The 72,089-nt window shown below is 40.2% G+C and overlaps 1 protein-coding gene across 1 annotated transcript; it reads right to left on the reverse strand.

Moving 5' to 3' along the window:
• Positions 1-12,276: 12,276 nt before the first annotated feature.
• Positions 12,277-28,332, reverse strand: CPO (carboxypeptidase O). The gene is made up of 9 exons (XM_036422084.2): positions 28,199-28,332; positions 23,266-23,365; positions 21,625-21,726; positions 20,606-20,710; positions 19,454-19,564; positions 17,889-17,979; positions 16,627-16,829; positions 13,445-13,529; positions 12,277-12,588 (listed from the first exon to the last, which is right to left on the reverse strand). The coding sequence occupies exons 1-9, from the start codon at positions 28,264-28,266 to the stop codon at positions 12,326-12,328; spliced, it is 1,128 nt and encodes a 375-aa protein (XP_036277977.1). The 5' UTR covers positions 28,267-28,332; the 3' UTR covers positions 12,277-12,325.
• Positions 28,333-72,089: the final 43,757 nt, after the last annotated feature.

A 72,089-nucleotide genomic window follows, 5' to 3' on the forward strand; every position in this document is an offset into this window, starting at 1 on the left:
CATAGTGTGGGCTGTGGTGTGAAACGACACATGTAACCTGTAAGCTCTCCCAAACACTTACTCTTTCCAAAATCATTTCAGCAGATCATTAGTGCACAGCTTCAATCACATGTTTTAGTAATAAACTTGAGAGTACAGCCCATGGGAGAGGTCATTTTTTTTTTTTCTCATTTCAGGAAACGTTTCTGTAAAAACTCTGCTAGCAATTGGAGGTCTCCCAAATGAAGCTTATATTATGTGGATGATTTAGTACACCAGAAACCAAATCCTGAAATTGGATGCTTGCCGTGAAGGGCCGGGCACTCAGCTTCCAGGTTAGGATGCTGTATGAAGGGTTATCAGGGACGCTTAACCTCCATTCGTGCTTTTAAGTCTGAAGAAATGATGGGACTCAAGGGTTTACACAGGGAAGTTTGCCAAAAACAAGTAGGCGGTGACATTCCCTGACTATACTCCATTCCTCCTCCCACTTCTTGCAGTCTAACACTTAGGATGGTTTATGTTTCAGAAAACAAAAACCCATTTGAAAACTGGCTGAACCAAATCATGGAATTTGTTGGTTCACGTATTGATGAATTCAGGGGTATATACCTTCCTGTGTGGTTTGATGCACAGTCAACGTATTCTCAGGGGTTCCACTGATTTAAAAGCTATCCCCCCTGCCCCCCCCCCCCCCCCCCCTTAGTGTCAGGTCTTCTCTTCAGGCTGGTCCCAGGCTCAGGTTCCAGAAATGCTTTCACAGCTCCGAACATCACATCCTTTCTCCACGCCAGTCAGAAAGAGAGAAAGCCTGTTTTGTAGCCTCTAATTAAAGTAAGAAAGCACTTCCCCCCGAAAGCCCAAGGGAAGGTTTTCTTTCAGTTTATTGGTCCAGTTTGGGCTTTTACTCACCTCTAAAGCAATCCTGTGCCTGGGAAGGGGTGGGTGGGCTTTGCAGATTTGCTGTCATGTATCAGAGCTCCCCCCTGGAACAGAGTGGGGTCCCTCCCACAGGGAGTGCGGGCTTTTCCCCAAAGGATATCTGGGATGCTGTCATCATGGAAGAGAAGGAAATGGATCCGGGCAGTCAAATCCCAGGCATTTACTACAATATTCAGAGCTATGACAAGCACCACTGTCCACCCACTTTCACCTGACAGTTACTACTCTTGATGATGCCAATTTCATCGTATTTTGCAGAAACAATGAAAGAGGAAAGAAGTCAATAAAAGGCAGAGAAGGACAACTGCTATTCAGATGGGGGACTTGTGTCCTGTGAGGTCTGATAGGAATCACTCTTGAAAGAGCATGCTGGAGCAAGGAGGATGGATTTAATTATGAAAATCCAAGAAGTCTGTCCTAGACACAATTGATGCTCCACCCTTATTCCTTTAACTGGGCTCAGGGACCTTTCCCCAGCTGCTGAGAGTTTACAGCTTACAGTCATCCCATTCTCCAGGGAGTTAGCTATTGGCTGATGGGAGCTTCCTTGCCCAGGAAGTTAACTCCTGTCTTTTTCCCAGTCCCCCAGCCAATCACTGACTGATGAAATACGAAAGCCCCACCCCCTTTCCTAAAGCCGAGACAAAGCTGTGGTGCAGTTCATCTCCTGAGCTCCCTCTGCCTCTGGCCAAGGTTGGACATTAACTGAGACTGCCTCCTTGCTCGGCTCTGTCTCCATCCTGATTCCCTCACTCTCTCATAGCTTCCTCCTGAAAGGCAGCCCCTCAATACCCTGTTTCCCCAAAAATAAGACAGTGTCTTATATTAATTTTTGCTCCCAAAGATGCACTAGGTCTTATTTTCAGGGGATGTCTTATTTTTCCATGAAGAAGAATACGCTACACATTTATTGTTAAATGAAAATAAAGGAATTTTATTACCTGTATATGGTACGGTAGTACGATAGTTGTCAACACAAACCAGACGAACTGTGAATCCTACAGTATCAAGAATTTACTGATTTATTCAATGACAATCATGTCATCATCTTCTGGAACATCATCATAACAATCCAATTCCTGAGTTTCCTGGTGAATTTCTTGTGACTCCATTTCTTTCAGAATCAGTGGACCAAATCTCTCATGTTTAGCCTAGGGGGGAGGGGGGGCTTATTTTCAGGGGAGATGCTTTATATTTCACTCAGAAGGAAACCTGTAAGTAGGTCTTATTTTCAGAAGATGTCTTATTTTCAGGGAAACACGGTAATAACACCACCCCAATCTGTTCTCAGGCTCTGGTTCTAGAGAACCTCACCTAAAACAAGGCCACTGGGTTCAGAGCAAGGAAAACACAGCACAAACTACAGTGCGACTTAGGAGCTTTGGTTCAAGATGGGTTTGGGGAACTAATGAGTTACACAAATTAGAAGGCGCTTGAAATAATTAGGACTTTTCTATTTCCAAGTAACAGATTCCACCTCCCCCCCTCCCTGGAGTGACTTAACTGAAAATGGGAGGATGTGTCACGGAGAATCGGGGTGCCCCGGAGGACCCCAGGGAGCAGGGGAGGCTCAGCAGAAGGCCACTCACCAAATGGGCAGCAGTTTCTCCTTTCCTCCTCTCTCATCTCTGCATCTGCTTCACCGTTTTCTCCTCCTCTCCTACACGACGAGGGAGGAGAGTCATGCCAGAGCTCGGAATATTTCTTTCTTGCATCCAGAAGTTTGGACTGGACTCCAGTGTCAATGTTTTGTTCTAAAGGAAGGACTTTGACTGGTCCACTAGTATCATATAAACCCTGACTAATTAATTGTGTGTAGGAAACAAAGGTTTGGGGTGGACGTAGAATTATACACACACATCCTGGAAGCCTGTCCTCGGGCCACGCGAAAGAGAAGAGAGAACTCTCTAAGAGAGGCCGTTGGCCAGAAAGCATTGTGAGTGTCCACTCTGCTAAGGAGAGTAGCATGTTCAGAGAGTGTCATTTCATGAACTCTACCGGCTTGATGGTGATTTCTAGCTCTATTCTAGTCACAACAGTTATTAACGATGGAGGCCACGTACTGATTGAATTCAGGGGACACTTCAAGCTGAGAGGGATAGTTAATATTTAGGGGACAAAACAGGGATGTTGAGAGAGTTTGATAGTGCCCCCAAACAATAAGATTATAAGTAAGGGGATAAATAAAGAATCTTTAATTAGGTTAACAACTTAATTTTTGTATAATAAGATGGGAGAAACATGACTTGACCATGGTCAATGAAAAATAGAATAGAGGCATTCTAGTTGACCATGAGTTGGCTGTGGCATGATGTGGCTTGTAGCAAAGGTTTCACCATCTTCACCTGCACTGAACAGAATGTATTGATACAGTGTTTACATCAGAACAGGGGCCAGATGTTTGGGAGAAGGAAGATCCTGCTGCGCTCTGAACTTGTCAGAGGTGTTCTCAGTTCCAGGCTCCCTACTTTGACACCTTAGAAACCCACATTCAGGAAGGGGAGAAATTAGTGTTTGTTTAGCACCTACTTACTATAGACAGATTTAAAAATGCACTCTCCAGGTTAGATGGGCCATCTGGAAATACAACTGATGAGAAATGGTACCAAGGAGAGGAGAGGAGACCAGGATAGCTGGGTTTATATATTGTAATAAACTGTCCTCAGAAGAGGAAATGTCTTGTCTCTGCTATTCAAGGTGCAGAAGAAGCCCATGAAGTGTTGAGTACAGAAAGTCAGAGGCAAGTTTGTGCTGAATGAGAAGGAGCTTGCTAATGATTAGGAATCTGCTGTATGAGGGAACAGGTTTTCTTCTAAGAGCCTGCACAGTCCCTTGGAGTGTCCAAAAAGAGACTAAAGGTTATCACTTGTAATGCTTGCTACCTTGTATTGAATACAGTCATCCCTGGGTATCTGCAGGAGATCGATTCCAGGGTCCTCTTCAGATACCAAAATTAGGGATGCTCATGTTTCTCTTCTAAAATGGTGTCCTATTTACATTATAACCTACACACATTCTCTGTATACTTTAAATTATCTTGGATTACCTATAATATCTAATATAATATAAATGCTATATAAGTAGTTTTTACACTGTATTTTTTATGGAATAATGACAAAAAGAATCTGAACATGTTCAGTACAGAGACGACCAAAGATCTAACTACATAGAGTTAGAGATAAGGTTTGTTTTCTACAGAGTTGTGGTTTTTATTTATTTATTTTTTGTATAAAGTTTCACTGCTAAAATATCAGAATTTGGACCAGATGACTTAAATGTTGTCCCTAGTCCAGTAAATTTAAGCTTAAAAAACAACAGCAGAAGAACATGCTTATTGCAGACCTGACAGCTGACTCAATGCAAACATTACCGCCAACAGGAAGCACAAAAAACCCAAGGTCAGTAATATGCTTCTGCAAAAGATGTCGCAATGTCTTTCCTACCAATCACCCTGCACTGGCCTGTGAAATGTATCTCTTTCTAACCTTCACGCATTCCCAGCAGCAGGTTGTACGTTCTGGAACTGTGTGTTCTGGTTTCCCTTGTGAACTTCACTCTGTACTTCTGACTGTGATGGAAGAGGAAGAACACTGTCCCATGCGCTGGCCGAGTTCAAAGAAGGTGCTTTAGAGGTTTGCACCATTTGGTACAATGGAGACACCATTTTTGGTGAGAAGCTTGTACAGCCCTGGCAGCAGCACCTCTGTCTTTCTGGCTGCTATTTGCAAGTTTGGATGTGGCTAATGCTCTGACACTCCTGCCAGGTGGCCAAGTAGGAACTATATGGATTCAGCCATGGGAGCTTCAGACAAATGCTTGATTTTTTGGATTGAGACTCAAACAGAAAACCATTTTTGGAAGATAATGTACTTCTGAGGATTCATAAACATCACAGAAGGAAACAGAAGTGACCAGTGCAGAGAAATGAAGCAAGAAGGATTTAGCCTGGACCATGCCTTCTTCTCCCCAGGATTGGAACTGGGATCTCATCAGGCCTGGTCCATGGCTCAGGACTCTGTGTGTGTGTTCTCTCTGGGATAGTTACCATGCGGGCTGCAGAGAGGTACCGTGCATCTCCTCTGTGGTATTCCCAATTCCCTCTCTGCTTTATAGGACTCACTGTAACTGTTTCTCAGTTTTCCCGGCCATCCTCGTGGCCTCTGTGGTCTCCACTGCATGGGAGTCTGAACATTCTGTCTTGCGCTGCCCAGAGGAGTCGTTTCATTCCTGCTGTTCCTTGCGTCCTCTGGCCTCTCTCTCTCTGCCCCCTCACTTGATTATTGATGTGCTCCTTGAACTTCACCACCCACATTGAACAGTCTAATTCTGCCCTCAGTGAATTTTTCTCACTCTGAAAAATGGCACTTCCTCCTACTGGTCCAGAAAGCAGCCTGGGTGCTGCTGGGAAGGGCCGGCCTCTTGGAAGAACATCACTCCCACCCTCAAGACTAAATTTTATCTGCGAATTGCTGTGGCTGGTTTGTTTTCTGACTTTGAAAGCATCCTGTGGCTGTGGCAAAGGCAGGCATATTTCAAGCGCTATACGCAAAGCCTAGGAACATGACTTCTGTGCATTTATTGTCAAATCTTTAAAGGCACTCAGTGAAGGTCACTCTTAGCATTAGGTAAGAGGATGGAGTAAAGAGAGAGTTTTGCTGAAGGAAGGGCTTGTGGCAAGTACATTGGAGAGTTCCAGTGGAAGAGCGTGAAGGAAGACAGAAAGACAACTAGTTCTCTACTAAGATGAAAGGCAAGCCACTTACAGATTCTGGCAGAGTTCAAAGGCATTTAAAGGCTGGCCTCTTTTTAAGTATCATTTTCCTCTGCACAGATTGCCCAAGCAATCCACCTGGCTGGCCTTGCAGCTCTCTCATCCATGTGGAGGTCTCTGGCAAAGTCCAAAAAGCTGTAAACAAGTTATATATAAATAAGGACCCTGGAAACAGAGGTTCAGCTCCCAAGCTACAAGCATAGCCAGAAATTACACTAAGTGGCCAGATTATGATGATCTCTGAACACATAATAATCTGGTCACTCAGTGTATATCCTATATAATAAAAGGATAATATGTAAATTATTCCCTCAACCAGGAGTTCCACCAGCAGGCAGGCTAACCAACCGCCTATGTCCCCTCCCCCTGGCCTGGCCAGGCTGGCTGGACCCCACCCACACAGAAATTCATGCACCAGGCCTCTATTATATATATACTGAGTGGTCAGATTATTATGCATTCAGAGGTCATCATAATCAGGCCACTCAGTGTATGTGACACTACTGAGAAGTCATTGCATTCCTCCTGGCCCCAATCTTACCAGATTTGATCCTTTCTATCAATGTGCCTGTGTAAACCTCAGTCAATAGCCTCTTTCAGGGGGAAGATATTTGTCTACCTTCTCTCTCATTCCTTGGTCCCTCGGTCTGTCCTAAGATGTCATTGTCAGGTCTTGGGAATTCCAGTGTCTGTCTGTATCACTAGTAATGCAATCAGCATGAAGACATTTCTTACTGTGTGTGTGTGTGTGTGTGTGTGTGTGTGTGTGTGTGACACAGTGATTCTGACAATAGCCAGTATTCTCCTTCCTGTCTCTCCTCCCCATCACCCACCTCGCCATCCCCCTGGCTGCCTGGAACCTAGGGCCAGTCTCAGAACAGCCCTGCCTCTCAGGAGAGAGACTTATTGGCTATGCTCTTCACCCTGAACAAGGAGACCTTTCATTTAAAAAGGAAGGATGTTTTCTATCCTCTGAATTGGAATAATGAAATATTTCTTGTAAACCTGGAAATTAAAATGCAGACAATACACATCCTCCAATTTCCTTTTATTGGTCTTCAAAGATGAGCCTAGGAACAGTGGTAAATGTGTATCAAGATAGCTCTTGGCCTGGAGGCATTGAAACTCCACCACCAGCAGCACCAAGCCTGGCCCCTCTCATTTCCCCCACACCCTCCATCTCACTTCCATCTCTTATCCTGTTTACAGTGACTTTGAAGCTGGGAAGAAGCATTTTGAGGTGACACTGGAGCAGCATGTGGCCTGGAATACATTATAATGTTATGTTTCAATTGTAATATTCTTTGGTGGATGCGGAGGGCAGGCGCAGCCCAGATCCTGCCTTAGAGTGCACTGCCACCTCCTGGAAAACCCTCTGCACAAGAGGCCTGTGTCCTGGCCCCCCTGATGCCACCAGTGGGAAAACAAAGCCTTGGTCAGGGTCTGACTTTAGCACCCAATATCTGGGTGCACAGAACCATCCTCTCTGGCCCCTTGCAAACTGGAATGTGCCAACTCCTGAAGGAAACCAAAAGGAGTTGAAATTGACATTTTAATTAAAAACAAGTCACTTGCCCTAGCTGGTTTTGCTCAGTGGATAGAGTGCTGGCCTGCAGAATTTAGGGTCCCAGGTTCCATCCAGTCAAAGGCACATGCCTGGGTTGTGGGCTCAATCACCAGTAGGGGGCGTGCAAGAGGCAGCCAATCAATGATTCTTTCATCATTTATGTGTTTTTTTTCTCTCTCTTCCTCTCCCTTCTTCTCAGAAATCAACAAAAATATATTTAAAAATAAATAAAATTAAAAACAAATCACGAGGTTGGGGAGGCCACTGGTAGCAGATGCCAATCTCTGTAAGTGAGCGCCTGGCACAGTGCAGTCCTGCCCTCGGGATCTTCAACCTATTCATACCATTAGGGATGGTATCGAGGACTTTGGGGCAGAAGTCACCTGCTCAGGCTGAGCCCCAGAGAGGACACCCCCTGAGTTCTTCAGCCCCTTGGTTCCAGAGCAATTGTTTACTGAGATTCCGCCTTACAGGCGAGTTGGGGTCACTAAGGAGATATCTTCAGAAAGTACCGATGATACAGAGAAGCACCTCTGAGCTTCCATTAAAGCTCACAGCGTATGGAGGCCTGTGCCTGACTGTGTCTGAGAGGCTCCGTGGGTTTTCTGAAACACAACTTGACTGATGAGAGCAGGTTCGTTGTGGAGTTTTGGCTGGGACAAAACACATCGGGGCAGCTATCCCCCTCCTCATCATGAACAAGATGGCATACGGGATTTCTTTACCAACAGCTGGCCTTTGAAATACGGAGTGAACGACTGATTATCTGCATACAGACAAATAAGAAACATTGTCATTAGCTGACTTCATTGATTTCAGTTAATTAACCGAATTGCTTAAATTCAACTAGTGTCCCACTAAATCAGCAGTCCTTATCTTCCGGAAGACATTTTGAAAAATCTACAAATTGATGTATCCTTTCCTCAGAAAAGTGCATACACCTTGTGGGTGTGATTCCATACAGTCCGGGGGCTTCATCACCATCATCACCAAAGCTGAAGCACTCAATTAAAAATGACTTCAGCAGCCCAACTTCTTTGTTAGCCTAAAGTTTGGGGCCTCTTGGTTATTTTGAGGCAAAGTGGAGGCCACAGGAATATTTTCAAATGAGCTGACCCTTGGGTTGGTATCGACAAGGAATGGCCATGTCTATAGCATTTCTCCTTCTTTTCCACTCCCTGGCCTCGTACTGAAAGCAGGTTTTAATGTTCATCCTTAAAAAAACCCGGATTTGCAGAGGCACACATCTGGAAAGCTCTGATAAGACCCTGCTTCAGCCTGGCTCCAGGAAAACAAAGGGTCCGCACGGCACCTGCTTGGACATGTTCTTTGTCTTTCCCCCTGGGGAGCAACCCTAATAAATGTGATTTGGAAACAGCCTTCCACATTGCAGGAAAGTAAGCATCCCTCTTCTGGTGGCGCCTCAGGGGATGGTAGTTTATGAATAAGGTGCAAATCTCATGGCACAAAAGTGAGATGAATCGTGTGAACGGCATCAACATCGTATAATGGAGACATACAGGACTGGTTCCTGGGATTCGGGCTTCCAACCCAACGCTGTGTCTTTGGCCCCTTGTCTTCACCTTAATTGTCAGTTTCTGGAAGGAAGCCGTTTGCCTTCCTCCCTAATCTGTTGGCAGAGGCTGTGTGGCCACATGCACAGTTTCTGATTTGAGGTTCCAGACAAGTTTTCACCCCCCAGCTCTTCTCCTGCCTGGGACACGTCAGCAAGTCCCTGGGCTCTTGCTTCTTTCTCTGAAAGTGAGAGAAATGCTGCAATCTCATATTTATATACGGTAGTCATTTTCTTATTTTTTGTTTCTTTGGAATTTCACCAATTTAAAATTCATTTCCCTCAGCAGCTAGGAAAATTGAAGCACTCAGAGATAAAAATAATGAACATAAACCTGCCACATAGTAATAACAATAACAGGTAAGTGGTGATTGGTTCTTGTGTATCAGTTTGTTTAGCACGCATATGCGTTGTCTCATTCACTCTCCTCAACAGCCTTATAGAAAGGTACAATTAAGATCCTTTCTTTTCAGGTTATTTGAGAGAAAAGTCACAAATTGAAAGAAGATCCAATGAGCTATTGCTGCAATAGCGCTGTGTAACAAACAACTGTGAGAGCTCAGTAGTGCACCAAGGTAGCCCATTCAGGCCATGTGTCTCTGGGCCTGCAGGAGGTTGGCTGAGTAAGCCTGATTCAGTGAGCATGATTCTGTTCCTTGTGTCTTCCATTCTTCTTGGTTCAGGGGTTGGGTAGGGTATGTTCTTCCTACGGTGGCGGTAGAGATGAAAGTAGGAAAGTGAAACATGTGAGGCTACTTAAGTCTTAGGCACACAGGGGCACTTCCACCTGTATAAAAATCAGCCAAAGCAAGTCACATGGGTAAGCCCAAGGTCAAGCATGAAATCATGGCAAAGTGGACACAGGAAAGGGTGAAGAGCTAGAACCCAAAACTAGCTAAGAGGCATGGTTGGAATTTGAACCAAAGTAGCCTGGCTTTAAAACCCAAGTTATTTATACTATGTTGTATCATGACAACTTAACAAAGGGCCACTATTGTTGCCTTAAAACTCAGCTCCAAAGACTGAGTGGATTAATGTGGACAAACAAATGAGCATAGGAGATGAAAACTATTAATAAGATGACATGATGGATAATAATAAATTGTCCAATAATAAATTGGACAGAAAAGGTGATTGCAACTGCAACAATACATTACAATGCCCAATGTTCACTATTTACAGAGATTGCTCATATTTTAGGTCTCATTTCAGAGCACAAGAGCAGAATATTCCACTTAGTCTTCTGAGCATCTATATTGACATGTGTCAAATATTCTGAGATTCAAAATCATTTTTAAGTAATAATTTGGGCAGTGTATCCCATTGTAGCCAGTTTGGCTCAGTGGATAGAGGGTCATTCTATGGACTGAAGGTCCTGGGTTCGATTCTGGTCAAGAGCACATGCCCGGGTTTCGGGCTTGATCCCCAGTAGGGGGCATGCAGGAGGCAGCTGATCAATGATCCTTTTTCATCATTGATGTTTCTATCTCCCTCCCTCCTTTTCTCTTCCTCTTTGAAATAAATAAAAATATATAAAAATTAAAAAATAAAAACAGTGAAGCCCTTGAGCTCAGTGGTTCTCTCCTGTAACCCAACTCACTGCATTTGCAGATGTTACCTGGGCTCTTTGTGTCACCTGCCCAGAAGCAAGAGGAACTTGGAAGCAAGAGGAGCCAGTATAAATATACTGATGCTCATGCTGCTTCCTGGGCTATGAATAATAAGGTCCTGTTCCTTGGACTCAGGAGTCTCATGTCTTCTAACACCCATGAAACAGCGGCAAGCTAACTTCTTAGCTTTAAAGTGGGGTGAGGTTGAATCTCAGGCCAGCAGAAAGCCACAGTGTAGAATACTCTCAAGACTGTGTTAGTTGCAACAGTTGTGAAATTCTCCCAAACCAGTACTGTTTAAGACCAGGAAGTTGAAAGCATCCATAAAAAAGATCAGTATGATCATTCCTCATCTACCTACCTTTGCTTCTAGGATCCTATCACAGTAAGTAACAAACATGTCATGGTCCTCAATTTCCCATATCTAGGGCCATGTGAAGTCACCCAAGAAAGTTCTGATGTGTCCTAGACTCTTGAAAGAATCCATGTGGGAGATTATAGGTAAGCTGATCACTTGCAGTTCCATCTGTTCTCTTCTAATTTTATTTGGCCATGGGCCCAATCTTTAGACATGAATTAAGCTTTGTAAACCAGAACTCCTATAGTACTCAGAGGTCCAAATTGTTGAGAGACAGTCTTTGAAACTAAAACACTGGCTAGGTTAACACTCATATCCAGGATCTCTAGGCATAGCTCCCCTGTTTTCTTCTTCAATATGGCATTGGTGGACACACTACTTCCTTCTCTCCTGGCTGACCATTGAAGAAACCCAACCCTTTTCTCCAGACAATACTATGGTTGTGGAGTTGGCATTTTTATGTAAATAGCTGGTCTTTGATTCATTAAGCCTCATTGCCCCTGACATTTTCCTTTCTGACCCTTATCAGCCACACACAGCAAAAAGCGAAGAAATAAAGAAGACAAAGAAAGGCAATAAAAGGGTTACAACCAAGAAGTGTATTGTGACTGTGACCAACAAGGAAATTTGGAAATGGGTGACTGAACATCCAAGGAAGCCCTGTCAGTCAGTCACAGCTCCAACACTTGTTCAAAGCCTGACAATGCTTAGCCCCATTTCAAGGTGTCGCATAGGAAATGATGCCACCTTAAGAACACTTGTGATTTAATAGGACAAGATAGCACAATTAAATGCCTGTGTGCCTGTACACATACAATCTGGCCCTTGCTCACCTCTCTAATTACTCATCATTTCCTTCATAGCACCTGTCACAAGCTTCAATATTTAGTTTATTTACTTGTGTTTGAGATTATTATGGCCTCCTGAGCTGCAATAGTGTGTCCATTCCAATTATTTATGGCTATCACCCCCATTGGGATAGGAATTCTAAGAAAACAGGAACTATGTCCACCTTATCATTATAACCCTAGAGTTTAGCAAAACCTACTCAGTAGATTCTTTAAAAAAATTTAAGTAAATAAAAAACAAAACAAGCAACAGCTATATAGAGGAATTACATAACTTTTCTTCTGATTATAGAATATATTTTTTTGAAGGCACAAGCAAATTCTCAAAAATTTTAAATAGGAAAAAAAATATCTCTAAACCCCAGGGCAGCTGCCTAAAACTGACCACAGACATATAAGTGAACACAGCCAAAATCAGCAAAGCTGACCCTAATTGACCCATAGATTCACGAGCCATTGAGTTTTAGCGTGGTTTGGTTTGCAGCATTACTGTCGCAATAACTATCTAATATTGTAGTCTTTTTAAGTAAGAAAAAAATTAGTGATGAGCAAACCAAACATTACAATTCAAACATGACTTATCTTTATTGAAATAGAAAGCATTTTTAGTTAAATTATTTGGTTCCTCTCTGGCCATATGAGGTCACTGGGACTGAGCAGGCCTGGGTGGGATGTTCTTAGAAAAGAGACCTGAAGGACATCAGCAGGCTCAGCACCGCAGTGGTCGATGTCACTTTTCCAGCACTGTTTGAGTACCAGTATTTCTCATACACATCATCCAGGATGGAGAGCACAGCCTCCATGGTTTCCTCGCAGGTGGCTTGAATCTGAGCTTCTGGCAGAACAAACCCGTATGTACCATTGTCTCTCAGCTCAAATGTGTATGAGAAGGGGATCCCAATGTCTCGAGCCCAGTCTCTTGAAGACCCTGATGTGGCATCTACAAATGAAAACATGAAGGCAGAGTTAGAAATTGTATAGTGAAAGCACAGATTTCTATAAGCCCTTTCTGGGACAAAGGTTCAATCAAAATAAAACAAACAACTCCATGTGGAGGTGTCATGGATAGCTGTCTTCTCCCTCTCCTTGACATTAAGCCCCTGTAGGACAGTGATTACATCTTATTTGACCTCCTATATTTCCCTCCTCCCCCTTCCACAGCACCTAGGATTATGCCTCGCACATAGCAAAGTTTTGGTTAAAGTTTCTGAGCTACATCAAAGATTGGACCATCTAATATGTTAAGACAAGAGGACACTGACATATAAAGGAATAGGAACAAATTGACCATCAGGAAAATATTATGCAAATACTATCTAGGTGGTCCTCTCCTTGGTGGAGGAGGTGGGTGGCAGTGGAGAAAACTAGTGCACACTTCTTTCAACTAAATTCTTTCCTTTTTTAGATCTTCTCTCTAGGCCCACCTGCTGTTTTCTTCGCCTGATGGGTTCTCCGGGAACTGAATCAACTGACCAAGCATCACTGGAAAACGTCCTTCCTGCTAACTCCTGTGTCTTCTCCCTGCCAGTTCTTTTTAACTGAAGCCAGGGGAAGTTCTGGTCTTAGCCAGCATATTAATTTTTCTTTGAGTTCACACCTTATCCCTAGAGAATATAATTCTGGATTGGAACAGACTCCCTTTTATCTTGGGTCATTTTTATTTGTAGAAATTCCTGTTGAGGAACTTTTCTCTCCCTCTTCCGTCCATCCCATTCCCCAAAGTCCACGGACTTCTTTTGTGCCTCAGAGACTATTGAAGAAGCAAAAAAAAAAAAAAAAAAAAAAAAAATACTCACATAAAATATCTATACTTGATCCAACTCTATAATTAGTTCCATGCTTTGCTTTGAGTGCATTTGCTGCCTTCTGTCCAACTTGGATCTAGAGGTGGGAAATGCAAAGACAGATATCTGGTGTTAAAAATAAAATAAAAAATCCAGAGGGTTTGGTATTTTATCCAAATCCATCTTGAGAGTTCCAGACCATCTTTCTCACTTCCGATTGGACATCTATACCTAAGTAGTCTGCTGGTACTTCAGACTCAACAACATTCAAACCCAATAAGTGAGGGATTTTCATATTTCTGGCTTATCATGTTCCTCCAAACACATGTAAAATCATTTTTTACTCTTTTTTTTTCAAATAGTTACTTCCAAGTTTTATTGCCAGTGCCATCATCTTATGTCAGTTGTATTACCTATGAAATAAACTATGACAATAGTTTTCTAAGGTGATTGATTAAGGCCATGGCATGTGTGTGGGAGGATGGAGTTTGAGATAGGATTCAAGATTGGTATGGGAAGAGTTCAAATGGAAAGAATGTCAACACCTGAAACATTAGAATTCTTATAGCTATTCTAATTTCAGAGCAGTTTAGAACAGGGCTATATATAGTCATATTTCCTCTACATAACTATTGCCAAGTTGTCTATCATGAGGCATAATATTTATCGTGATTTCTACACATTTTTTGTTTTGTAAATATATAGAGATTGATTACCAGACTCGGTAGCTGTAAATAATAGAAGTGAAACCTTCCTTGAACAGTTGTCTTGATTCTGTGTCTGCGTGCACTTTATCAAAGCTTACTCATAAGAACCTAAAACCATAGCTTCAGTTAGGTTGAGAAAAGGTGGGAAAATTTTTATACTATCTTTTTATTGAAAATTATTGAGATGTATGTTCATGCTAACTCTTCAGCACCTGAGACCCGTAAGAGGTACAGAATTAACTCAGTGTACTAATTTCTGCACATAGTACTAAAAGGTTGTCCATAATCCCCAGCTTAGCATTAGTTACCTTCCAGGATTGGTGAACTCAGGGTTATAAGGCCCTCTTAACTACTTGCCCCCTCTAGCCTATGGCCAAAGGACTGTAACCAGATGGCCAATCAGCATCACAAACCTTGCAAAATGGCCACGTAGTATCTGTTTTGCTGAGCCAAGAAGGGACTGAAATTCCCTAGAAAAATACTGGGGTAAAATGGGCCTTTTTTTCTCTGCTAGTGCAAGGCCTGTCCCATCAAAGATCTACAATGGCCTGTCTTTGGTGGTTCATTTGTGTTTGTCACAGATCCTTTTCAGTAGAAAGTAGACAGCCATGACAAATTTCACAGAAATCAGAGAATAAGGAGGGTTCTGGGCTTCTCATCTGAAATCCCTGTTCTGCAGACTTCTTAAATGAAGAGATGGAACTTTTAGGGCCAAGAAGTGAGGGAGAAATAGGACACAGTGGAATAAGAATCTAAAGAGATACAATTCCTAAAAGTTGTAGACACTTCTGAGCCAGTGTGAGGCAGTCAGATGAATGGTGACCTCTGGAGACTGAAGACGTGCGTTCCAGCTCTGTCTCCACCACTCACTGTCTATAGGAGCTCTGATATCAGAACTAACTCAATGTCTCAATTCTACATCTCAAAAGTGAACTTATTATATTGTATTAAGGGTCAGATGGGAGAATGGCTGTAAAATCTCTTTGTAAATTGTAAAGTCCAAGGCAAATGTTCATTATTCCCACATCTTGCAAAATGATCATGTAGTACAACTATCCGAAAACATTGAAAGAAAGATATTGGAGTACTGCTAGATATTTTTGACTCCTGGGGGAAAGTCTCCCTTCAGCAAAGCTCTATAGCGTGGTTTTTTTGGTTTTTTTTTTTTTCTGCCCAGGGTGTTTTATGGGCCATGCTCCAGTGAGAGAGGGACAGGATGTGTGAGAGAACTCCTGGGCACTCAGGCCTCTGTGATGTTAAGAATGGAGTAAGCTTAGTTCCCATCCATCCTGGTATGTATTGATAACGGATAATTTGTTTAAAAAAATAAAAAAGAAAAGCATAAAATAACAAGTGGTGGTCAGAATGTGGAAAATTTGGAACCCTTGCACACTGTTGATGGGAATGGAAAATGGTGTCACTGCTATGGAAACCAGTTTGATGGTTCCCCCCAAAAAAATAAAAATAGAGTTACCATATGCTGCATTCACTTCTGGTTATATGCCCAAAAAGCCTGAAAGTGAGATTTCAGGAGATATTGTACTCCTATGTTCATAGTAGCATTTTTCAAAATAGCCAAAAAGTAAAAACAATTCAGATGTCCATTGATAGGTAAGTAGACAAAGAAAATGTGTTCTATACATACAATATAATATGATTCAGCCTTAAAAAGAAAGCAACTTTTGATATATGATATAACATGAATGAACATCATGCGAAGTGAAATAAACCAGTCACAAAAAGACTGATAATATATGATTCCATGGATATGAGGTATCTAGAGTAATCAAACTCACAAAAAAGAAAGAAGCATGGTGATTTCCAGGGGCCAAAGGTCAGGGACTGTTGTTTAATGGGTATTCAGTTTCAGTTACGCAAGAGAAAAAGTTTCAGAGATCAGTTGCATAATAATGTGAATACATAACTGCTTAAAAATGATGCTCACTTTCCCTGCCCCCGCCTGGGTTCCGCTGGCACTTCCCCTTACCATGCTCCTAGGCAAGTACTAGAGGCACACATTTAGAGGAAAACAAAGCATTGTGTCTAGCAGAGAAGAGCGCAGATAGTATTTAGCCATGTTATTTCAGATGCACCATATTCCACTCACAGCTGGCGAGTTCTTTAAAGCACGGTTCAAAAGCCATAATTGCCGAACGGAGCATCCAGAGAATTGGCAACAATGAGAGCACATTCCTGCAGATTATTAACATAATCATCTCATTTATATTAGAGACGAATACCTAAGATGTCTCCCAACTCGACATTTTGTGAAACAGGTAGTTAATTAATGAAAGTAGAGCGGCATTTAACCCGAAGCCTTCCCAGCAGGCGGCTAGCGAGGTGTAAAAAACAGGAGAGATAAAATAAGAAAGAACAGAGAGAACAGGCAGGGCTGGAGCCAAAAATCTAGGATACGGAAATCAGGGAAAGAAAAGCAGGAGCTCTACTGTGGTTTCTCCGCTAACACCTCGGGTGCTCAGGTCTTACCAGTTCTCCGTAGTTACTGGGTTTGTTTTGGGTGTAGCCATAAGGCAGGAGAATGAGCTGCCCATGTGAGTGTATGGTCAGGAAGCAGAGAATGTCCTTTTTCTTGCTCTCTATCAAGCTGGAAACAGCCTTCGTTTCAGGTTCAGACACTGGCTCTGTCCCACAGAACGTTAAATCTGCGCAGTTCTTAGATGCGCCAATACCTGGAATATACAGGGAACCACAAGGAAGAAAGGCATCGTGATCTGTTTAAAGCCCACAAAGGGTGAGGACTCATCCTTACTCAGGGCACCTGAGGGTGGACTCGGGGCTTGATCTTGCTCGTCTCAGTTAGTTCCGGTTAAATGAGTCAACTTGGATCATCATTATTCAAGGAGGAACTCAGAAAGGCAGAAGGGCTGACATTTGGATGTATAACTCAACCCCATGCTCACGTGGCCTGGGAAGGAAGATGTAAGATGGAAGGGCATTTTCGGTCATCATGAACTTAAACTTGTGCTGGATCATGGAACACATGGTTGAAAACCAGTTCTCAGGTTCCTAAGGTCAGACTCTGACATAGTCTTGTTGGCCTAAGTTTCTCCCTCACTGTCCTACTGCTTGGAGTCTGCTTAGAGCTATTTTGCGAATCCTATGTGGCATCTCATTTAATCCTCACAACAATCTTCAGATAGGATGGTATTACTATGGGCCACATTTAAATAAGAGGAAACTCAAACAGGGAAATGAAGCAATTTTTCCAAGATTACACAGTCACTAAGTCTGAATTTTAACTCTTATCATTTTTTTTTTTTTTATTCCGGACTGCTCTTAACCATTCCTACCTCATTATTTCCTTCCTATTCACTGGGCATGTTGAGATTCAGAAACCTGAATATGGCTTCAGGAGAAGAAAATGTTTTCCTTGCTTATGTTTGCCCTCCTGCTGTAAAATAAACTGCAAGGTTTGTTCTCTGCTATTTCTTCTCTTTATGATAATACATATATTTTTGAAATGAAGCAACGGGTTTCAAACATAGTGACACTGGTCTAGGTCTTCCTTACCCTTGGTTAGCCAACCTCCCTAGAAGACAGTCCTGTACTTGAATGTTGCTGCTTTCTAATATCATCCCTTTACACTCTAAAGTTTAGAGGGAATACACAGAACAGGAATCCCAGCAAGCTTAGATGTTTCTTTCCAAAAGTTATATCTCTAGTAATTCACCTCTTTCATGGCTTCTCCATTTTTTCTTCGTCAATTTATCTACTGAACATATACTTACTACACCAGGATACATTGAAATTTCGATTGAGATCTGTCCCAAAACATGTGCCATTATTATGGGATGAACGGGATTTCCTCCAAAGTCGATCCTGTACAGAGGAACATAGGGATGTTGTCATTCTAAGGTCTCATCAATCACAGTGTTAGTAATGATGGGTGGTCCTCAAATAGGAAAAATCATTCCTAGGATTGTCTGGGAGAACTTGCCTTTAACATGATGAAGCTTGCACGTGTAATGTTTAGTCTTACAGTTAGGCTACCAACCCCCAATAGCAGGAATATTGTAAAACTCCAAATTGGAGGGAGTTGTTTAGCATTTTCCTCACGAGCAGATTAGCAGTGCTTGGTGGATGTGATCAGAGAATCATTTTTTTTAGGTCCAAGTGATACAGGATGAAAGGGAAATAGCTCGGCAGATGGAGCAAGGCTGTTCCAGATGTATCAGAGTTGGTCTCTGCACAGCTTTGGAAGCAGAAGACTGATGAGACACGTTTCGCCAAACAAGCTCAGAGGGAAGGGCTTCGTTCCCATACTGGGCGAAAGGCTATTGCAGATATGGGGGTCCCATAAGGGACCTTGGGGATAGTGAGTGCAGGAGGCTGGGCAGGAATGAATAGTCTCTAGAAACAGGGGCTCTTATTTGTGGAATAAACATGCGTTAGAAGCATTATTATGAGGAATTTGTCTACTAAATGAAAAGCTTTATGGAAAGTTTGCCCCCAATGTGAATGATCACAATAAAAAAATGAAGGCTCAGTTAGTATTTACACATCATTGTGTCCCTCATGCTCCTAGAGGTGGAAACAAGGTGATGTAGGAATTTTATACCAATATTAGGGGCCTGGGGCATGAAATTCGTGCACGTGTCCTTCAGCCCAGCCTGCACACTCTCCAATCTGAGATCCCTGTGGGATCAAGCCTAAACCTGTAGTTGGACATTTCTTTTACAATCCGGGACTGCTGTCTCTTAACCACTCTCCTGCCTGCCTGCTGGATTGCCCCTAACCGCTTCTGCCTGCCAGCCTGATCACACCCTAACTACTCCCCTGCAGCCTGATCACCCTGAACTGTCCTCCCTGCCAGCCCAATTATCCCCAACTGCCCTCCCCTGCAAGCCTGATCACCCCCAATTGCCCTCCCCTGCTGGCCTGTTTGCCCCCAACTGCCCTCGCCTGCAGGCCATCTCGTGGCAGCTATCTTGTGGCGGCCATCTTGAGATGATGTCATGGATGGTACCACTTAGACTTTTATTATATAGGATAAACCCAATCAAGTGGCAGGCAATTCACAAACTTCAAGGCGATGGAGTTAGAGAAAATTTGTCTGGCTGAAAAACTGGAAATATGTCAAAACAAAATAAAACAAAATGTGTTGGACTTCCACTTCTTCAGTGTTGACCTTAGATTGTTGGCTTAAATATTGTTGAGTTTTATCTCAAACAGCATTTGTTTCTTTGCATGACCACAAAACCTTTTATAACTGCAATGACTGAGATCAGAAAAATGAACCTGAGTCAATATCTAGTTTATGAACTCTTCCCAGGACCAAACTCAATGTACTCACAGTTGTCCAGCTGTAGATATAGCCATCTATGTTAAGCACTGGAAGTATGTAGAAGTCCAGCTTCTTCAGGAGCCTTCTTATCCTTGAGTTGTCTTGATAGTTTTGTAGGATCTGGAGATGTAAGAAACATTTGGAAACATCCTAGGAAGAGGTCTTTTCTCTTTTAATCTTTAAAGTGATTTTAATGTAATCATAAGAGATGACTACAACCTCTACTCTCCAATCTGCCTCAGTAGCCTCTTGGTTATGGTGGTGATTCTCAAACACCAGTAGTGCATCATAATCGCCTGGAGAACTTGTTACAACACAGATTTCCTGGCTCTACCCCTTCCTACTCCCCCATTCCGAAGTCACTATGTCTGAGATGGAGCCTGAGAACTGGTATTTTCTTTTTTTAAACATATTTTTATTGATTTCAGAGAGGAAGGGAGAGGAAGACAGAGATAGAAGCATCAATGATGAGAGGGAAATCATTGATCAGCTGCCTCCTGCTGATTGAGCCCACAACCCAGGCATGTGCCCTTGACCGGAATCAAACCTGGGATGCTTCAGTCCCTGGTGTCTGTGTCCATTGGTTAGACTTATATACATGCATACAAGTGTTTTGGTTGATCTCTCCCCCTTATCCTCATCCTCCCTTACCTTCCCTCTGAGGTTTGATGGTCTGATCAATGCTACTCTATCTATATTATTTTTAAAGGTTCTTTATTCCCTTCAAGGGTGGGGTATAGGTAATAAACAAAATTTAATTGTGCTAGGTATTTTTCATATACTACTCTCTTAATCCACACAACAGATCCCTGAAATAGTCATTTTATGTCTCTTTCACGGGTGAAAAAGTAGGAGTTCTAGTGTTAGAAAATTTGCCCAAGACTATTTGAAAAGGCAGAACCATGGTTCAGTCATCTCTGACTTCCAAGACATCGTTTCTTCTGCATTTAGATATGCTTGTCTTCCAATAAAAATAATTTTGAGTGTACTGCAAAGAAATCAGAATACCTCACTTTTCAAGGCAGATACTTATTAATTCCATTTCCCTTGGGGAGAAGGAGTAGCTCAGTAGAGAGTTGCCATGCCAACATGTGAATGAAGCAGGCTTTCTACATAGCCAAGACATGACAGGTATTTTGTGGGGAAGGTAAAGACACTTACTTCTCTCACAAACCATTGGCAAAAAGCAGGGGCAATCCATTCCCGGGCGTGAATTCCACAGTCCATCCAGATGATCTTCTTGTGGTTACTGGATGGTTGGCTGATCTAGAGGGAACACCCGTGCTCTATTACCAAACAGTCACTTAGGATTGTAAGCCACCGTGCAAAATTATCAGGTTTTTATTCCCTTTCTTACTCCACTGTGTGGTTTCAAGCATGCTGGCAGAGATACACACACTGTGACTTCCTCAGCAACTCTTGCTCGCCTGTCTGTGACCTTGTCTGCTGTGCTTAGAACCACGCTGAGTCCTCAGGTCCCCCACCAAAAGCCAGATAAGGAGGCTGGAGATTGGGTTCTCTCCCTGGCTATGCTATTTTCTGGCTGTGTGACCTTGCACAAGTTACTTCACCTCTCTGGGTTTTGGTTTCCTCCATTATAAAATGAAAGAACCAAATTAAAGATTTTCTATGATTGTTAAATATTTTTTGAAAGAACACTATATATTTTAAAAACTCAAGATACACATGGAAGGTGAATGGGCTCTGGCTGACGGATGAGTGGGATTTTCCCTTACAGAGTCCATTCTCTCCCACCTCTGTGCAAGCATGGAAGTACCCGGGCCCTCACAAAGCCAGGCCTCAGCCAAAATGTCTAAGGCCCTGCCCAGCTCCATGACCGAGGATTCTAAGTTCCTCAGTCTTAGTGGGAATGAGGGAGGCCTAGCGTGGACGCATCAAAGGACTGAGCTCTTCTTCTATTTCTGGGCCTTACTATTTGCAAATTCTCTTTACCCTAGAACTCGATTCCAACCCGATAATCAATGCCTTTAGAGTTTTGAATTTTAAAAGTCCAGTGTGGGGTGGAAAAGGCCATCTTTCTGCATTGCCTCCTTTGACCTTATCTACATTTCGACCAGAGCTGCTTGAATAGTAAACAGATATTCCTGGATTCGGTGGGAGAAACCCCTCTTCCTCAGTGAGGCAAACCCCTCTTCCTCATTCTCAGCCTTCTCACTCACCTTCAAATAATACATGGGCCGAGCCTCATAGGTCATTCCCAGGAAATGCTGTGTCACCACTTCCGTGTACTTCTCCCTTATCAGGTTCATCCACTGATAGATCTGAAACAGCCGGGAGGATTGGAGCTATCAGTCAGAAGACGGTTTGCTCACCTCTAATTAAGATAACGGCTTCTTTCAGTAAGATACCACATTCTGTACTCTTTGCTCTACATTCCAACAGCTGTGTGCTAAGCAAGCTAAAATATGAAACCAATAAATTAGTACCTACCCTCTCCCATATTCTTTAAAGTACTGCTCTGCCATAAGTCTTAAGATACTCTATTGAACTTTACAAAGAAGTTACTGAGAACTTCAGGAATATTGTAACAATAACACATCCTTCAAAAGGCCAGGAGACTTAGCTTCCATGTGACACTCAATCATGCGGGGAAATTTAAGGTCAGGCTTATTTTGTGGAATTTTCTTCAGTCTTTATGGATCTCAGCAATATCCTTTGCTAATGTCCCCTGATCCAAGTTTAGAGAAGAGCTGGGTAAGCCCTTCATAGAATATACCAACAGAAGTTTCTAATCAAGCTCAATTTAATCATTTAGATTAGACTGGGCACACCTGAATGGACATTAATTTAATTACAAGTTTTACACCATGCTTAGAAAAGAAGGGTCTTACATTTTTGCCTTGTCAGTCAATAACTCGGGGTTCTATAAAAGTGACTGGAGTTCACAAGCATAAAACATTAAACAGTCATCAGGATGTGATAGGATACCTCCCATACTTTAAAGTCTTTCTTGTACTATCTGAAAAGAATGTCTGGAAAATATTAACATATTCCCAAATATTGAGAAAATAGTGGTAAAGCCTGTTTGAAGGGCAACTTGTATATTTATATAAAAATTTAGATGTGCATATCCTTTTATCCCACAATTCTGTTTTTTAAAGTGTATACTTCAAAAAAGTTTTGCATAATGTCACACATACTCCCCCTTCCCTCCCCCCACCCCCCACATTATTGAATGTATAGTAGCTAATGTTTTACTGTAACTAGTTTTGGAAATCACCAAATTTATCTTAGTAGCAATACAAATATTTTTTTAATGTTTTCTTCCCTAAAGAACTGCTGAGTCTGCCTCTTGCATCCTACAAGAAATATCACATTTTCAACTAATCACAAGTCAGAAGGCTTCTCCACCCCAAATCCCACACCCATATACACATTGCCTTGCCCTGCTTAAAGTGGCTAAGAATTAATAGGCAAGAATAAGAGTTCATTCTGGTCCATGTTCACACTAAAAAAAACTAGTGGGTATGTTCTTTTCTTCCTTTTTCTTTTTGCTGTTGATTTGCCTTTTTCTTTCAGAGTACCAGGATCTATAGTTTCAATGGTGATAGTTGGTATGTGTGTGTGTGTGTGTGTGTGTGTGTGTGTGTGTGTGTTTTGGAGATGTCGGGGGCAGGGGCGGGGGGGGGGGCGGGGGGAGAGCACGTAATCTTTGAGAATTCCTTGACCACAATGCCCAGGCAAATCTCCATCTCATATTTTGAGCCTCTCTAGTCAATGGATATGAACAGTGAACCATCCTCACCCATCCTAAAGTAGGTTGTGCCCACCACCAGCCCCTGCCAGGTGTCCTTACTCACCTCCCCCATGGGGTGGTATCTGTTATAGGGATAGGTCTCCACGTTGCTCCATGAAGTTGCTGTCTTGTCCACAACCTCTTGTCTGTGTTGTGCTTGGGACCTGCAAAGGGAAGAAAGGCAGACCGAAATCAGAGAAGAAACTGGGGTATTAGGATGGGTGGAAAAGATAGTAGAAAGCATTGCACAACATCTGGTGGATAAAAGCCATTTATCTCCTTCATGTAAACACTATGATCCCAGGTTCCTGGTGTTGTTTTGTGGTTTTTTTTTTCTTCTTTCTTTTTTTCTAAAGATTTTGTTACATGGGCTGACTTATACTTTTATTATATCCTAAAAAATAGGCATGAAACATTTATTAGTCTATTTTTTAAAATTGTGTTATCTGTGATTTGAACTAGGAAGAGAGCAAAATGGTATATGGTATTTGCATGATCAGGCCCCTAAAAAATAATTGTAGTGTGTTGTTTTTTTTTTTGGAATGGGGAGAGGAGAGTGAATGAAGCAAACGAGAAGGATATCTTTTCCACCCTCCCCTTCCTCGCTCCTGGCACTAGTTGTCCTGCCTGTCATGTCCTCCGGGGAAATAACATCATTGACAATGCTTTCACTACAGTGTTGAGTTGGGGAGGGGTGGGAGGTGGGTCACTGTCAAAGCAACCTGTTTCTTCCTTCATATAGTTCAGCAAATGTTCGGGTGTTTCTCTATCACAGCTGTCCTCTCTGTGGTAGGAGAGCAGGGCTGGTCCCTGGTGAATTCCTGTTTCAATGGGGCTAGCATTCCCTGGCAACTATATAGAAGGGACAAATGAAAGGTATTGGACATGCACAAACACCAATATTTGGCTCCCCCGGCAAAGGTCTGCTAAATATGTGAGTTTGTTGTTTCCTAAGCCTGACATTGAATGACTGGGTCCATGAAATATGCAGAAAAGTAAACTGTCTGGAATTTAAGTGAATAGTTCTGATATTAAAAGTGCTTATCACTTTTACATGAAACAAAATACTTTAACCGCACAAATCCAAATACTTATGTCAGGCAATGTCTGAACTGTTTTGTAGAGCAGGCAGTTCACCATTTCTATGCAGTTTCTTGGATGATGCATAATACATGTAGAGAGGAAAGGAAAAAGCTAGCTAATCCCCCAAATTATCACTAGTCTTATCTCACCTATCAAATGAAAAGATTATCATACTTTGTGTATTCTTTTTGAATAAGAATTAATAAATGTCTAAGAGAAACTGATCCTTTGGGGTACATTATTAATAAATATTGAAGATCAAAGAATGTCTGATTAAATTTTGACTGGAATGTATAAAGAAGCAAAAAAAAACCACTATTAATGAGTATTGAGGCAAATTTTGTATTTTACATACTTAGTAAGGAATAGTCTCATAAGTCTTTTACTAGCAAAGTATTTTCAAACTGTTTTTTCCCTGCTTACAAAATTAACATATAGAAGAAAAAAGGAGAGAAATAGAAAAGAGAAAAAAATAATCTTCAATAGTCCTATCTCTGTTAAACACTGTTGATATTTCGACATATTTCCAGTAAGTCTTTTATCTGTGAATATTTTTTTTTCTTAAACACAATACAGATTATATCTATATTTAATTTTTTATTCACTTCTTTGTATTCTGTATTCTACCAGAGACATTACCTCCAACCCATGAAAACTCTTTATAAACATATTTAATGACTAATATTTAATTGTAAGGATATATTGCATAGCATTATTTATTTAAATATTATCATCTGTGCTGGATAGTAAAGCTAGTTTCCTTTTTTTTTCTGCTAGTGTAAGTAATGCTGGACTTAATGACTTTTTTTATAAGTCATTTTGCTCTCTTCTGATTATTTCTTTGAGCTACATTCCAAGAAGAATTAATAGGTCTAAGAGAATGAGCATTTTCAAGGCATTTGGTTTATATTTCCTAAGTCCCAATGATTTCTACAGATGCATACTTTTATCGGAAGAATGTGATATATATGAGATAATCTTAAAGAAAGATTACAAAGCTCATGATCTTTGCTAATTGTAGATTTTGTTGACCATCATTACACCAGGCCTAGTGAATAAAGAGTTTAAAAATGTCAGCTAATCTATATTTTGAGTTGGTAAGAGATGTATAAAAATGGACATTATTTTATATTAACAAATAGGAATGAATATGATTCATAACAGCCCATTAGGGTAAGGATATCAGATTTGAAATGTTTTCCTCAAGTGTAGTCATAAGGAGCTATTTATTGGAACTGTCCTCTCTGAGTCCCCTGCCTGAGCTCAAACAATTCCATAATTTAACCTGAGCTTGACAATAATTATTTTAAGTAAATGCTTTACTGCATTTTCCTTGTAGAATATTTGAAAAATAAAGAATAGTTCAGGGAAAGGAAAAACATCCCCAACAAAGATAACTACCTACCATTTTGGTGCATATTTTTTCTTATATTTTTCTAAGTATTTCATTACATTTTATACTCTGCATCCTTCCTTTAGCAAAAAGCATGCATTTTCCTATGCTATTAAATTTTTTCATAATCATTACTACAGGCCCAGCACACAAAATTCATGCATGAGTGTGTGTGTGTGTGTGTGTGTGTGTGTGTGTGTGTGTGTGTATCCCTCAGCTCAGCCTGCACCCTCTCCAATCTGGGAAATCTCTCTCACAATCCAGGACTGCTGGCTCCCAACCACTCACCTGCCTGCCTGCCTGATTGCCCCTAACTGCCCTTTCCTGCAGGCCTGATCACCCCCAATTGCTCTCCCCTGCAGGCCTGGTCCCTCCCAACTGTCCTCCCCTGCAGACCTGATCACCCACAACTGCCTTCCCTTGCAAGCCTGGTTCCTCCCAACTGCCCTCCCCTGCTGGTCATATTGTGGCAGTCATTTTGTGTGCACATGGGGGAGGCCATCTTATGTGTTGGAGTGATGGCCAATTTGCATATTACTTTTTTATTTGATATGATTCTAAAGGATGAATATTTCATTCTTATATATGACAATATTTACGATGTTTCCAAATATTATAATATTTAATAAGATATCTATATATATAAAAACCTAATATGCAAATTGTCCCAACAGGAGTTCGACTGGGAAACCAATTGCTTGCTATAATGTGCGCTGACCACCAGTGGTTAGTTGGAATGAAAGAAGGCCCTGACCAGCAGCCAGATGGCCCTGATTGGCTCTGATTGCCAGCCTGGCGTAGGGACCCTATCCGTGCACCAATTTCATGCAGTGGGACTCTAGTTTATATTATAAGTGAGGCTATATCCCAGTGCATAAATTCTTTCCATACTGTTGTTTATTTTTCAGTCCAGATTTGCAGAAGCAGGCATACTAGGTCAACAAATGTGTAAGTTTTAAGGGTCTTAATATGTTTAAGAAATATGATTTTTTTTTCTGTCAAAGACTTATAAAAACTGTAAGAGTCTTTGCCTATAAATTATCTATAATAATAATAAAAGCATAATATTCTAATTAGACTGGATAGCCAAACCACCTTCCAAACGACTTTCTGCATGAAGCTGGGGCTGTGAGGGCCAAGCCCCTTGCATGAATTTTGTGCATTGGGCCTCTAGTAAAGAAATAATCTTAGAAGGAAAGATAAATGCAGTCTCTGTATGAAACTAAGTAAACTGATGGAAAAAATAAGAAGGCAGTGTTCAAATAGATTTTGACATCACAAAAAATCCTGGACTCTCTATATCTGAAATAAAACTGTCTATGAAGCTAAGGGCTAAGTTGAGGTCAGAGAGATGGTCTTAGCAAAAAAAAACTTGTTCTGTGAGAGTAAGTTTAGTTCAAGATTATTTTAATCCTGAAAGAAAAAAGGAAACACTTTATAACTACACAATCTTTGATGAGGTATACCAAATGAACAAAATACTGGGATATGTATGAACAAGAGAAATAATAATTTATATGAAAACTATACTACACACACAAAGTTTAAAAATATATATTTACAGAAGTTATGATTCATTGTGAATAAGAAAACACACAAAAATGTGCACAAAAGCACAATTTATAAACTAATAAAATGAGTAATAAACAAGACAAAATATTTAACTTCATTAAATCAACAAAATGTAAAATAGGTCATATGTGGTATTTTTAATTATCAAATTGGCAAACCCTTACAAAGCACTATCATACCATTGCTGGAAGTGTAGACTGATTCAACTTTTCTAGAAGGCACTTTGGCAATGTGCAGCAAGATTCTTACATTTTTCTCAGCTCCTGACCCAGTAATTACAATTTTTATAACTTATATTAAGAAAATATTCAAAGTTTTGCAAAAAAAAATATATTGCTATAGCTGGATGCTTATAATGGTATTATTTGTGAAAATAACAAAGTAGAACTCAAATAAATATTCTAAAAGGTAACAAGGATGGAATGCTACTGTCAATTATAATATGTTTTCAATGAATTGTAAGTGTCATAGGAAAATTTTTATCATACAATTTAACAGAAAAAATTTCATAATAGTATTATAAATACATAAATAGCTAGAAAGCTATTCAGAAATATTAACAGTAATCATCTCTTGGTGAAATTATTTGGTAGTTTTAGACATTTTAAGCATTTTTTAATTAATTACAATAATGTAATTTACTAATGAGAAACTATATAAATGAGGGACATAGAATTTTTACTCTAATTCCCTTTTCTAAACCACAAAACATGATATTTCTATTGGCATTTAGCATACATTGTGCTATGAAATGTTTATTAGATATTTATTCATTTATTCAAAGATTATTAGAATAATGTTTAATGATGAAAGTTCAGTGTTCTTTATTATTTTCATCTTATGGTGGTGTGTTGGGGTAGGGAGAATCCAGCTGCATTTATCTTGAAAAAAAGTTTCCATTTAGACCATAAATCACAATAGTCAGTCCCTCTTCCCACTTCCCACTCACCTATCATATCCCAGCCCTCCAAGGACCAGGATCCCCAAGAGGTAAAGGGTCCCAAGTAGAGGCTTCATTCTTCTGCAGACAGAACTAGAAAACTCTAGGCCTCTCCCGCGGGTCAATGGATCAAGTACCTCTGAGAATGAAGGGATTGGCTCCCACAATAAAGATAAGACAAGTGGATATCTCAGCATAAACATGTGAGCACTGGCTTCATTAACTCCATCATGTCCCTCAAACAGTTTTTTTCTTTAATAGGGAAAAATGCTACCATTTGATTTTTCATTTCTCCTATTAAGCCAAATTTACACAAGACTTTGGCTCCACCAGAAAGAAGTTTCTTCCTTGTTTCTAGGAATCTGCATCACCTGAATTCAGAAGCTCACCACTAAAACCATTCACAAGGTCGCTGGGCATAATAGGTGTTATGTCTCCTGCTCTGGTCATGGTGGGCATGATTATTATTCAAGATCTCCATTCCCCTCTGGAATTCAAGGTGTTATTTGCGGTCAAATGCCTTCTCTGGTTCTGATAGACCACATGACCAGCTTCTTAAGCAAAACCAGAACTCTCCAAATCTAAACAGAGTACGTTTAAAATCCTTTGTCAAGTGGATTTTCCCACATACTCCTCTCACATAAAGGACTTTATCAGACAACCCGGCATGCTTTCAAATAAACCCAGGATATCTTTGAATCTCAAACAGTGACTGGCACAAGGAACGGCTCAGGTTAAGGTTTCTGCTAAAAGTCTAATTGACCAAGGTGCAATTCAGTGCAGAGAAGTCCAAGATGCCATCATTGGCATTTGATGGTCCAGTTTAAATTCTTTTCCCTATATTCATCAATTCATTCATCCTATAAAAATGCAATGAGTACTCACTATATGCCAGGCACTAGGATGAAGATGAATGCATACAAAGATGAATGAAGCAGACAGATTATCTGCCATTCTAGAAATCGCAATAGAGGTGAGAGAACAATAAACAACTATAGAACCAAATAATACAATTTTAAGTAAAAGGAATAAAATTAAAGTGATAGAGGATGTTCATGAGTCAAGAGTAGATGGAGATAGAAGAGATTTGACTATGACAGTTTTTGAGTTAATTTCTAAATAATGTAGTTATTGCAAAGGGCTATAGAAACAGTATTCTAGCTAAAGGGGACTGCCTTGTGTAGGGATCCTAGGGACGAAATGAGGGTGATGTGATTGAGTACCTGGAAGGAAGCCAGTGTTTGAGCCAGAGAGAGTGATGAAACATGCAGTCAGGGAGATAGGCAAGGACCAGATCTTGTGGAAACCATGATTTTATTCTGAGAAATCATTGGAAATGTTTTGATTTATATTTTAGAAGATTATTCTGGGTGTTACATAGAGAGAAGACAAGAGAAGGACAAGGATGGAAACAGAAAGACCAGTTGGGAAGGTACAATAACCTTCCAGGGGAAAGATGATGCTAGCCAGTCATGGTGAAACACTGAGACATGGTCACATAGAGAATTTATTTTAGAAGTAGACCCAACAAATTTCCTTATGGGATGAATATGAAAATGAGAAAATTAAGAAACTCGCGAAAAACACTTTGATGTGGTGGCCAAGAAATGGAGTGAATTGTGGTGAATTTTTATGAAATAGGGAAAATCGGGGAATGGGTGGGTTTGAGGGGATGAAAAGAAAAAGTTTGAGATGCTTATTAGACACCAGAGTATTGTCAAGGGGGTGGCAACTCTAGCAGGCTGGCATGCAGGGGGAGTGGAGCAAGGTACATAAATGTGTGATTTTGGCATGTAAGAAATGGTGCTTGAAGCCACAAGGAGGAGCTCATCTGGGTTGGGAGTTCACCTAGAAGGAAAACAACAAAGACTGATCTTTGAGTCATTCTAACATTTAGAGGTCTTCGCAGAAGAATGGACTTGAGCAGTGGAAATTGAGAAAGAACAGCTAGTGAGGCAGGTAGAGAAGTGAGAGATGGTTGTGCCCAGAAGCCAAGTGAAGAGAGCATCTAAAAAAGTGAGAGTTACCAACAGGGCCTGTGAAGTTGTCAGATGACTAATCACTAGCAATCTTACCCAACAGTATAGAGGTTCCTGAAGACCTTGAAAAGATCAACTTAAGTCAGCATGTGGCATGTGGTAGGGACCAAAGCCTGACTGGAGTTGGTTAAGGAAGGAAAGGGAAGTGAGAGAGTGGAGTCAGTGAGGATAGAAAACTCTATCCACATAGGTCAGTGGTTGGCAAACTCATTAGTCAACAGAGCCAAATATCATCGATCCAATGATTGAAATTTCTTTAGAGAGCCAAATTTTTTAAACTTAAACTTCTTCTAACACCACTTCTTCAAAATAGACTCGCCCAGGCGGTGGCATTTTGTGGAAGAGGCACACTCAGGGGGCCAAAGAGCCACATGGGGCTCCCGAGCCACAGTTTGGCGACCACGGACATAGGTGAATGACACCTTAAAGGAAACTGTATTGTTATGATCTTCCACCATCCCCTTGGGATACAATCCATTTGGAAATCTTGAATTTGAATTTTGAGGATATTCAGAATGGAGGTAAAATGTAACACTGAGGATACTCTTCCCCTCACCAAAGCTTAGGGACAGGACAGTATTTATTACTCCAAAGGGAGTTTTAATGGCGATGTGGGTTCCATAGAGGGAGAGTGGAACAGAAGAATTGAGGGTGCTTTCTTTTTATTCTCCTGTTAACTGAAAGGGGGCCAAGAGGGACTCAGGGCAGAGCAATGTATGGGCAATTTAAATACAAAGCAAGGTTGGATAGCCCCCCCCCCCTCCCTTAAAGACATGTAATCCCATACAGCTATTCTAAAGAGAAAAACATAAATAAAAACAAGAAATGTCTGAAAATGCACGGTCAAATAATACAAATTGCTAGTAGAAACCTGCAAATAACTTTTTAAGTGTGTTGTGAGGAAAGTGGGCATTATTACACAAGGGTTTTTCTAACAGTCACTGAAAATTGGATTTTCTTCTAACCCCGTGTCCAATTTCACTGAACTATGAAGTCTCCTGCCAGCCAACTGTCCAAAGATTATCTTTCTGCCAGCTTATGGAATGTGAGCAGCAACCTGGAGAACTCGGGGCCAGTGAGCTGGAACCATGAGCATTCACTAACAAGGGTGAATTATCATCACATCTTTCCTGGTGATTAGCTTATTCCTTATCGTTGTGTTTTATGGCTTTCTAGTTAGTCATCTCAACCCAATTTATTCACAATAACCGTGTTTTTTATTATTGCTGTTTTATAGTTCCTATAGCAGTAAAATTTATTCTCAACTCCATTATTACAATATTCAACTACTAATGGAATTCTTGTTTTTACTTGATTGTGTTTTAAAGCTATACCAATAAAATTTACTCCCAATAATATTACTGCAAGTTTTGTGTTCTCTAAACTACTTGAGAGAATGCCTACAAACACATGTGGTTCTTTAAGCTACACAGTGAAGGTTTGCTAAAATGTAAACACTGTTCTCAAAAGAAGAAAAAAATAGGTGGCGGGGGGGGGGGGGGGCAGGTGTCTGAATTGCTACCTATTAAGGTGAGACCCATGTTTTTTGACAGAGTAGGTAATAGGGTGAAATATATAAAAGAGCCTTAGAGACTGCTGACTTTGAGGAAAATTAAATTCTATTTGGCAGGAATATTTGCTTGAAAAATCAACCTCTTTTAATTACCTGCCAAGCCCTAGACAATCCCGCCATCTTTGCCCTGCACAATAATAAGCTCTCTCAATGATGGCCATGCCTTCTCATGGCTGGTGTCCATATCAGTTGGAGATAGGCTGCTGTGAAATATTATTACCAAAGGCCAGGGTCATTTTGCAACCAAGTTTCAGTGACTTAAGAGTAGTTAGGCACACTGCCAAGCCAGCTCACCACCTCTGTTGCTCCTTAGCGGTTCTCATTGACCCTGAACTCAAGGACATTGCAGTAAACTTCATCTTTTGCCATGTACCTTTTATACCTGGAATATTGAATCAAAGAGGTAAGACCTGAAGTATAGTCCTTCTAGGGGTGCAAAGTATCAATAAGACTCAAGAAAGAGATGTGTCAAGCTTGCAGAGATTAGGATGTGGGGAAGAGCTTGGTCTCAGATGTGTAATAAGTAGACTTGTGACGAGCAGTTATGGCAGCAGATTGGGTGGAGATAGCAGGCTGATGGTCATTCAGAGACGATGGCTTTTGTGGAAGAAGATGCAAAATCTAAATTTGGTTTCTGACACTGCACCAAGGATAGACTCTTGTTCTGACAGTCTGCTACCATCTCAGGCAATAAATGGGTGGATTTGTGAATGCATGGGTGGATGCATGAATCTCTGTCATGCTCCTGTAAGATAGCATAAATCCATTGGCTAGATCTAGCCTCTCACAAATACCGCTAGGCACTTAGATTTCTGTGCACATCTTTGCCCAGCTGTGGCAGTTCTGGAAGTGCCCCCCTGAGACCTACTTTTAAGAAAGAAACGGATGACTCTCCCTGGCCATTGGTGCCTTCAGAATCTGACTCAATATTCAGGCTGAGACTAGGGGCCACCTGGACATCCTGCAATGACTGAGCACAAAATTGGTTGAGTGCAGGGGCTCACCATTGTACCCACGCAGGGTTCTCCTCTGAGCAACCTTCTTAGACATGCATCACAGTCTCTTCCAGCCCAATCCTTCTCTCTTCCCCTTTTCTTTAACAGATGTCAGCCCTGTGTCAGAGTCTGAAGGTTCTCTTTGCCTCCTCCTGCTTCCTCTCCCTTTTATCTCTCACAAGGACTACCCCCTGTAAATCTCTTTCACTTCCAACTCCATCTTAGCATCTGCTACTCAGATGATCCAGCCAACACACGAAACAGACTCCAGGGCAAATGAAAATAAGTGAATATGATTGGCCTTGAGTCAGAGGGATCTTTCCGGACTTTGTGGACAATTAGATGCAAAAACAAAACTGAGCTTTGGAAGAACAGGGTTAATCCTACGTGGCCAGGCCCTTAACAGGTTCCTAAACACAGCCAGCAAACTGGAAAATCACACACTAGATAAAAGCACACTATATCAGTTGGCTAAGGAAAAAAAAAAAAAAAAAAGTGGTTTCTATCTCATTGCTTGTTTGCCCTGTCCACTGTGTTTCCAGTACTGTGTGTCAGGGACCACAACCTTTTCTGGAGATGATAAACTTTGTTCTTTGTTTTTCTGTGCTAAAATATTTTCTATTTAAATTATCAGGGGAACAGGGAAGAGGAACGGGGAAAAAATACATGCTCTCAAGTGCCAGGAGTGCAGGCAGGAGGATAAGGAGACTGAAGAGGTATCAGAGAGGAGCTTGAATTTCTTCCCAAAACCCCAGAAACCTGCCTACAGTGGGGATATGGGCATAAAACCAAGGTGTGGGAAGGGAATTGGCTTGGGAATTAGCCCTTTGGATACTTTTCCATCTCTCTCCTAGTTAGATAATATCTCATTCAGCATCAGCCACCATAAAATTTTCAAAAAGAACACTTCTGATTCATCACCCTGGAAAACTTGATAAAGAGGATTATTATTTTGGGCTCTGCTCCTATCGGTCTCTAAAATATATTTGGCAAAAGATAGGGAAACAACCTAAGTGTGCCGTCAACAGACAGACGAATGGATAAGAAAGATTATATATATATTCCCAGCCACAACAAGAAGGAAATTCTGCCACTTGTGACAACATAGATGGACCCTGAGAGCATTACGCTAAATGAACTAAGTCCTAGAGATTAAGACCAATGTGTATGACCTCACTTGGATATGTGGCATCTTCTCCCTTTGGCATCTCTGAAAGCCAAACTCAAAGAAACAGAATAGACTGATGATTACCAGGGGATTGGGAGTGGGGGAAATTGGGGCCATATTGGTCAAAAGAAACAAACTTCCAATTAAAAGACAAGTAAGTGCTTATGTCCACTATAGTGACTATAGTTCATAATACTGCGTTTTCTACTTTAATGTTACTAAGAGAGTAGATCTTGAATGTTTTCACCACAAAAAAAGAAAAAAAGAAATGGTCATTATGTGACATGTTGGAGGTGCCATGGCACTAATCATTTCACAATATACACATGTACCAAAACATTGCTCACCATAGACTCACACAATATTGTATGTCAATTATATCCAGGTACAACTGGGGGGAAACATACAAAGGAAAGGCAGCACACTTAGAGCAGGCTTCCTTCTTTGGGTTTTGGCCCAGGTTCATTGCCCTACTAGGGGTGTCGAACTCAATCAGAGAAGGGGCCAAAATCTAAAATCCAGCCTAAATCGCGGGCCGAATGGTTTACTGAACAGTCATAAACTGTCATTGTGATGGAAACGCAGCGGCAGTCATAAACTGTCATTGTGATGGAAACGCAGCAGAGTGCAGTGATGACAGCGCGGTGCGGGCCACATTGCAAGGCCTGGCGGGACGGATTTGGCCCGCGGGCCTTGTGTTTGACACATGTGCGGGCCTACACCTTCTCATTTCTGTGTACTTTATTTAGCAAGATCTTTAAAGATTATTACCTTCATCATCAGGACCTCAGTGCAATGTTAGATGGGTCAAGTGTAGAGCACAGGGTTAGAAATTAGAAGCCTTAGGTTCTAATTCTGGTTCTACCATTTACCAGCCAAGTCATTTGGGGCAAATCTCGCCTGTCTTTCTTCAAAAACAATTATACCTGTCTGGCCTCCCACTCAGACTCGTGGAGCATATTAAATGAAATAATGCATGTGAAATCCTTCTGAAGATTGTAAAAAAGAAACATTAAAATATGTGGTGTAATTATCACTGACACTAATAACAAGGATCCGTAACTAGATTATAGTTCTCCACAGGATTATTCCTATATAATAACCACACTGCACAGAAGAGAAAAACCAAACCCCTAAACAGAAAAAAATGCGGAACTTTTCTCTCTTTTGCCATGAAAAATGTTAATGTGAAGTTCATGAGAGGGTTTACTTAAAGGAGGGTGGGAGGGAGGAGGGTTCTGAGTTTTATATTTACTAGAGAAACAGATTTTTGAAGTGCAGCATCCATTGAAAATAAACTATATCTTAGCTGCTAAAATCAATTGCATATTTATACACATAAAAGCCTAAGCAACTGAATGACCAAATAACCTGTCAACCGATAGCTATGATGCACCTGACCACCAGGGGGCAGACACTCAACGCAGTGGCAGGCCCAGCTGATCTGGGATGAGCAGGAGCAGCTCCTGACTCTGACTCAGACTCCTCCATGGCTGCCTGCTGCTTCCTGCACTGCTACATCCCTTGGGCAGTCTAACATCCTCTGAAGGGTCTCAGATTGCGAGAGGACATAGGTCAGGCTAAGGGACCCCACTGGTGCACGAATCTGTGCACTAGGCCTCTGGTAATCTATATAATCCTAACTTTCTGTTTATAAAATAAGAACATTTTCCAGCAAAATTTACTTTTTATATAATAAATCCCTAATTTAATGTAATTCTTATTTTCATATTCTTGGGAAGTCCCCTATCTCTCTGTGAAAGGATAGAAGAGAGACTCTCACTTTATTTTATAAATTGAGATTAGTTTCATGTGCAAAAAATATTTGTTTCTAAAATTATTATGGGGTTTGATAAACCCAAATACATTTGAAAAGTTCAATTCCACACTTGTACACAGAGAACATGAAATTTCATAAGACTCTTACTTGTTATCTCCATGCATGGAAACACTATTGTCAGTGAAAGGTATCTGATATTCCTAACTTTTCCATGTCCTTCTTGCTTCGATTAGCATTTCTGTAACTCCCTAGAAGGAAGCCATGTTACTTTAATGGGGATTATTTTAAAATGTTAAGAAAATTAGAGAGCTATAAAGAAAGTTTATAGGGGTCCTATTTGATTTTTGTTTGTTTTTTCTTTATTTATTAAGGTATTACATATGTGTCCTTTTTTCCCCCATTGCCCCCTCCCACCCCTTAGCTCGTACCCTCACCTCCCTGGTGTCTGTGTCCATTGGTTATGCTTATATGCATGCATACAAGTCCTTTGGTTGATCTCCCCCACTTCCCTTCACCCTCTCCTGCCTTCCCTCTGAGTTTGACAGTCTAATTGATGCTTCTCTGTCTCTGGATGTATTTTTGTTCATCAGTTTATGTTGTTCATTATATTCCACAAATGAATGAGATCATGTGATATTTATCTTGCTTAGCATAATGCTCTCCAGTTTCATCCATGCTGTTGCAAATAGTAAGAATTCCTTTTTTTTTTTTTTTTTTTTTTAACAGCTATGTAGTATTCCCTTGTGTAGATGTACCACAGTTTTCTAATTAGGCTGTTTCCAAATCTTAGCTATGGTAAATTGTGCTGCTATGAACATAGGAGTGCATATATCCTTTCTGATTGGCATTTCTTATTTCTTGGGATATATTCCTAGAAGTGAAATCACTGGGTCAAATGGAAGTTCCATTTTTAGTTTTTTGAGGAAACTCCATACTATTCCCCACAGTGGCTGCACCAGTCTGCATTCCCACCCGCAGTGCACGAGGGTTCCTTTTTCTCTGCATCCTCGCCAGCACTTGTTGATTGTTGATTTGTTGATGATAGCCATTCTGACAGGTGTGTGCTGGTCCTGCATTGTCATTTTGATTTGCATCTCTCAGATGATGAGGTACTTTGGGCATGTTTCTCAGCCTTCTGTATGTCCTCTTTCAGAAGGGGTCTATTTGCTTTTGTTAGCATTTCCTTAACACCATAGAGCAATGCCTTGTTATTACTGTTTTTGCTCTTCTCCTAGGCTGGAACCTTCTCTGAGATGACCAAATGGCCAGCTTTTTCTCCAATCGTCTGAATGATGATAGAAATTTTAATTCCCAGTCACTAGAACTGAGCCTGGTATATAGTAGGCATTTGGTAAATATATAGTGATCGAATGAATTCTATATTCATAATTATACAATGTAATGTAACATTAAAAGCTATTCACAAACCACCCATCCCTAATCAAAAACTGTGCCTCATTCTTTTAGCAGCAAGCTACCAAAATCCCTCTCTAGGCAAATCACTTAATCTCTCTGAGCTTTTTGTTTCTTCATCTATAAAACAAGGATGAAAATACTTCCTTTATAGGGTCACTGAGAGTTAAATCAAATCAAAGGGCAAGTGTAACTTGCATAGCACACTAGTTCTCTAACTTGGTTTCATTTTAGAATCACCTGGGGAGTTTTTCCTTGCCTCCCAGACCAATCACATTACAATTTCTGAAGATGGGGTCCGGCACCGGCATTGTTATATTTCTGCAGTTGATTCTAATGGGTTGCCTCCCAAGGTAGGGATGCCAAGAAAGATTTAGCCTTGGTTGACATTTTCCTATCCAGACCTTGTCACCAAGCAGATCTCTCTGAGCAGGTCATGCTGATTTCTACCATCTCTTACCTCAGGTTGTGTCTTACCCCTCAAAGCAAGTTCTGTCTCCATCCTCTCTGAGTTGTCTAAAGTTCCAGCTCTGAAATTATATCTTTTTTATGAAACTACTTCAACCCTGATCTCCTTCTCCTCTCAGATCCAAGGGCAATCTGAAGTCACTATTATAATATTCACTGCTTGCCTCTTTCTGTCATGTTTAGTTTGCAACCATATTGTGTGAGTCAAATTGGCATACCTCCCCTGCCTCCAGCCCAGTTCTGTGGACACTCCACAATAGACACTAAAAATGATAATTAAAAAAAAAACACAACACATAAAATCAAGACTTTAATAAGATGAATACAAGTCAAGATTTTATTTAATCCATTAACTAATGAGAGATCCAATAAGATGGTACAACCAGTTCAAAGAAGAAGTCAAAGAAAGACATATAGGCAACAAGAAATGTTGAAATAAATTTATAAAAACATGCAAAATTCATCATTTGCATTCTATCCTTTTGGTACAAGAATCATTTGAATTATTACTTATTTTCTACAATTTACAAAATTATACATTAGATCCAAACAATGAAAGACAGAGGTAACCATGAATAGTGCTCTGGACAGTGTACAGTTTTCCCATTGTATAGGTTCTATAATCTTTGTGGTCCCTTACATAGCCTTTCACAAATTTCCCTGACAGCACTCAGTGTTTTTATGGTCTACTGATTATTGGGATAGATAAAGGATAAGATAAGAATCAAGTAAGGAGCTTTGCTTCATTAGAAATTTGAGTAAGATTAATTCAGATAATGATATCTTCAGATAACTGTAGCCAAGGTGAAGCTCACATCCAAGCTTTACCTACAGTAGCCCTGACTGTTGAAAGATGTGTACAGATTTTACTGATAAGGAGGTCAAACTTCCAGTGTTGCTTGGAAAGTTGTCATCATCCAGCTTGCCAAGCTGGGAAGGAGAGGGAATGTGCACTAAGAAGCGCATGCAAGTCTGTGAAAGAGAAGAAGAAACATTGCAGAAAGAATTTTAATGAATGTTCTTTAGGTAGTTGCTTATATAATACCTCATTTTAATTTCCCATTGATCCTGAGTGGTATTTACTTTTATCCCTGTTTTTGCCATGAAGAAGTTGAAATTCAGATGAATAAGTAAGGCACAATTTTATGCTAGGTGATGTGATGATTTGATTATTGTCCATCTTTGACTTTAGACTCTTAGCTCCATGAGGGTAGGAATCTGCTTATTTCTATTCATCACTGTATTCCCAGTGCCTAGCACAATGTCAGACCCAGAAGAGGCACTCACTAATTATTTTTTAATATATTTTATTGTTGTTGTTTATAGAGAGGAAGGAAGAGAGATAGAGAGTAAAAAACATTAATCAGCTGCCTTCTACACACTCCCTACCAGGTATATGCCTGCAACCAAGATACATGCCCTTGACCAGAATCGAACCTGGGACCTTTCAGTCTGCAGGCCACTGAGCCAAACTGGTTAGGGTATAATTATTAAATTAATAACTGCATGAACAGTCACCTGTTATACACAAATGTAGCAGTTGGCCCCTACAGTTTAATCAGTTTATTAGAGGCCTGGTGCATGAAATCGTGCCGGGAGCGGGGCAGAGTCCCTCAGCCTGGCCTGCCCCATCTCAAATTCCAGGAGCCCTCAGGGGATGTCCGACTGATGGCTTAGGCCTGATACCCCCAAGGAGTGGGCCTAAGCAAGCAGTCAGATATCCTTAGGGCTGCCACAGAGGCCAGAGAGGCTCCCACCACAGCTGCTGTGCTCGCCAGCTGTGAGCCTGGCTTCTGGCTCCTGGCTCACTGACTACCAGGGGGAAGTTCCTGCACTGAGCGTCTGTCCCCTGGTGGTCAGTGCACATCATAGCAACCTGTCGTTCTGCTGTTTGACTGATTTGCATATTAGCCTTTTATAATATACAATTACTTCTTTATTTTTTTAAATATATTTTATTGATTTTGAACAGAGAGGAGGGGAAAGAGATAGAGAGCTAGAAACATCAATGAGAGAGAGTCATCAATCAGCTGCCTCTTGCACATCCCCTACTGGGGATGTGCCCGCAACCAAGGTACATGCCCTTGACCAGAATCGAACCTGGGTCCCTTCAGTCCCCAAGCCGACGTTCTATCCATTGAGCCAAACCGGTTTTGGCAATTACTTCTTTATTTTTAACAGTGAGTTTTTATTATATGTTGGTCCTGTAATTTCTCATTCTGAGATAAGTGTAATATTTCTTAAATTTACTATTTTAAGTGATGTGAAATGTGTAATTTAATACACATATACCTTTTCTTCATAGATGGAAGAAATATATTCTTTGGTTTTCTTTTGTTTTGACACCATTTATCCCAGTAATTCATTTGAAATTTAATGAAATTTTAGGAATGAGGCATAGATTTAATTATTTTTCTCCAGTTTAATATCCAATTGTGACATCTTTTATCATTTAATAATTCCTTTCTCGATTGTTATATTGCTTTTTTTATTTTTGGGGTATCAATTTCATATAATGTTATCAGTTATATTGAATTTCTATGGCGGTCTATGAATTATTTCTTCTTTATATAATAAAATATTTTATTGCAAATTTATCATTCATTAGTATAATATATAATATATATAGAATATGAAATGTATAAGTTGTTTATTTGTAGTATTGTAATTATTGAAGGCTCTTTATATACCACAGAGAGTTTCTCTGCTATATTTGCATTGCTTTTGTATCTTCCTTCTGAATTCCTCCACAATTCTGCCTTCTCTTTTAAGTATCTGTGTCATTCGGATCATTCTCTACCTCATAAACTCCTCGAGAGCAGAAATAGCATGCATTTTCCCTTTGCTCTGTGTCTCCACGGGGTAGATGTTCAATCCTTATTTGTTACAGTGATGTGAATTACCCCAAACGGACGCTGAGTTCTTAATGTGTCTTCCTGAGCCTGTGAGTGTTCTGCGTTCATAACGTTTCCAAAACTGTACAACTCTCTTCTTGCCCTGCCTGGTATTATATAAATGGGATATCTGCAAAGTAAAAAGTTGAATTCTTGAGTAGTGTTTTGTTTTTTTTAATCACTATTAAAAGAAACATGTACATTTAACCAATTGGATGTCAAAGGAAATATGTCTTAATGATTAGCAAAATAAATGAATGCAAGACCATATCCAATGCCAGCCTGCCGACCAATACTCCCAGATGCCAGGCCCAGGTTATGCAGAGATGACTTGAGTACGGTCTCTCTTTTTGAAACCAAGATAATAACAGTGACCAAAAGCTTTAATTGAGAGATTCAAATCTCATTTCAACCACTTTAAAGAAGACTTATCTGTAGGAATTTAATGTCAGTATTACTCTTTAAAAATACAATTCTAATGTCTGTTCCCTCCCCCACTCACAAATCTGTTTTCAAGTAGAATCTATTATTTGTTTAAAGTTTTTTTGTTTGTTTGTTTGTTTCCCCCCTCCTTCTTGATGATGGGAGGTTCCCACTGGATTTTGAGGAATGCACTGAGAGGTAGAATATAAAGACCAGGAGCACATTTGCACCTGCCAAGGTCACATCCCAGCCCTACCTCAATGCTAATGCTTCCCATAAACACACCACTCCCATGGCCTCACCCCAGACCTTTGCCTCATTTTGGCATCAAATCCTGTCCAATCCTACCCACATGAAGTTTTCAATCAATAAAGCTCTTGCCAGCGCCCTTAACATTGTCACCGCATGCTACACCCAACCCAACTTTCTAATTGCTCCGGATCATTTATTTCATCGACCTCCTTTCCTTCTCTACCCTGGCTTCTGGGGGTTATGTGAGAAATCTCACAACTGCCATATGCTGAGGCTTATTCAACTAATATTTTTTAAAATATATTTTACTTATTTAATTATTTATTTAATTAATTAATTAATTAATGTTTAAAGTTTTATGTATGTCTCCTTTCCCTGGCTTGACAACCCCCTCCAGCCATTCCCACCTAGGGCAAGCCCCCACTCACCCCCAGTGTCTGTGTCCATTGGTTATGCTAATATGCATGCATACAAGTCCTTTGGTTGCTATCTAACTAACCCCAGCCCCTGCCATCTGTCTCTGATCTATTCTTGTTCATCAAATTATGATCATTACATCCTACATATGAGTCAGATCATGTGATATTTATCTTTCTCTCTAGGTTATTTCACTTAGCATAATGCTCTCCAGTTTCATCCATACTGTTGCAAATGGTAAAAGTTCCTTCTTTTTTATAGCGGCGTAGTATTCCATTATGTAGATGTCCCACAGTTTTTTAATCTACTCATATGCTGATGGGCACTTAGGCTGCTTCCAAATCTTAACTATTGTAAATTGGGCTGAACATAGGGGTGCATATATTCTTTCTGATCAGTGTTTCTGGTTTCTTGGGATACAGTCCTACAAGTGGGATTACTGGGTTAAATGGGAGTTCTATTTTTAACTTTTTGAGGAAACTCCATACTGTCTTCCATATTTCAGAGAGAAAGGGAGAGGGAGAGAGTGATAGAAACATCAATGATGATAATCATTGATTGGTTGTCTTCTGCATGCCCCCTCCTGGGGATCAAGCCCACAACCTGGGCATGTGCCCTGAACAGAAATCAAACCATGACTTTCTGGTTCATAGGTTGCCTCTCAACCATTAAGCCATCGTGGCTGGGCATTCAATTAGTATTTATTGAGCACTTACTATGCATAAAAACAGTAGAGGAGACTATGCAAGACCCAGAATAACGCAACAGTAAATAAAAGGCAGCATTCACTCCTTCTCACTTCTGATGGAGTGGGTGACAGTATTATTATGAGGGAAATACAGAATGCCACAGAAGCCCACAGAAAGACACCTAACTTAGAAAGTCAGAGGATCAGGGAAGGCTATGCCACTTAAAATTCACGGTCTTCAACTCCAGTGGGGCCTTTGGCACCACTCAGCAATCCTTTAGTCGCCTATTCAACCACAATTTTCCTAAACGAATGGTTAAGCTCTCATAACTCTGCTCAAGTCTCCGATATACTCTTACCTTACTCATCTCTCTGACTGCACTGAGGAAGTCTAGTCTATGTTTACAAATTAATTTCCATCTTCACTCCTCCCCTCCTGATGCAATAGAAAAGTGGCCCTTGCTGAAATCGGTTTGGCTCAGTGGATTGAGCGTAGGCCTGCAGATCCTCGGTCCCAGGTTTGATTCCAGTCGAGGGCATGTACCTTGGTTTCGGGCACATCCCCAGTGAGGGGAATTACAAGAGGCAGCTGATCAATGCTTCTCTCTCATTGATGTTTCTAGTTCTCTGTCTCTGTAAAAAATCAATAAAATATCTTTATCATATTTCTCACTATTGCCCCTCAGTTTACCTGGAACCAGGACCTTGGCAAATTGATTTATTTCCTCCTTCACTTAATGTTTTTTTATGTTCAAGCTCTTTCTCTTAATTACTAATAACAGCTAATAAACATTACAGCTAATAAACATATACAAGTCTCTCTTATACACAAAAAATATAAATTTAAAAATAAAGCAAAACCCAAATGCTCTGTCTTCACCAACCTCCAAATTAAATCCAAATTGTACCAGATAAAACTCCCACTAATTTACAAAAGTTTTCCACATGTACATTTGAAATTTATGTAATATTATTAATTGATGGTACCCCAATAAATTTAATAAAATTTTTAAAAATAAAAAAAGAAGTTCAAAAAATTAAGTTCTCCAAATAGAAAATACTGCATGTTTGAGAAAAAGTTCACAAGTTCACCAAAGTCAAATTTAGTCTTTTCAGGATGAGATAAATAGCAATTTCCTCATGCAATGATTGTATCTTCAAAGTATCACATATCTGCCAAAAATAGTAATGCAAAAATCAGGGGTAACTTTTTCCTAAAGAGTAAGCAACTTAATAGAAAACATTTAAGGCTTCATTTATTTTGAAGACTAGTGCCAGAATGTTCCTATTGTTTTGTTTATTTGCTTTTTCACTGTGGTATATGATGTCAATTGATAGCAAGTCGAGGGATCACTTTTGCTTTCTCAAAATTAGATCCCATATCAACCCCACAGATTTTTGGGAAGAATATCAAGGTTGTTCTTTCCTTGTTACATATATTATCTAGCTCTTCCACAATTGCTAAGAGATTAAGAAGTATGTTGAATCATGCCTTCATTTCTTCTCTCCCTAGTCTCCTGATATTACATAATAACATTTTATAAAGAGAATATTTATTGTTGACTATATAATAATCATATATATATATATATAATTATATATATAATATGATTATTATATATATGGATGATTGTGTCTCTTTTATTCTTGTATATTTTTAATTACTAAATGAATTTTCCTATTTGATTACTAAATAAGTTTTTCTATTTGATTCATAGTTGGCCCTTGTCTTAGACAAGCATGTCATATTCCAAAAGAGTCCTCATCACCATAACTTTATGTTAGACATATAAATGTCTATTATATGTCAAGTCTATTTGAAAAATAAAGTCCTCATCAGCCAACTTTGACAATGCTAGTAAATCCTCTCTCATTACAAATTTTGACTTTCTCTAATAATCCTTTTGTTGAAGGGTGAAATTCTCTATCACATGTATGTGAAACAAAGAAACTAAATTTATTGCTTATTATGCAGTGGGGAGCTATTTTTGTAAGTCTCTCTGTACAAAGCAAAACTTGATATCATAAAGGGCTTTAGGAACTGTGGTGTTCAAGATTGGCAGACTCTCTAAAGTGGGAGTGTTTCAAGATTGGCTGTCTGTCAGTTGCGGAGTGTAGAGACTAGCTGACTCTCAGAAGCAATCCTGGAGGGTGCTGATTGGCTGACCTTCACAGACACAGGGCCATCACTAATTGATTAGCATGGGCTTAATACTTGTTCTGTGGTTACTTGTTGATTACTTTGGATGAGGACCAAATAACAGTCTTTTAATCCTCATATTCAAATTAGGAGGCAAGATCTTTCCAGTTGGTGCATGCATCAGAATCACCTGGAGTGTCTGTTAAAATAGACTGCTGGGCACCACCCCAGAATTTATTATTTAATGGAGCTGGAATCACACCCGAGTGTGCATTTCTAACAAGTTCCCAGGAGATGCTGTTGCTACTGAGGCAGAGACCACAGTCTGAGAACTAATGAGTATGGAAATGTCACAAGAGTAGAGTTACTAGAGTTGGCCAGGTTTAAAGGACTGTTGGGTGGTGGTAGCCTACACGATAAGCTGGGTTATAGTTGGATAGGAGAATGTTAGAAAGGCTGACCAGGGGGGTTTTTAAAGGGGCTCAGGGATGGCAGGGCTTAAAAACAATTGGTGTGGAGTGGCATGAGAAAGACAGCTTTTCCTTTCTTCCTTCTGCTGATTGCACAGCTGCCTTTCATTTCTAAATTGTCAGTTAGACAAAGAAAGTAACTTTCCCTTAATTTTTTTTCTTTCTGTAAACATTAAACACCTAAATGAAATAGGATTTTAATCTTCCTTTTCTTCTCAGTGTATGTCCATAAATTTTGCCATTGCTAATGAGCACATCCATTCAAAGTAGTGGATAATTTATACAGCTGAGCAGGCAATTTAATGCTTAAGGAAAAGAAGGTCCCTGAAGGGGAGAATGTGCATCATCAGCTCCTAACACATGAAAGATGTATGTTGAAAAATCAAGGCTCCTGCCCAAATGTTCAATATATTTTTTGTCTTAAATTCATTCCCGCACAAGAAAAATGGTTCCAACTAAATCGAAGACTTTTCTGCTTTTAAGAAATGTGATAGTTGCCAACTAGTGATGGAGTTTCTAAAATTCTTTTCCCAATACTTGGATTAATGTATTGGATGAAAAAGTAAGAGCAGATCCGAGTTTCTCTGGAAGCATGCCCAAAGTTGGCCACAGTGAATCAGTAAGTGTCACAGGAAGGTATGTAAAAAGACAGGAAGAGAGTGACACAAACACAAAACCACCAAAAATGCAACAAAGGAGAGCATACCTAACCTGGATGGAATATTGGAGTCCTGGTATGAGTCTCACCTATCTATCGGAATTGCTTGGCAGCTCATGAGAGTAACCATAAGGAATGAGTGTCTTCACTGAAGGAATGAAAGCTCAGGAACAAGCATGCTGTCCTTTCTGTGATTTTCAAAAGCTGTACAGCTCTTACCTTCTACAATGCGCATCTTCTCTCCAGACTGTTCCAGACCTCCCATTCTTAGAAGCACCAACAGCTTCAAGAGAAGTTTCCAAAAATCAGAGACTATAAATCCCTATGTTTTGAAATGATAGAATCTTTCTAAATGGCAGAAAATGCAAGAAATGGGGCATAGAAATGCATACTTCTCCCTGCTTTTAATCCCAAGCACCCACTAGTGGATGGCTCTTCTGCTGTGAGCGCTCTATGCTTATTTCTGCCTCGATAACAAAATGAATCGTTTACTAAATGTGCACATTTTCAGCCAGAGCAACATCTATTTTAACAATATGTTATCTTTAGTTTTATTCTTTTTATCAGGCGTGGGCAAGGACTTTATAGGTAGGATATGTTTTGGGTTGTTTTTTTTTTTTTTTAAGTTTCTCTAATGAGTTTCATGGACCATTCCAGAAGGACCACAATGGCACATATTTTCTGTGAAATACAACTTGTGTTCTGCCTTTTCACTAAAGGATATGCTGGAATGGTCTGACTTACTGATGGCACAAGTATGTCTGTCACTTACCCCATGCTGGGCACTGTTCTTGGTGCAGCTTCCTAAGTGAGCCAAGCCTGAGGTCGCCGATGTGTGCGGTTTCCTGTTTCCTTACTTGCTTCTTCAGCCTGACAGTGCATAATGAGAGCTCTGTTCCATTGGTTCAAAACAAACAGGAGCTTTGTTCCTTGTTAGAAAATGCAAGCAATATTGAACAAGTAACACGGTCACTTAAACGTTTCTACCATTTAACCCAGGAGTGTGAATGCTTTCTAAGAAATAGATTTTGATTAGGGGAGGATGATCCCAGGGCCTAAAGGGAGAGGAGAAAAGCAGGCAGGTCTGGAAGAATGAAGACTCTTCCTCTCCATATCACTTAACCTCAGCGCCCCATCTCCCGATGTCCAGCTTTGCTTCTCAAAGTGTGGCCCCTGTAGCAAATGCTATTGAAATCACCCGGAAGCTTTTCTCCAGATGCACAGGTTACAAAATATAACAGACAAGTAGAAAGTCACACAGTCAGTCCTCCCAACAGCAGGCCAGTGGATGTCCAACCCTTACCATCACACCAAACAGGTAAATACCACTCCTCTTTTTGTGGGAAGGAGCCATTAAAAAACAAAACAAAAACCCTACAAAAACCTTTCTTCCTCTTTTCTCAGACAGACTAGAAATGTCTATTTTGCTGGACAGGAAGAATAAGAAGGGAGAAAGAGGATATTTTCTCCATAGGTCCTCACCCTCCAAGAAAGGCCTTCCATTGACCCTGGCAACAAGAAGAACATGGCTGTTGAGCTACACTGTATCCACTACTGCTGCCTGGACAAGGCACTTAAGTGAACAATGGAGTGGAGGTAATGGAAATGATGTTGGTGGCTGCCTGAGCCTCAGCTAACCCAGTCAAGAGAAGTTGGCACTGTAAAATCAAAATGGTAAATAATAGATATCTAAATAATAGATATCTTCCTGGCCAGCATGCCTCAGTGGTTGAGCATTAACCTATGAACGAGGAGGACATGGTTCAATTCCCAGTAAGGGCACATGCCCCATCTGTGAGCTCAATTCCTGATGTGGGGCTTGCAGGAGGCAGCCAATCAATGATTCTCTCTCATCTTTGATGTTTCTATCTCTCTCCTTTCTCTTCCTCTCCCTTTCTCTCTAAAGTCAATAAAAATATTTTTAAAAATATACATCTAGGAACTCTATTAGTATCCTATATGGTTAACTGGAATTTAGGGTTTGGAAATAAATTCTCTCCCCGCCCCTCTTTTTTATAGATAAGGTGGTGGATCTTCACAATATTCAGGAGGAAGCAGCTGCATATTTTGGCAACCATTTGGAAGAAAGAAATAAGTATATGAAATATTACTGCAAGAGTATAAAGGAGAAATTTCAATAGACAACCAAGAAAAGAGCGAAGAGTGGAGAACAGAAAATTTGAGAGATCTCCATATGATATGGTTTCTCAAAGCTGGTGCAAAATAAAATAAAATAAAATAACCTGTCAGAGAACAAGGAGTGAGGGATGGAAGCAAAAGGCTTGGAACAGTGAGCATCAAATTGAGAAAAACTTTCCTGAGAGACACTTAAAAACTAATCAGAGAAACAAGCTAAAGACCCAGAAAGGGCAGTTTGTCTGGAGCTTAAAATGGAAAGAATCACAAGGAGATTTCCTTACTATATCAAACTCTCAATGGACCGAGAAATCTGCTGTGCTAACAGCTCTGAGCCAATTGCTTTGCATGAGATCCAGATTAGTTCAAATGACTTTGTCAAACTTTAATTTCCCATTTAAGCACAGGACAAATAATAATTTCAAGGTGTAGATAGCATTAGAGCTATCAAGTTGACTCATTGCAATGAAGCCAAGAGAAGTTTTACACTCAAGAGTTTTCTCATGATTCTGTGAAAGGTTTGCTTAGACATTTCTGTGACACACCTTTCCCTCTTTGCCCTTCTCACCTTCAAAGTGTGCTTTCCTTCACCTCATGGCTCATTCCTGGTAGAATGCTGTGCCACCATTCACTGTTCTTCTCCCTTAGATCCAACGTGGCTACAGAGAATTAATTGTTGTATAAATGTAAAACTTTCTGCGATTTTAAGAATATCTTTCTATTGATTTCGAAGAGAAAGGGAGAGGGAGAGAGAGATAAAAACATCAGTGATGAGAGAGAATCATTGATTGGCTGCCTCCTGCATGCCCCAAATTGGGGAAAGAGCCCCCAACTCTCGCATGTGCCCTGACAGGGAATCGAACTGTGACCTCTGATTCACAGGTCAATGCTCAACTACTGATCCATCCTGGTTGAGTGTGACTTTCTGTAACTTTAGAAAACTCTCTGTTCTAGACTAAAGCCGACTATTTTACTGAGACAAAGGGTGTCCCATTCTTAGATAATCAAGTGACACACTTTGCTGAAAGCAACCCTAAAAAACTGTCATTGAGATCTGAAATCAAAATCCTAGCTGATAAAAGCAACAGTCATTAAAGAGCATTAGCACTGAACAATAACCAAGTAGGGGGTCATTTATTCAAGCCTTAAATATATGGATTTTTAAGTGGGACCATATGAATTAGATCTTGGTCTGTCAAACAGCCAGGTAGAGGGATGAAGAGGAGGGTTGGTCAAAATATTCTGAACGGTTTCTGAAAGCAATAAAAAGAAACTAAAATTTTTGAATTTTTGAAACTAAATCTTTGAAATTCCATGTATTTTGCCAACTGATTTTGTATACCTTGTCTCATTGTAGCATTGGTATCACTATTTTCAGTTTAAAGGCACATAAACTTAAAATCAATGCCCCTCAAGCAAGTTCACACAACTGTTAAGTGGCAAATTTAGAATCCATGCTTCTGACTAATTCTAAATTCCTTTTCATTTAATTTTTCAGAAGTTAGTTCTTAAGAGTTCTTGATGGTCTTTTCCCCTCTTGGAACACAGCTCCTGGTGACATCTCCTTTGACCTCCTACAGAGATATCAAAGAAGAGACTTCTCAGGGAACCTGGAAAAACTCAAAAGTCCAGTGGACAACATGTTGAAGACACTCCAATAAATTCTGGGGGAAGGGAGCAGAGAATTAGGAACAGAAATACAAGTATGATATGGCTCTAGCCCTTTGTGATAAATTTTCTTCCTATGAAATTCCTTCTGAGCCTTCCTTCCTAAAACTGACTTCTCCTACTTGGGGTCCTCAGTTGTGACAGAGATGTCATCTACCATAGCACCTATAGTGGTTCATTATATTTTTAACCTATTTAACAAAAAGGAATTCAGCCTCCTTAGAAGGCTAGAGAAGAAGAAAATTTGCAAACCCTTACCTTTCTCCCTATATTTTTCTGTCAGCTCCTTGAGGGCAAGAAATGCATCTGGACCGAGTGTTTGGCCCAGGATTTGGAGCATAATAAGGTTTTAGAATGCATTACTAAATTGATGAATGAAGTTAAGTAATCCAATCTAGTAGTGAAGAGAAATATATATACAACTGAATGAGAAACAGGACAGGTTCCACTAAAGGCCAATTCTACTGATGAGATTTTTCCAAATGGGAGTTTGCAGCTGAAAAAAAAAAAAAAAAAAAAAAAAAAAAAAAAGCTAAACAAATCAGTAAGTGTTGAAATATCAAAGAGAAGAATAATATATACAATATGCAGTATAACAATGTATTTTTATGTCTAAAAGTATCCTATGGACTTCATACTTTATTTTGTCCAGTGTCCTACAATCACAAACTACAGCCAAGGTACACAATGTTCACTGTAACAGTTACTTATATTCTAGTCTGTTCTTTTCAGCTTATCTTCTACCAGAGGCCCAGTGCATGAAAATTCATGCACTGAAGGGGTGGATCCCTCAGCTCAGGCTGCCCCCTCTCACAGTCCGGAGCCCTCAGGGGAGGGAGACAACCTGCGTTCAGGGAAAGGTGGCATCCCATCACATCTCTGCTGCTCCCAATGGCAAGCCTCGGCCGACCTCGGTTACCTGAGCCTCAGGCGGCCCTGGGCAGCTGGGCAGCTGCCATCTGAGGTTTGCCTATGCCTTGGGAAGCCCTGGGTGAATGGGGGGGCTGAGGGAACTGGGGAGCTCAGAAGGCAGGTGCATGGGGCAGCCAGGCCAGGCCTTGCTGAACGCCTGCCACCCCAGCAGGGCTGAGAAAACTAAGAGCTGCCATCTTGTGGCTGTGGGCTCCGCTATCTTTGAGGGTGGAGCAGTTAATTAGCATATTCACTCCATATTGGCTGTGGGCTCCACCGTCTGTGACGGCATGAGGGTCAATTAGCATAGTCCCTCTTTAGTAGATAGGAGTATCCTGATTTACATCAATGATACTACTTATGGAATAGGCCCCATAAGAGGGATTAAACACTTTGTTTTATTCATAAGAATGTTTGCAACTTTAATTTATTGAATACCTACTATGGGTCAGGCACCCACTTATTTAATTTTCACAGCAACCTTAATGAAGTGGCTATTCTGTCTCCACATTTTACAGATGAGATTTCTGGGACCAGGCTTCCCCTCAGACTTCATGGTAACAGGAGGCAGGATGAAGAAGTGAGTTTAGGTGAGTCTGACTTCAGGGCCAGGACCCTAAAGCATACGCCACCCTGTGGGTGGTGGAGCGAGGCCCCCTCATGACACTGGGATATAGGACTTGACTGCCATGGATTTTGATATTTAGGATGCTCCAGGGTCTGCTTCTTCTTGGTTTGGCTATTTATTGCCTAGACACTTCTTTGTCTCAGTTTATTAGATTGAATGATGCAAAAGACATCAAAGTTCCCTAGCAGAGATGCTCAAAATTGAAATAACATGATATCACTGGTTCTTGTCTTTCCATGTGATACAGAAAAGACCACTCAGCAACTTAGATACTCTATAAGCAACTAAGCAATGCTATATGTGTTGGAAAGTGCATCAAGTGAAACATTCCAAGCTGGACTTCTGTTGCTGAGATGAAAAACCCCAACTGTGGAACCTTACAATTATTTTGCAGGGATCAAGGAATATCAAATGCCACTAAAATTTTTCATCCTCAGAAAAAAGGACCCCCTCCTCATAGTGCGTCCTGCTGCTCTAAGCTGTCCTTATGAGGCCAAACTGCAACTCTGATATGCAACTCCAGCCCAGCTCAGCTGCCTTCAGGAAGGGCTATTCACCAATACAGCTGAAATGAAATCACACTATTTGGGCAGAGGTGGGTATTTTCTGTGTCAGAGAAACCAGTCTTAACACATTTTTGAAGCAGCAGCATAATAGGTGACACTGAATCCACAGTAATCTCAAGAGGAAACATTCCCCCTCTCACAATTGCAAATACTTTACCCAAACACGGACATGGAAATAAGTAGAATAAGTAGAGTCAAACACAGAGCCTCCAGGGAGGGAATTCATAAGCACTGTGCAAAGTGGTTTATAAATGTCATGTTATTATTTCTTAAAATGGGTTAGGCAGGTGTTTATCCATGCTCTTTTATAGAAGAAAATGATTTCACATTCTCAAATCTTCCTCCCATAAACTGGAAATGGTTACAGGCTGTCTTGAAAGGAGAAATTGAACATAGCACACAGCATGTCAGAGCTGTAAGGGGCCTAGGAGTTTAGCTCTCCCTGCCCTCTTTGTGCTGTGACCAGCAGACCCAGGAACTTGCCTTGGGGCTCATCCTAGCCACATTCATAGGTAAGATTGGCCTAAAACTCAGGTCTTCCTGCTCTCAATCCAGGATGATTTTTCTAGCACCAGGGGCAAACAATCTTAGTTCAGGGAAGTAAGAGTCAGAGTGTCCTGTAATGACTTGGTATGCTAATACCAGGTCAATAATGCCACAATATTTCTAAAAAGAAAACATAAAGATTTTTACATAAACAATACAGATTTTTAAAATAAAAATGTAGATAAAAAAAACGAATGGATGAGAAAAATGAAAAATGAAACAATTATCTTACCACCTAAAGACAGTCACTGACTGATATCCACTCTGGATGTTTCTGTGCTTATAGGAGCTTATAAATTGATTCTCTTATACACATGGGACCACACTGTAAACACTGTCTGAAAACCAGTTTAGCAGTAAATTTCCAAATATATTTTTAAGCAGATGTATCTTCATCTATGTTAAATTTAAAATATATATACTTTATTGATTTCATAGAGGAAGGGAGAGGGAGAAAAAGATAGAAACATCAATGATGAGAGAAAATCATTGATTGGCTGCCTCCTGCACGCCCCCTACTGGGGACTGAGCCTGCAACCCGAGCATGTGCCCTTGACCAGAATTGAACCTGGGCTGTTGCTCTATCCACTGAGCCAAACCAGCCATGGCCATCTATGTTAATTTTTATGGCATATTAGCATTCCATAATATGGTTGTTTCCTATTTTATTAAGCCATTTTCCTGATGTGATTTTGACTTTTTTTTTCCACTACTAGAAGCAACAGAACATGGTATAATAACCAAATGGGCTCAGTCCCCTTTATTACTGACCTCTTCAAGCCATTTTTTCAACCAGCAGTCATATCTCTCTCTCTCTCTCTCTCTCTCTCTCTCTCTCTCTCTCTCTCTCTCTCAGGTTGTCCAGTATCTTAGGGGAGAGGCTCATTCATGCAGAATGTGCTAAATGCATGCTAGTTGCTTTAGTTGTTATTTGGTTACTAGAGGCCTGGTGCACAGATTTGTGCATAGAGGGGTCCCTCAGCCTGGCCTGCACCCTCTCGAAATCCAGAACCCCTCAGGGGATGTTGGATTGCTGGTTTTGGCCTGGTCCCCACTGCCAGGCCAAGGGACCCACTGGTGCATAAATCTGTGCCAGGCTGGTTGCAGCCTGACCCCCACAGGTCAGATCGAGGGACCCCACCTGTGCATGAATCCATGCATCGGGCCTCTAGTATATGCATGTAAGATCTTTGATTAATATCCTCCCACCCTCCCTACTTCCGCTTCCTTCTGAGATTCATCAGTCTGTTCCATGTTTCCATATCTGTGCATTGATCATCTGCCCTCTGGTGGTCAGTGCGAGTCATAGCTATGGCTGAATGGTCCAATGATCAATTAGGCATATATATATATATATATATATATATATATATATATATATATTACTATTATTGACAATTCTCCCACAAATATCACGGTTAGCTAAATGTTTGTGCCCATCCTTAATTGTTCTGAGAGTATGTTTTAGAAAATATATTACTATATTTAAAAATACTTACAATTTTTCACACTTATTGCCAAGTTGCTCTCTTAAAAGACTATACCAATTTACTTTCCCATGAAAAGAAACAAGAGAGCTCATTGCCTCACAAATTTTCTCAATTGGTATTATGATTTTTTTTTTAAATAATCTCTGCCAAATTGAGTAGTTAGGAAGATATGCCATCAGTGTATTAATTTTATTTCCTGGTATGTTGAGAAGTTAAACAGTTTTTTAATCTATGCTTTGGCCATTAAAATCTTTTCTTCTCCTTCTTCTTATTGGAATTTGATACCTCTGAAATTGGTCATGAAGTTCGTTTAGTTGCTTCATTAGCCTTTTGGTGAAAAAAAAAAAGTTCTCTAGACTAAATAAGCACCAAGAGAATATGGACTTGGACTGTTTTTTCTCAATATCATCACTGTCTATGATGCCTGATTGTTAAATGTTCCCAGTAACATTATGTAATGACTGGCTGAATGAACAGATGGGTGAGTGATGGGTGGGGGGGGGGGTCCATAAGAATGGTTCCCTCCAGCAGTTATGCAGCAACGGCCATGGCATAGGTCCTCAGGTTTGCCCAGTGTTCTCTTCAACCCTTTTAAAGAAAGATTCCCAAACGGGGCTACATCTCTAGTGACTCTCTCACTACCAAAAATACCTTCCCATCATGACAATTTTCTTATTATGAGGTTCTCCATATCACCAAGAACTCAGGCAACTCAAACTCACTTTATCTGAGGAGGAGAGCCTGAGTAAGCAGTAAGTGCTCATCAAATATTACTTTTGATTTTCATCAATAAATCTATACTGTTCATCTACCATGTGAAGGAAGTAGGCTCTGATAGAAGCAAATATATATCAAGAACATAGAGGGAGAAACAGGATATGATGCTGTCCTATCTATCCTCAAGGACAGGAGCTCATTCAGATGTTACAGGAGCCAGGCAGGCAGGTAGTTGTAGTAACACAGCCACAGCTGAGGCTATGGAGTATGTATGACCTTGATTCAATGAGGACGGTTGCTCCTCAGCTCTAGCCAATTGCTGCCATACCGAAATGTGGTATGTGTTGCCAAAATCAGGAATGCTACGTGAAATCCTCTGGTTGAACATTGGTTTCGTTTTTTAAACATTATGAAGTGCCAACCAAAGGTTAGGTCTGGTCCCCATGGGTCATTTGCAACCTCTGCCCAGGAAGCTGACAACGAATAGAGAATAAAGCAGCCATAAGGGGCAGGGTGGTAAAGTGCAGAAAAATGCCAGGGAGAAAGTAGTGACAGTGAAGTGAGGTAAGGCATGAATCTCATTTTGCAGGGCAATGTTCAGAGAGGCTGAGGAAGCATTGAATGGATGTGGAATGAATCCTTCAGTCTTTCAAAGGCTACAGCCAACAATGAACTGGTGTGCAGGGCATGGAAGCCGAGTCAGGGCAGATTGCTGTTAAGCCAAGTGCATATATAATCCACAGTGAATAGAGGACTTGGTAGATTCAACAAGACGTTGGAGAGCTACAGTTTGGGCAAGATGGCAAGTCTAACTCTCTGCAGGACTGAGAGTCCTCTCCAACTTCCACAGTGTTCCAGATGGAGCTCTTATCCATTTTCTCCTTGAAAGTTACCCAAGATAACACCAATTTTAGACACCCACATGCAGGCATGCTGTGGCAGCCTCAGCTAGCCTCACAAAAATCAGAAGATTCATGAGCCTGACGCTGCAGAATTTATACACACATACTTCCAATTTTCAAGCTGCTGCCCATTTTCTTTCTCTTTAAACAGTGAGCTCATGTATGATGTTCTATTTTGCCATTTGAAAATACTCCAGTTGAACACTTGCATGGTTACCATGGCAACTATCAGGTAGCATCATCTTGTGCCTGAATCTGAGACTGCCAGCAAGAAAGCCAATACAGTAGTATATTGTTTCTTCCTGGACTAATCTTTTAAACTGTAGCCTATAGTGTTCCCATAATATATTCGATCAGAAGCTTGAGTGGTTTATTGAATTTAATGCGCCATGGCTCTCCTTTGAGCAATCCATTCAGTAGTGAGCCTTTATTTTGAATTTCCTCCTTGGCAATGAACGGTGCAGGGCCTACTGCAGTGCATGTTTTGTGATTTCTAAGATTCTATGAAACAAAATGGATTTGCACACACCCACAGTCTCTGGCTTTTTAATCTCACACTAGTTGAAGAATTTTTCATCCTATTTTGACTGGACCCCAGTGGCTATTGGCCAAACATCTGATTTCTAGATACTGTATATATCACCAGGGGAGAGCTAATACATTTCTGTGATTGGCAGACACTCTAAGGAGGCAAGAAGTAAAAGCCAGCTGGTTCCACCAAATGGTGGCTATCAATTTTAAGTCCTCCTAAGTGCCCCCTGCTCCTATGTCCCAATACAAAGTCCATGCCTCCCAGGTTTCCTGGGTGAGAGGGAAATAAAGCAAGCAGAGGATGGAAATACATTTACTATGGAAAGGGGAAACACAGTGGAACACCATGAATGAGAATGTTCCTGACGTCAATCAAATGAGAGGCTCAATTGTTTCAGAGTAGACTAGAGACTGCAAGAGAACAGGGGATTTTAATAAGAAGTGTTGTGCATTGGTGCTTGGACCTTTAAATGTTTGAGAGAAGTGTGGATAAACATTGGAATCCCTATGTGTTTTTTTAGTGTGAAACTACTCAGGACAGGACTGGACTGCCTGATTCATAGCTTATGGTAGTATACATTATAACTTTTAAAATTAAAATTTTAACTTTTTATTACAATTTAATTAATAGTCATATCAAACTACCAATTAGTTATAAAATATCTAACATAAAACTTTTCATTCAAGGGTGTTAGTTGGATACCTTCTCTGTTTTGATTTAAAATCATACTTTAGGCACAATGCTCTCATCATTGTTCTAAGCATTAACCTCTTTGATAATTTATTTATCTATACATTTATTTGCTTATTAATAACTTATGTACACCCGTGAACCTGTCACCTTCTATTCTCAGTTCTACTGAGTGGTTCAAGGTGAAGGAATGGGTTACTTCTTTCAAGAAGCCTCTGATTTCATGTGATAGGCTAATCACAGCTCCCAAAGACACACTTTCTATACCCCAGATGATGTGAGACGAATGGGAAGGATAGCAAGTAAGATTTGGGAAGATTTTAGATAGTAGTTCTCACAATTCACACAGCTGCTGAGTGTCAGTCCGTAATCTCACTTCTAGGTGATTATGAAGACATGAGCATGAAATATAATGATTAGATATGGCACTTCAGGATCTAAAATCCCAAGAGATTTTACTTGATTAAAATGGTCCATGTGGAAACTTCCAAAACCTGAAATTAGTTTGAATGTATTAGGTGAATGTAGTTGATTGCAAGACATGAAAATAGTCAAAGGAAGTATGTTGGGTCAATGTGTTAAGTTATAAATTGGGAACAGCCATACGTTCTAACCTCCACACATGCAGGAACAGAATGCATAGTGATTGTGTGTTCATGAGACTTGGAGATGTTTAAAACAAGGTTTTTGACATATAGGGGCTCAAGGTTCAATGGAGAATCAGATATGTAAGCATTCAATGCAAGTTGTATAATAGAGAGGTAAACAATGAGTGTGGGAGTACACTGTTTCAGGAGAATGAAGCTCCTAAGCTGGATTGATTAATTTATTAAAACATATAATTAGCTATCAATTTACAACATAGATTCAGAAAGACAGTTGATGGAGCTCAAATTCCAGCTAAATATTAAGCTCTAATTTCATATCCTTCCTTTTTAAGATATCCATCTCTTCTACCTTGAATCAGAAATTGAGGTCTTGATAGTATAACGTATTGAAAATCTATAAGGGGTATATTTTAAAAGGAAATCTATTTAAAAATTACTCAGACAACCTATTGTTTATTTGATCTATGCTGCACCAAAATGTCCATTTGAGTGGTGAATTGTTGCTATGCTTGTTTCTCATTAACTCGGTAGGTAGGTACACTATAAAATAAGTGAATTTAGAGACAGCAAAAGGCTACAAGAAAATATATCTATCAAGAATTACAACATGTTACTGGAATGGAGGAAAGAGTCAATTAAATGAGAATTTCAAAGATGTCAATACATTTATTTATTTTTTTTTTTAAATGTAAGGTTAGAGGTATTTTAAAGTCTTTGAACTCAGAAGCTGATTAGTCCTGTCTCTGACTTTAAGTCTGGAAAAGTCAGCACCTGGGGTGTCAGTTTTCTAGCCCTATTCAAGCTGGCCCAATTCAAACTGGCTCAATTTAAAAAGAGAGGAACCTCGTTGATCAAGAAAACCGACCAACTTCAGGCACAGCTGGATCTAAGACCAAATGTCGCCAGAACACTATCGCTCTCCATTTATTAGTTCTCATTTTATTGTGTTGGCTTTATTCTCAGACATGTTCTCGCTCCGTGATGACAAGATTGCTCCTCGTGTCTCCAGGTTTACTTCCCAAAAACTCCAAGTCACATGAAAAAGAGTTTGCCCTCTATAGTAATTTTTTTTGGAGGGGGGGCGAAGTGGGGGGGCAACGAGGGGAAGTCCCAGACTGAACTTCATTGGATTTGATTGACTTCAAAAACCACATGCTGTGTAAATGGGGGATGTGGTGTTTTAACTGACCAGAGGTAGAGTTAGTGTAAAACAAGAGTGAAAGAAGATAGATTTTGAAAGAAAAGCCAGGAGTCAGCTATGGAAGAAAGGGGAAATGGATTTGGAAGACCCAAAACAATAGATGTGCTCTATAGGATGAGACACCTTGCCTCTAAGGCCCCTTCCAACCCTTACATATCTAAAATTATCTCTCAAACCCCTTCCTTTAGTCTATAAAAGAATTGTTACCCAGAAAGCTCCAGTGATATGCCCAGGCCTTATAACTAGTAATGACAGAAACAGAACCCTGGTCTCTTAACTTGCAACCATGTGTTCATCTTTTCAAGGTTTCTAACTCTAGGAATCACAACAGACTCAACAGAAAATGGTTCACACAGTGTGAATGTTACCGTTTTAAGCAACTATAACCACAAAGACTTCCTATGGTTCTTTTGAAGAAGCCATTGGGAACCGCTGATGTCTTCTCACAGGTGTGGCAGAAAGCCTCCACGTTGCTTAATTTGGTTGGTGGGTTGGTGGGCCCTACTTGAACATGCTACACATGGAACCTATTTCTAGTCCAGCTGAAGATGCCTGGGGTTCTCATTTGTAATGTCTAAGAACTCTCTCCTAGTTACCATGGCAACTGTCTAAAGGTGACTCCTTGTATGTGGAGATTCAAATGCCAAAAAAAAAACAAGTGTTTCATCTTTCTTAATCCAGACTAGCCCTGTGACTGGACCCAGGCATGGACGATTTTCCTTTTTAAGCTTTTCAGATAATGTGCAGCCAATGTTAGGAGCCTCTGATAGAGTCCTTTAAATTCTTATTAATACAGGTTTGGCTGGCAGTTCAAATCATTCCTTCAACCCCATCCTTCCTGTTTCACTTCAGAACTTTCCACGGTATGTACCTGGTGACTTGTTTAAAATAGCGTTTTTCTTCCCCCTCTTCTCAAAAGAAAGAATCTTGTCCACTCTGGCACATTATGTGATTTCTGGCTTCCCAAGGTGCATACTCATGAATATTCCTAATTAGAACCGTGGATTCTTGATCTCTTTCAAATTGGGCTATGTTGGAATTTAACTGCAGTGAGGGACTAAGCACATCTGGCCTAATAGCCATGATCTGTGGCTTTGAGCATACCCTATGAATTACCGGTGGAGCAGTGCGTCACCGTGAGTGCTGACATGCTGCAGAGATGCAGAGGGAGAAGGGAGCAAAGTGGATAATGACCTCTCAAGTTTCCCAAAAGGCTCGGATGGCGAGCTGGCTACAGGCAAAGTTGACTCCTCAATTGAAAACATAAGTAACAACATAAAGCAGGCCCACCGGATGCTGGGAAGAAACATCTCATCGTTTTACATGAGCAGGCTGTCCAGTGTCTGGCAGCTCTTCTCTTTCCTTCATCAGTGTGGAGCTTGAAATCAGTTCTATTTAATTTCAAATTATTGGCTTGATTTGTGTCAAAACGCTGTACTGGTTTTGACCTTGGCAGAGATAGACGTCTTCAGAGAAGATGGCTTGATATTTAAAATGTGGTCCTTGAAACTAGACTGGGAAATGTATAGCAGAAAAATGCCACCTTATTTACAAGACTCTATTGGAATAAATTTAAATGTTCATGATTGAAAAATTGTGTGGAGTATTTTGCTAAACAATAATGGATAATTTATGCAATAAATATATATAGAACATATACTCTTTGTAAACTCTTTAGACATACAGATGAATGTTCTTGGGATATTTACAGTCCACAAGGGGAGAGGAGAGGGATGTTAATAACTAGAATGCTAGGTCATATGTGATAAAGTATAATAGTATTCCAAAATAGGTAGACTTCGAAGTTGGCAGAGGAAAGCAAGTCAGGTAAAAAGACCAGGAGAAGCAAAAATTCATAAGGGACAAAGGGGGAACATGGGGAAGGAGATGAGACTTATTGAGTGTCTATAGTGTGAGAGAAGATTACAGATTTATTTTTACACATGTTAGAACATTTAATTCTTTTTTTAGCATTTTATTGATTTTTTTACAGAGAGGAAGGGAGAGGGATAGCGAGTTAGAAACATCCATCAGCTGCCTCCTGCACACCTCCTACTGGGGATGTGCCCACAACCAAGGTACATGCCCTTGACCAGAATCAAACCAGGGACCTTTCAGTCCAAAGGCCGATGTTCCATCCACTGAGCCAAATGGGTTAGGGCAGCACATTTAATTCTTGGAACATCCCTATGAGATTATTCCCAGACTAGAGGCCCAATGAACAAACATTCATGCAAGAATGGGCCTTCCTTCCCCTGGCTGCCGGTACTGCCTTCGCTCCAGCCAGAGCCACCTTTCTGCCTTTCCACACTGCCCAGAGGCTCGGAGTGGCTGGGGTGGTGAGGAACACCTGAATCATCACCATAATGATGATGCAAGCATCCCATCCCTGGCCCCTTGGTGCCTGTGTATGCAAATTAATCTTCCATCTTTGTTGGGTTAATTTGCATACTCACTCCTGATTGGCTGGTGGTGTCACAAAGGTGTGGTCAATTTGCATCTTTCTCTTTTATTAGTATAGATAATTTCCCCAAGATCATTCAGGCAGTCACTGGTGATACTGGAATTTAATGTTCATATTCATTATGAACCACACATATTCATTAGATCAACACAGTTTGGCTACATTAAAAGAAAATCTGAGAAAAAGAGGCTGGAATGTAGTCAATCAAAGTGAGATCACACAAGAATGTCAGGCTGATAAGTTTAAAGTCAACTCCACAGGTAACACGAATCATTTACGTTCTAGCCTAAAACTCAGCTAGTTTACCTGTGCCCTGAGAGCTTTGACTAGAGCCTAATGCTACAATCTGCAGCTGTTACTCACAAAAGCCCTGAGCCCATTTCCCATGCTTTCTTATGTTTATTTCCCCCTTTCCCAACATCTTCATGCTCCTAGACTTTGTACTTCTATCTACATAGGATTCACAGCTCCATCCTGGTTCCCACAAAAATCCACTACCTTCAAATATTTTATAAGCTTGGTAACTTTCTAAAGGTGAAAAGATGAGTGGGGGAAAGATTACCTCAAGGAGAGAGATTTCTTCTGCTACCCCCTGGGTCCATGTCTTCTGTTTCCCATTCCCTGCTATTTTGTGTTTCCACACGCTTTCCTAGGGCAGGAGCAGGCAGCTGCTCTAAGATCTCTCTCAGGGCAGTTCCGTTCATGCCACTGCCCAGATATAGCATGGGCCCATACCAACTTTACCCAGATGTTGGCAGCAGGCTGGAGGAACAAAGGGGAAACATAAAACATTAAGAAAAAGAAGCTATTCTTCAAATAACAGGAAGGAGAGCTTGTCTATTTTGCAGATTCCTTCCCACCATGAAAACCACCTAAGTTCTTATTGAGGTTTATAGTATTTTATCTTCCTCGCCAAAAGCTTTCATTCTAAGTTTTGGACATAAGGCAGTATTCTCTCCAGACAGAAAATAGAATATCAGCAGGTGGTCTCAGAAGAGAATTCTCCTAACACGCTGTATACTGTGTCAGGAACATTTTTTTCATGCCGCTAGATTTTATTTTTTTAAAATCATGATTTAGTTTCCAGATATTTAAACTTTTATTTCCATTTAGTTTGCTTTGAAAAGCAGCAGATTAGCTAGAGCACAAGATGGCTTATGATCCGCTGAGCGGCAGAGAACACTGACACAGCGCGAGGGCAGGGCACACGAGCATTCGTCTTTTTCAGCAGGCACACACAAATGATCCTGTCTCGCCATATGTTCCAGAGAATTCTTTTATTTCCCTTTAGGTATTTGACCCCCTATTGCATCAAAGTTGAAGCTGGAGAGTGACTGACAGAATAGCATCACTTTGCAGTAAATCAAATGTCCAAAAAGAATCAGAAGTACAATTCTTGGTGTTTAATTTCTATTCCTGAGTTTCTGGCTTAATGTGAACACCAGGATGTTGCTTAACAATCTTGTACTTCTGGCTTCTTTCTTTCTCTTTCTTTCTTTTTCAATATATACAGCCAAGAAATTCTAAAATGAGAAAGAATTTTTTTTGGGGGGGGGGGGTTACTTATACTGGCCTTAGGGATGGAATTCTTTAAGTAAAAGATGGTAATTTGAAATAAAGCTCCCTGTGTCTATTTCCAAAGAATTATGGCTTGGAAGGTTCATGTGAGGTGAAGGAGAACAAGAAGAAATAGACATCAAGTTGAGATGCTGTGCCAAACATCTGGAGGAGAGAATGAGAGCATTCTGGGAAAACAGATGGAGGGAAGCTTGGCCAGATAAAATTAAAGGCAACGCCACTCAGCATCTGATTAGCTAAGAGAATTCTCTTTAAAAGGAAAATATCTATAAAACCTGTACTTTAAGTAGTCTCTTGACATGAAAACATTTTAAAAAATCAGAGTTCTTGTCAGGCCTTGAGGTTTACTTGGAAGGTTTTAATTTACTAATTACTGCAGGCGATGTATTATGTGTTTTGTGTTTTCTTTTTTTTTTTAATTAGAAACAAGACTCCAAATGATAACCCAAAATCTTATAGATAAAGACCTACACTAAAAATTATTTCTATGCACTTTAATTAACCTACTGAAATTTCATTAGAAAAACCAAGGTCTACATCAAGCATTTGTGGGTGTGAGTAAAATATCTGTGTATTTCGAAGGAAGTCGATAACCCCTCTTTGGGAATTGGCTTAACTTCAGGGAGAAAGAGCTGTCTTCCATGTGTGAATGTTTTTTTCCATTAGCTATATTAAGCTCAGGGATGAAGGTTCATAAGCTTTGTAAAGGTTCATGAAAACGCTCAAGATCTGATCTTTACATTATTGGGTTCCAAATAACTAAACTCTAAAATGGAAATGATAATTATGTTAAGAATATAGAATAATACCAAAGTAAGTCTTAAAAGGTGATTCACATTTCTACCGAAAAATTTTCTACTGTAATTGAAATAAAGACGCCCGGATCTTACAGATGTCCTAAAATAGACCAGCTAGTGGAGAAATGCATCTCCTGCTAGTGAGAGAGCTGACATTCTGCTATTCATTCTTTGTGTAGCCCAAAAGGAAAGGGGCACCTTTTCCTTTAATGTCCAAATTAAATGGTTTAAGTTCCTAGGCCATGAACTGGGGGAGGTCCAGCATCTGTGGTATTCCCCTGCAGATCTACTGCCAGCCGGTTACCTGCTTCTTCTGAATTTTTGATCCTTTAGGGGCTGGGGAGAAGAGGGGTTCAGGACAAGCCACTCCAAGAGGTGCCTCAGTTGTCTGTAGATTACTTTGAGCTAAAGGCAATGTTAGCTGCAGGCTCAAGAGAAACTTCTGCCCCATCCCTCACCTCTTTGACTACCTAGAAGAATTTAAACCAGGGGTCTTGCCCATAACAAGAGATTATCAGAGATAACTTCTTTTGACCTATCCATAGGACAGGACAAACTTCTATTTACTAACTACCTGTAATGACCCTTATTCTGTAATGACCCTTTGAAGCCCTCATGATACAGAACCTCATCCCTAGCTCAGGAAGTCTTATATACCTCAATACCCCCTCCTATCTCTGAACTTCTCCTGCACGTGGGGTCCTAAGTTGTGTAGGCGGGGTTCCCATACACTTGTATGTGTTGAATTTGGTTATTTCCTTGGCTGATCTGTCTCATGGCCATTTGATTATGAGACCAGCCAGGAGAGCCTTGAAGGTAGAGGAAAGTGTGCTCCTCTTCCCGCAGCTGCTTCCTTACCTTCTCCTGTGGCTACTCTCCTCTTTCCATGCTACCTATGTCCTCATTTCTTCTGCTGTGCACCGCCAACAGAAAGCCATTGCCAAGAGAATACTGTACTTGTAAGTCTTCATCCATCCCCTGAAGTATCTTACAGCACTTCCTTGCCTTGGGCCCCAGCCTGCCACCACAATGCTGGAAACAGTGTTCCTAGCAACATCCCCATTCTCCAATTCTTCGTCTCTTCCACTTCCCAGCATGCCCTGCCTACCAGAGAAAAGGTGAGCATTCCTGTTACAGACCACCTAACTCATTGGTCGGCAAACTCATTAGTCAACAGAGCCAAATATCAACAGTATAACGACTGAAATTTCTTTTGAGAACCAAATTTTTTAAACTTAAACTTCTTCTAATGCCACTTCTTCAAAATAGACTCACCCAAGCCATGGTATTTTGTGGAAGAGCCACTCAAGGGTCCAAAGAGCTGCATGTGGCTTGTGAGCCGTAGTTTGCTGACCACAGACCTAACTCATTTACCTGGTACTTTCTTTTGATCTCTCCTAGCAAAGATATCTTTTTCCCTAAGTTAAATACTATCACATCCTTGAAATGTGGAAACAACTAAATGATTTTCCTTTTATTTGGATAGTAATCTCTACTTTCCCATAAAAATAAAGAAGACCCACATGCTCATATGTTTCAGCATGCCTTATTTCCCCTGAATATTTTTTTAAATATCATTTTATGTTTTCTAAGGCTTTGAAGAAAAGAGTGCTTGGAGATTTCAAGTTCTTTGTTGCTTAACAGAGGAGACAGATCACAAAGAGACATCATAGGACCCAGCTTTTGCTTCCACGGATCCACACATTCCACTAGGTACGAAGTGAGTCCAGGGTAGGGAATACAGTTGTGGATTACACAGTAGACATCATCACTGTTAGAGCTGTTAAATAGAAAGAAAAAAGCATAGGATTGAGAAGGCAGCGAAGCTCCCAGAGAGAAAGGGATGTGAGTTGGGCCTGAGGAGGATCATGTCCCAGGAATGCTATGGGACCACTTTCTAGTTTCATTCAACTCTGGTCCCCTTGACTGAAAACATGGCCTAAAAAGTCTACTTTGTCTTGATGATGCAAAGGACAAAGCCACAATATTAGTTATCCTACAAAGAATGAAAAAAAATTTACTTACTTTCACCAAATTTGCTAAGTTATCAATGGACTCAGCCACTTTTTTATTATGACCTGGGTTCAGTGCACAATTTTCTTCCATTTAACCAATGATGATCATTTACAATCAACTATGGACAAGTGCTGGGCTGGGTGGAAGGAACAGATGTGAGGGAACAAACATTCAGGCAGGGCCTTTGTGGTAGCCGAGTGAGGGATGACACAGATGTAGATAGAGAATTGTCAGACCATGTAGTAGGCAATATTACAGACATGAGCAAGTAGAGCTATGGACACAGAAGGTGGCCAACTCTCTCCAGGGATGTTGTGGATGTTCTAATCAAAGGTAACACCTGAGTCCTTCTCAGAGGACCAGAGGAGATCATTAGAGAGCAGGAGGTAGATGCTGCAGAGACAGAATGTGCCTGGAGTTGGAGCTACATGGAAGGAGAGCTAACCTACCTTACAGCAAAATGGTTAAGATCAGAGGGCCTCGGGATCAGGAAGGCTTGAGTTGAAATTCTCGTTCTGATATAAATGTTTTGAATGAATCCTGGCAAGTTATTTAACCTTTCTGAGCCTCAAGGTCATAAAACCTGATATTCAGAGACCGTTGACTCCACCAAAGGCATTGTTTTTAGCACTATACTTACATTATCTCATTTAATATCCACTCTATAAGTTAAGTTCCATGATTATCCCTATTTCATAGATGAGGAAATGGAAGCCAGGAGAGGGACAGCCATGCTCAAAAGGTCACATGGGCAATAGCAGAGGCCGGATGCACCAGCCAAATATCTGGGAAGGAGCGTTGTCTGTGCAGCAGGGAGAGGCCAGGGCACTGCTGGGACCAGGACCTTGTCATCTGATTCCAGAGCCTACACTACCCACTGCACCCTACTTCCTCCCCATGACTATGCACTGAGATTATGGATTGTAGTTAGAATTCAAAAGATGGTATACAAAGCTCTTAGCATGGTGCCTGGCACATAGCAACACTCCGTAAATGGAAACTGTTTTATTAAGATTTCATTAGTATCCCTTAACATTTAGATGTCCCCTGGTATTTTTCTGTATCTGTCCTATCTTCCTACCATCCTATAGTATCACTGATGGATTAGAGGTCATTCTAGATCAAAACAGTGTCTGTTGCTGTGGGTTTTTCCAAATTTAATCCAAAGGAATCAGCATTATGTCAGAATATGTGTTTGTACAGATTCTTGTTTTATATCTTCATAATATGCACTGGCTTGAAAACACATATAAGTCACTGAATCTGCCATAAACCAGAGATGGCAAGAAGGAGAATAAGAAGGAGGCAGGAGTGGAGGGAGGGATGAGGGATGGAGGGAGAGGAGAGAGAGAAAGAAAGAGAGAGAGTTGGAATTCTGTCTCCTTTTCAAGCATCCTTTAAGACAAATTGTGGCATTCGTCTGTGATAACATTCCTCTTTTTGTCCCTAACACCACCTTCCAACACTGGCTTGAGTTTGTATTACCCACCATGTAGGGAAAACTTTTAACCCTTCTAAATGTCAGGCAAAATCGAGAATGTGGCAGTCATGAAACTTCCATTCTGCTGTAAGAGAATCAGCATGGCCACCTCAGAAATTGGGATGTAAGTCCTCTGCAAAGTTGTCAAGGGGGTTCTATTTTTGGACCCCAGTCTGTTCTGGCAGTGATGAGGAAAATCGGGCCAAAAGAACACACAAAAAAATTGTTGAGGGCATCTGTAATATCTACGAGAGGGACACGGAAGGCAATTACATATGTCAGATGGAAGAGAAAATTTGAAACAAAAGGAAAATATGGAGACATTATTTAACATTCATTTATGCATTCATTCAACAAATATTTACCAAGTGCCTCCTTAGTGCAAAGCACTGTGCAGGGTGATCTTATGGAGGATATAAATATTAAACATGCTGGGCTTCTGCCCTTACAATCAAGTGAGGGAGATAAGACATGCACATATTTATTATTTAGTGGTGTTGTGTAAACATCTGAGGTAGGAATCTGCAGGCTAAAATAGCCATATTAGTCACTCTACCGAGAGTGAAAACAGAAATCAACCCAACCCATAGCAACCCCAGCCAGCAAACGGTGTCAACTTTTTGGCCTTTCTGTAAACCAGCAGCACACAAGTCCTGTGCTGTGGACCCAGACTCTCAGGAAATGCAGTCATCTGAGTCCTCTCCCCTCCAGAAGAAACAATGGTCATATGAATGATCCTGAAAATCCTCTATTCAGTGACAGGATCTCAACAGCCTATAGTGGATAGATTCGGAATTGCAAGGAGACAGTGTCTCATGTTGGCTTAGCTTAGAAAACTTCGGAGGCACAGTCATGGGTTTGCAACCCATCTGTTGGTCTCTTGACAATGAACCTCTCTTTTTTTTCTTTGTAAAATGTCAGTTGAGAGGATTCTCTGAAGTAATTTGTTCTGAAATACAGTATTTAAAACCAGACATTGGTAATACAGAGAATGCTCAACACAGGCATTGGTAATACAGAGGATATTAAACACACAGACATTGGTAGGTAATATAGAGAATGCTCATCACAGACATCAATAATACAGAGGATGCTCAACACACAGACGTTGAAGTTGTCATGGTCAGAGTTCTATATTTCTGTCCTAGGTTTTGGTCCTGCAGCTTATTCGCTATTCTCCCTTGTGCCTTCTGTGATACTAGCTTAACTATTTCATTGTTCTCTTCTTCATTTTTCAAATTCTTCTGGTAAAATATATATGTCATAAAATTGACTATTTTAACCATTTTAAGTGCACAGTTCAGAGGCATTAAGTGCATTCACATTGTTATACAACCATGTTCACCACCCATCGATGGAACTTTTTCATTTTCCCATTCAACATTAACTGGACATTCTCCCTCCCTCAGCCCCTGGTAGCCACCATTCTACTTTGTCTCCATGAATGTGACTACTCCAGGTGCCTTATGTAAATGGAAGTATACAATATTAATCCTTTTGTGTCTGACTTCTGTTACTTAATATGACATCTTTAAAGTTAATCCATATCGTAGCATATGTCAGAATTTTATTTTTAAGGCTGAATAATATTCTATTGAATGTATATATCACATTATGTTTATCTGTTTATCTACTGATGGATATTTGGGGTATTTCCAGCTTCTGCACATTGGGAATAATGTTGTTATGAAGATCAGTCTGTAACTATCCATTCATACCTTCCTCATTTAAAAAAAAAGTCTTTAAAATATTAATGCTATATCTTTAAAATATCCTCTTATCCCTCTGAGTGACAATATAAATTGATGAAGTAATTTCTCTTTAAACTATTCTGTGATGGTGGTGGAGGTACAAGAAAAGTTATTTTATTTGGAGCCTATAGTATGTTTTTCAATAAATCTCTATAATCTTAAAGCCAACATCCTTATAACAGCATAAATTTTGTTAATACAATTGACTATATATTTTTAAATTACTAAATGTAAAAATATTAGAAAATATACTATTGTTGAACTTTTAAAAAGCATTACATTTTTCCTATAAGTAAATTAGGCATATAGAAATAAAGATTAGCTTACAATAATCTATAGGCTAAAATCCAGCCTACTGCCTGTTTTTTTATGGCCTGCAAACAGGTTTTTAATGGTTGAAAAAATTACAAAAAGAATACTCCTTCATGACATATGAAAATTACACAAAATCCATATTTCAGAGTCCATAAAGTTTTATTGGAACTCAGCCACATTTATTCATTTATATATTGTGTATGGCTGCTTTTGAACTGCAATGGCAGAGTTGAGAAGCTGTGTTAGCTCTCAAATCCTAAATATTTATGATCTAGACCTTTCTAGAAAAAATACTGCCAACTGCTGATATAAGTCTTTGATCTAATTTCACTTCCTCATGTACAATTGAGAAAAACTAAGGCCCAGGTAAGTGTTGTGTTAGACCAGAGACTTCAAAGCTTAAAGTGGCTAAAAGGAATCCAGTTGTTTCAACGCCACATTTTGAGATTCTAACCCATATCCCAGTGTATTCCTGGGTTTCAGCATACTGGCTTACCTGCAGATGTAATGCAAGAAAGTCTGTCTCTGTTCCTAATTTTTTCTGCAGACTACTATAAATAAAGAGCTGTATGTTTAGTTGTTAACTTCTTTGCAAGGGTCACATTGGTTCATAGCTTTGTATTTGACCGTTGTCTTTAATATCATAAGCACTATTTTGTATAATGAAATACTTCCTATGGTCTCAGGATGAAGCCTAAGGGACTTAACATGCCATAGGCTCTTTTTGGCTTCGACTTACTTCCCCATCCATGTCTCCTCCCTTCTCTGTTTGTCCTCCATGCTCGCAGGAATTCTGCAAACTCTCAGCACCAAGTCCTTTGTCCTTGCTCCCTCCACCAGGAAAACATGAGTCTCCTCATTCGTCCAGCAAGGTTCTCTTCATTTTCCAAGATCCACTCCAAAGCCTCCCCCTGTGAGTGGTCTCTCCTAGTACTGACACAGGCAGGAGTGACAACTGTTCCTTTCACTGTGGATTGTAGTCAAAAACATTTGAGGAATGCTGTATTAAGACATCTGAATTTACTATGAGAATAGACAAGAAGTTATTTTTATAGTTTAGCAGACAATATGACATCAAAAAGGAAGGTTTATAGACATTCCTCAACTTTTAATTCACAGAGACATGAATCAATATTATCATATTTGTTCATCAAAATTCACAGAAGCTTACACTATCCCCATGTGTCCTTCCAGCAGTTTTTATATATAGATATTATAAATACAATTTTTGAGTCATATTGCTTTACAGTAATATGTACAAAACATTATGTTTTGAAAATGAAAATTTTTCTAGTGTTTATTCTGAAAGAGCTACTTGAAAACTAGAATAATAAACTCAGGGCCACATTTTGATTGTTTCCCACCCAATAAATAAAGTCTTGACTAAATTGAATTTTATGTTTGAGTTCTCTTCACTGTTGCTGGACTGATAAGACCTCAATGTTGACACTTATCAACTCAGTTTTTAAAAAAGCTTCCTGGAAACAAGATGGCACTCAAGTTAGACTATAGGGAGTTCAGTGTGAATTACAGATTTAGATCTTGATGTTTCATAATAAATTAGATTACCATAGTGACTTAAAGGAAAACATAGTAGCATGTACAATAGGCTATTTGGATAATTTCTACCATCATTTCATTGCCGCCTTATTGATTTTCTTTCTCTTCCCTAGTGTACATTGACCATGGAGACAATAGAATCTCCACTGCCATCTTTAGAAATAATCATTCATATTTCAGCCCTCTTTAAATTTTCTCTGAAGATATTGTAGAGGTTAAAAAAACTGACTTCCTGTCAGAAAACCTGGGTCCAAGTCTTAATTCCTATCCCTGGCTGTTATTTTGGTCAAGTCAATTTTTCTTTGGGCTATTTCCTTGCTGATAAAATAATTATAACAATTCCTATTTTTCACTTCGTTTTTTTAAGAATTACATTACATGATTTTTTTTTTCCAAAATTGGGCATAGCAGTTAGAAATACGCTACTTATTCAGAGGATAGATAATTCATCCCAACACATCCTGCTAAATGCTCATCAGTTGCCAACAAAGCCTTACTGCACTGTGTCTGGTAAAGAGAGAGGGACCAACTCTACTCTTGAGGCACTAGCATCCCACTCTCAAAGAGGCAGTACAGAAATAAATATGCAAATACAAATTGTTCTGGGTGCCACAAGGAATGGATAAGAGAGAAAACACCTCTGAGTGGGTCACATGTCAAGTTTAGTACCCACAGGCTGAGGAGGCATCAGCCACGGAAATGGGGTGGGATCCAAGTGGATAATTAAAAAATAACCAAAACCAAACTCCAATGAGAACAGAAGGGCACTGCTCCCTGTGATGAAAAGGTGTGTGAGCCTCTCGCCTATGCCACATATAGAGGAAGGACTTGTACAACATGCAGCCCTTTCTACGTGAGACCCAGGGGTGGTGGGGAGCATGCCTCCCGTGCACACCATTGTTTGAAATCGTGTGTGAAGATGGCTCTTATCCATTTTCTGTACTGTAAATATTGAGGGGACAGAATCTATCTTCCTATCGTACAAGTCATACCTCTGTTTCAGATTCTATATAGCATAGCACTTTGTATATTCATTCATTCATTCAGACACATTGATTATGGGCCACCCAATCTGCATGCCTGATATTGGAGAAAGATGAAGTCGGAGTCCCTGCACTGTGGGGGCTCAGAGCGAAGCCCAGAGTAGATAAGTATTGGTAAATGACAGGGTCCAGTGGAACATATCACGTAAAGGGTGAAGGAGCACAAGGGATGATGCAGGCACTGAGGATGGAACTTGCTCCAACTAGAGAGGACCATGGCTGGAGGGAGGTTTCCCAGAGCAGCCATGATTTGTAATAACAGTAGAAGGCATGTGCTAGCACATCCATGTGGGATGCTGTAGGGTGGTTCCATGCCAGTGGAGCAGAGCCTTTGTGTGTTGGGAGAAAATGGAGAAGAAAAACAGAGCTGTAGAGATGGGCCTCATGTGCACTACTAAGGGCTTGGGATTACGTTTTTAAGATTATAAATTACTAATAAGTTGTTCTAAAGAGAGAAGTGGTACATCTCTTTCTCCATCATGAGAAAATGTTACTGTCTTTTACACTTAATTTTTAGAATTTCTACCTGCGTATAAATATATAAATCATAAGTGTGCAGCTCAATGAACTGGAAGTTACATTTTAGGAGAGGGTTTTGTTATTCTGTAGTAATTAGCAGTCATTTTGACTTCTATCCCATATTTCAGTACGTGTGGGTAACGTCTTTCTCTGAAGGTAAGTCTAAATCAACTAAAGTTTCAAGCTAAAAGGCAGACATTATCTATTCTGGCCTAAATTACGACAGGGTTCTACATTTGAGAATTTACAGAAAATTCAGTAAGCAAGACACCCCTAAGTACAGTGTGGTTGTCAGGCTTCTCCCTGGCAAAGGGCTTGGGCAGTGGGGATGTGTGGGGAAATGTTACCCTGTGCGATGGAGGTGGTAGGGATGGTCTTTTCAGGACATGAAGAAATTAGACCT

The sequence above is a fragment of the Pipistrellus kuhlii genome, unplaced genomic scaffold (genome assembly GCF_014108245.1).
Source record: "Pipistrellus kuhlii isolate mPipKuh1 unplaced genomic scaffold, mPipKuh1.p scaffold_m20_p_7, whole genome shotgun sequence".
NCBI lineage: Eukaryota > Metazoa > Chordata > Mammalia > Chiroptera > Vespertilionidae > Pipistrellus > Pipistrellus kuhlii.

Bases quoted from the DNA above. Each gene is read 5' to 3' on its own strand.
- CPO (XM_036422084.2), bottom strand. From the start codon at position 28,266: ATGAAGCCTCTACTTGGGACCCTTTACCTCTTGGGGATCCTGGTCCTT. The intron at 21,727-23,265 runs GTGAGTAAGGAC...CGGCTGTTTCAG, and splicing joins GATACCACCCCATGGGGGAG to ATCTATCAGTGGATGAACCT. The intron at 17,980-19,453 runs GTGAGTACATTG...TCCTCTGTACAG, and splicing joins ATATCTACAGCTGGACAACT to GATCGACTTTGGAGGAAATC.